General features: G+C 51.5%; 5 protein-coding genes across 9 annotated transcripts in view; 2 read left to right on the top strand and 3 right to left on the bottom strand.

Moving 5' to 3' along the window:
- Positions 1–8,463: 8,463 nt before the first annotated feature.
- Positions 8,464–14,351, top strand: CTSF (cathepsin F). Of its 2 annotated transcripts, none has more exons than XM_040256384.1 (14): positions 8,464–8,791; positions 9,000–9,098; positions 9,401–9,485; positions 9,577–9,638; positions 9,761–9,836; positions 11,197–11,310; positions 11,431–11,576; positions 11,665–11,761; positions 11,841–11,921; positions 12,730–12,849; positions 12,938–13,002; positions 13,262–13,352; positions 13,698–13,756; positions 13,837–14,351. In XM_040256384.1, the coding sequence occupies exons 1-14, from the start codon at positions 8,579–8,581 to the stop codon at positions 13,909–13,911; spliced, it is 1,383 nt and encodes a 460-aa protein (XP_040112318.1). In that variant the 5' UTR covers positions 8,464–8,578; the 3' UTR covers positions 13,912–14,351. The 2 variants fall into 2 exon arrangements, with proteins under 2 accessions (XP_040112318.1, XP_040112319.1); XM_040256385.1 differs by having other exon boundaries at positions 8,484–8,791; positions 11,200–11,310.
- Positions 14,352–14,484: 133 nt separating this feature from the next.
- ACTN3 (actinin alpha 3) lies at positions 14,485–26,689 on the bottom strand. Its single transcript, XM_040256380.1, has 21 exons — positions 26,061–26,689; positions 22,428–22,542; positions 22,134–22,253; positions 21,734–21,820; positions 21,567–21,654; positions 21,010–21,088; positions 20,848–20,929; positions 20,081–20,166; positions 19,687–19,779; positions 19,026–19,256; positions 18,756–18,903; positions 18,226–18,376; positions 17,611–17,719; positions 17,375–17,515; positions 16,932–17,114; positions 16,346–16,480; positions 16,071–16,250; positions 15,662–15,808; positions 15,499–15,564; positions 14,864–15,022; positions 14,485–14,764 (listed from the first exon to the last, which is right to left on the bottom strand). The coding sequence occupies exons 1-21, from the start codon at positions 26,208–26,210 to the stop codon at positions 14,606–14,608; spliced, it is 2,709 nt and encodes a 902-aa protein (XP_040112314.1). The 5' UTR covers positions 26,211–26,689; the 3' UTR covers positions 14,485–14,605.
- Positions 26,690–27,046: 357 nt separating this feature from the next.
- On the top strand, positions 27,047–35,835 carry ZDHHC24 (zinc finger DHHC-type containing 24). The gene is made up of 3 exons (XM_040256386.1): positions 27,047–27,430; positions 28,674–28,951; positions 32,919–35,835. The coding sequence occupies exons 1-3, from the start codon at positions 27,150–27,152 to the stop codon at positions 33,212–33,214; spliced, it is 855 nt and encodes a 284-aa protein (XP_040112320.1). The 5' UTR covers positions 27,047–27,149; the 3' UTR covers positions 33,215–35,835.
- Positions 35,836–39,237: 3,402 nt separating this feature from the next.
- Positions 39,238–56,841, bottom strand: BBS1 (Bardet-Biedl syndrome 1). 2 transcript variants are annotated; one of them, XM_040256382.1, is made up of 17 exons: positions 56,768–56,841; positions 56,354–56,427; positions 56,203–56,237; positions 52,821–53,093; positions 52,660–52,706; positions 52,470–52,508; positions 52,272–52,344; positions 50,547–50,678; positions 49,702–49,808; positions 47,740–47,860; positions 47,417–47,575; positions 46,206–46,275; positions 45,498–45,656; positions 44,485–44,618; positions 43,421–43,555; positions 42,577–42,663; positions 39,238–42,354 (listed from the first exon to the last, which is right to left on the bottom strand). In XM_040256382.1, exons 1-17 carry the CDS (start codon positions 56,812–56,814, stop codon positions 42,268–42,270), a joined length of 1,779 nt encoding a protein of 592 aa, XP_040112316.1. In that variant the 5' UTR covers positions 56,815–56,841; the 3' UTR covers positions 39,238–42,267. The 2 variants fall into 2 exon arrangements, with proteins under 2 accessions (XP_040112316.1, XP_040112315.1); XM_040256381.1 differs by having other exon boundaries at positions 56,354–56,430; positions 56,768–56,831.
- A 1,478-nt stretch (positions 56,842–58,319) lies between these two features.
- DPP3 (dipeptidyl peptidase 3) overlaps positions 58,320–65,478 on the bottom strand; it is a 31,489-nt gene continuing 24,330 nt past the window's right edge. For 2 of the 3 annotated variants that reach the window (XM_040256378.1, XM_040256377.1), the window contains exons 17-18: positions 61,514–61,676; positions 58,320–58,855 (exon numbers count right to left, since the gene is read on the bottom strand). In XM_040256378.1, the coding sequence (XP_040112312.1) occupies positions 58,704–58,855; positions 61,514–61,676 (315 nt within the window). In that variant the 3' untranslated portion in view covers positions 58,320–58,703. Of the gene's footprint in view, positions 58,856–61,513; positions 61,677–62,194; positions 62,948–65,478 lie in introns of those variants that run through there. The other variant, XM_040256379.1, reaches the window with a different exon arrangement.

The raw sequence follows: 65,478 nt of genomic DNA, 5'->3' as shown, positions 1-65,478 counted from the left end.
AATGTGATAAACAAAAATGCCCCTACAAATGTCCAAACTCAAATTTCCAGGGACAGTAGATCTCCTTTTGAGACCTTTGGTGTATGTGAAAGCCTAGCCATCTAAGCTCTGCTTTACTGGCCTGCTCTTTCTGAGCTCCCCTTCTCCACCAAAGACCTGGGCTTTCACACTCTCATTTCTCATCCCACCCTTTAGGACTCTCTCTGTAAATATGTGTTTGCTACTAGAAGGTTAGAACTGATGTGATAAATGAGGTGCATTCCTATCTTCTTCCTACGTCTACAAAGAGGTTCAAGGGGGATTCTGGTAAAACATAGCAGACGGACGTGTGCTCCTCTCCTCCTGCAAGAGCACCAAAATCACAACTAGCTGTTGAACAACCATCGACAGAAGGACACTGGAACCCACAAAAAAAGATACTCCACGTCCAAAGAGAAAGAAGAAGCCACAGCAAGACAGTAGGAGGGGCACAATCACAACAAAATCAAATCCCATTCCTGCCAGATGGGTGACCCACAAACTGGAGAACAGTAATACAAGAAGTCCTCGCACTGTTGTGAAGGTTCTGAGCCCCACATTACTTTGCCAACAAAGGTCCATCTATCAAAGGTAGACAGAGATAAAATATTAAAAGCAACAAAGGAAAAACAACAAATAACATACAAGGTAACTACCATCAGGTTATCTGCGGATTTCTCAACACAAACTCTACAAGCCAGAAGGGAATGGCATGATATATTTAAAGTGATGGGGTGGGAGGGGGGTTCATGTTTGGGAACGCATGTACACCCGTGGTGGATTCATGTCAATGTATGGCAAAACCAATACAGAATTGTAAAGTAAAATAAAAAATAAATAAATAAATAAAACCAAAAAAACATAAAGTGATGAAAGGGAAGAAACTTCAAGTAAGCATACTCTATCCAGCAAGACTCTCCTTCAGATTTGATGGAGAAATCAAAAACTTTCCAGACAAGCAAAAGTTAAGAGAATTCAGCACCACCAAATCAGCTTTATACCAAATGCTAAAGGAACTTCTCTAGGCAGAAAACATGAGAAGGAAAAGACCTACCTACAGAAAATAAACCCAAACCAATTAAGAAACTGGTAACAGGATCATACATATTGATAACTATCTTAAATGTTAATGGATTAAATGCACCAACCAAGAAGCATAGACTGACTAAGCAGATGAAAACATATGCACGTAGGCACTTCCACTTACCGCATCACTCTGCCTGACCCCTCAGACTGCATGTGATTATTTTATATCGTTAGGGTAATCATGTTCCCATTATGGCTTGCAATTGTAATTATCTTTTATTTTTTGTCTGGCTGTTGATGGTGAAAACTGATGAACATTTGTCACTGTTATGATTATGTAACTATTACTCACTCAATACCACAGTATCATGATTAGTCAACAGAAAAATAATAGAATTCTATATCACCAAAACTATCATTTAATAGGAAAACCTGTAATCACTTTAAAATCTAGATGCATATCAGAATTATCTTGGAATGTTTTGAGAAATACAAATGTCCAGGTATTGCTTTTTTTTCTCCAAAGCTACAGATATGTTTCTAATGAGCAGCCCTGTTTAAAAACAACTGGACTATGTGAGGATCTTTTACTTTTCTCTAGTTTGTTTCACTTTTTCTATTTTATATTCAGTCATCCCACTTCATTTAGTTTGTTTTCCAATTTCTCCATCTCTTCTTTTTTTTATATATTCTTTCTCAAGCCTTTCTCAACATAGTAGAAAAACTTGTATACATGTATGCAAAAATAATATGTATAATATATATACTAGAAAACTTATGAATTTTTGACAAACTAAAAAATTTATGACATTTTTATTCCACTTGACTTAGTATGAATAGAATGCTAGATTTCTAATTTAAAAAAGATATGCAACAAGCAACAAAGATTTATTGTATAACATAGGGAACTATAGCCAATATCTTATAATAACCTATAATGAAAAATAATTGGACAAATAATATATTGTATATGTATAACTCAATCACACAAAGAAAGAATTCTACTTTTTGAAATTTAGTAATGTATATCTTTCTGCCAGCTTTTCTAAATGTCCTATGGATATCTAATAACAATGCATGAGATACAAATTTTTAAATATATTTGTGTAGGATATAAGCTTAATATAAATTAATATAAATAGAGATCTATTATATTTAAATTGTTAATTACATCATTCAAGATGCTCCTATTTTTATTTTTCTGCACTTAATAAAATATTCTCAGAGAAATGTTAATATGTCTATGATTATATATACATTTCTTCTGGTTTTTGCTTTATGTATCTTTGTTTCTTTGTTGTTAAATGTCTAAGTGAAAGTTGCTCAGTCATGTCTGACTCTTTGTGACCCCATGGACTAGTCCATGGAATTTTCCAGGCTAGAATACTGGAGTGGGTAGCTGTTCCCTTCTCCAGGGGATCTTCCCAACCCAGGAATCAAACCCAGGTCTCCCGCATTCCAGGCAGATTCTTTACCAGCTGACCTACTAGGGAAGCCCTGGTTTTGATGGTTTATGATGTCTATCTTTTTTGTGAATTGTACTTTTTATCATTAAACATATTCATCTTTACATAATTTAAAAACAAATAATTTAATAAAATTAAAAAAAAAGACTCACAGGGGCTCCCCTGGTGTGTCAGTGGTAAAGAATCTGCCTGCCAGTGCAGGAGACTCGTGTTCGATCCCTCTTGCAGGAAGATCCCACATGCCTCAGAGCAATTAAGCCAGTGGGCCACAACTACTGAGCCCACGTGTGGCAACTCCTGAAGCCTACTCACCTTAAAGTTCGTGCTCCACAGTGAGAGAAGCCAATGAAATAAGAAGACCTCGCATGGCAAGCAGAGAGTAGCCCCCACTTGCTGCAACTAGATAAAAGCCCACAAGCAACAAAGACCCAGCACAATCAAAAAAAAAAAAAACCAACCTTCTCAAAAAGGCTCAGAGAGGTAATTTTCTCATAGTCACACAGCCAATTTGAAGTGGCCAAGCCAGAATTAAAAGCTGGTCAGTCAGTCTGAACCAAAAATCTATGATTTTGCCCTCTTTTCTCCTGACCTCTCAGGCTTGGGGAAACAGGTCTTATGAAACTAAAGTATTTCACTTACTGGGTAAAATCTTGATAAGTTGCCCATCATTCCTGAAAGTCAGGAGGTGAGTTGGTGATGTCTGGAAATGATTCAGATCATACAGTTGTTAACTACCATTTCCATAAATCAGGTGAAATTCCCAGAAGGAAATCCTGCTGTTTGCCTCAACTTGTCCTAGAAAGTCCAGTTCCATCCCACCATGTCCTGGCTGTTGGGGCATCCCCTGGACACTTTCAAAAACGCAGACTTTCTCATACCCTAGTGGCAGAAGAAGGTAACATCAACCCCTTACCCTGGGGTAAGCGGGATGAGCGGCCATTCACTTAAAATTCAGGTCTTTAAAGACGTGCTGCGGGAATGCTCTGGCAGTCCAGTGTTAGGACTCCGTACTTTCACTGCCATGGTTCAATCCCTGGTTGGGGAACAAAGATCCTGCAAGCTACACAGTGTGGCAAAAAAAAAAAAAAAAAAAAGAAGTGCTACAAATTTTGCATGCCATTCCTAATATCTGGGGAGGGTGTTTCAATAGAAAATAAAATAAACTTCATCTCAGTGTAGACATTGACATAAAAGGGCATACTTTTCAAGCAAAAGTGTTCCAAAGATTCACCCACATATCCCAAGATCCTTACCTAGACCTGCTAAAGCAGAAGCAGGGACCGTGCATGGTCAGCTACCCCCCATCTCTCACTCTAGACCCCGGCCACTTTAGTTCATGAGTATGCCTGGAGGAACAACACTGTTTATCCTGACTTTCAGTGGCACCTCTCTTATACTCCAGGGTCTGCAGAGGCCATTTGAGAAACAGAATCTCTGTCTCTATTAGAACTGGATTCAAATCCTGTTTCCAACTTCACCCTTTCTGCAACGTGGGCAAGTAACTGAATCTCTTATTTTGTTTTAAATTAATTTGGCTGCACCGGGTCTTAGCACGTGGTATCTTTGTTGTTGTTGTTGTTGTTTTAAGATTTACTTATTTATTTATTTTTCACTTTTGGCTCCATGACCCCTGCATTGAGAGTCCACAGTCTTAGCCACTGGACCACCAGGGAAGTCCTTGAATCTTTTGTTGTCTTAGTTTCCTTATCTGCATCATAGCTGTGGGGTGGTTTTTTTGGGGGGGTTGTGGGGTTCAGTGGGCTGATACATGTACATGGGCTGCAAATGCTGAATGCCTAGCATGTAGATATGCTGTGCTGACCTCAGTCACTTCAGTTGTGTCCGACTCTTTGTGACCCTATGGACTGAAGCCCACAAGGCTCCTCTGTCCATGAGATTCTCTAGGCAAGAATACTGGAGTGGGGTGCTATGCCGTCCTCCAGGAGATCTTCCCAACCCAGGGATCGAACCTGGATCTCTTAAGTCTCCTGTATTGCAGGCGGATTCTTTACCACTGAGCCACCAGGGAAGCCCAAGCATGTATTATTTTTACTGTTGTTAATATTTTGAGGTACTGGGAGCACACCTGGGGAACACTCATGGCAGACAGACTTCTAAGAGGACCCCATGACCCCCAGCTCCTGATGTCCACATCTTTGTGTACTCCCCTTCCCACCCCTCGTGTATGGGAGAGACCCATGACTTGCTTCTAACCAACAGAATTCAGCAGAGGTGATGAGTACATGTGATTACATGTGTGACTATATTAGACAAGATTTTAATAGCCTTGCTTTCCCTCACCTGCTTTGGGGAAGCAAGCAACCATGGTGGGAAGATCCACATGGTGAGGAGCTAAGGGTGGCAGACAGCCATCAGCCAGGAAACAGCTGAGGCACCGGACTGAGGTCCCATGAGGGGCTGACTGCTACCAACAGCCGCATTGGGGCAGGAGATTGATGGGTCCCAGGGCAGACAGTTGAAGTTTAGTTTCTATGGACTGATATTCCAAGATGAAAACAGCAGGACAATTGGGGGAGGAGGTCGGGTTCTGCCCAGACAGAAGATAAGAGACCCCATATTTCTCATCCTTGAAGTCAGGAGACCTCTCCGACTACACATGTGCAGAAACGCTCCTTGGAGGTCAAAAGGGAAGTGATGTCAAGTGATGCTAACTACCCATAGACCTCCTGGGTAGAATTTATCTTGGCTAAGGGATGTGTATGCACACCTGGGAGGATCCTGAGTTATACCAAATATGGACTCTGAACCAGGTGAATAAAAATGACTGGCCAAAGGAAATGTGGAAGAAATGCCCCATAAAGCTACCACCAGGGCACGACTCTGTCTTTCTCTTGAGTCATCCGTGTGTCTATCCACATGTACCACTTACTACATACTCTCTTTCCTCTTAATGAACACTTTACTTGTTTCACTACTTTCTGTCTTTATGGGAATTCTTTTCTGCAAAGCCAAAGGGCCAGGGCCTTGTCACTGACCACTGATCTGGTGGCTGGGATTTGGTGCTCTTATCACCCCTACCCAACCTCAATCTCTGGCCAGGAACTGAAGCCTTACTTCAAATCGCTGCAGGCCAAAGCTACCCAGGATCAACATGAGCTTGGAAGCAGATCCTTCCTCAGTCCAGCCTTCAATGAGACTGCAGCCCTAACCATTCATTTTGTGGCAATGTTCCACACAGCAGTAGAGAACTACCACCCCTCTCCTTTCAAGTTCTTCATTCCTATAATTCTCCCCTTTCTCTCCTGAATCATCAATATCTCCCTTCCTATTTCATCAAGTCATAAGTATGCTCTAGGGTCTCTCATCTTAAAAAGGCTTTTCTTTTTTTACTGTGCCTTGTGGCATGCAGGATCTTGGTTCCCTGATCACAGATAGAACTTGTGTTGCCTGCAGTGGGAGTGCAGGGTCTTAACCACTGGACAGCCAGGGAAGTCCCCCAAATACTCTAGAGATGTCCCATGCCCCCCCCCCCAGTACTGTATTTCTCTACAGTAATAATTTTTCCATGGCAAAAATTATTGAAATCTTTGTCTCCATTCATAGCCCATATTTCTCATATTATCTCTTCTTCTTCTTCTTCTTCTTCTTCTTTTTTTGCTGCACAATATGGCTTATAAGATCCTAGTTCCCCTAACAGAAATTGAATCCGGGCCTCTGAGTGGGAGCTCAGAGTCTCAACCACTGGACTACTAGGGAAGTCTCAACCTGACATTCTTTAAAAAATTTTTTGTTTTAAGTTTAGTTATTTATTTCATTTTTGACTGTGTTGGGTCTTCATTGCTGTGCAGGGACTGTCTCTAGTTGTAGTGAGAGGTGCTACTCTCTAGCTGCAGTTCTTGGGCTTCTTATTGCACTGACTTCTCTTGCTGTGGAGCACGGGCTCCAGGACACACAGACTTCAGTAGTTGTGGCGCCAAACTTGGTTGCTCCTTTGCATGTGGAATCTTCCTGGACCAGGGATCGAACCTGTGTCCCCTGCATTAGCACACAGATTCTTAACCACTGGACAGTCAGGAAAGTCCCCAGTCAAGCACTCTTAATGAGGTCCCCAGTGACCTACCTGTTGCCCAATCCCCTCATCTTGTCCTCTCCATGGCATTCAACACAACCAGCCACTTCCTCTTTCTTGAAACCCACTCTCTTCCTCTACTTTCCTGACATCATTCTTTCTTCATCTTCCTCCTCACGCAGTGTCCATTTCTTCCCAGTCTTCTCTGCTGTCTCCCTCTTTTCAGCTCAGCTTTAGGAGGCCCAGGTTTGATCCCTGGGTCTGGAAGATACCCTGGAGAAGGAAATGGCAACCCACTCCAGTGTTACCTTGCCTGGAAAATTCCAGGGACAGCGGAGCCTGGCGGGCTGTGTCCATGGGGTCGTAAAGAGTCAGACATGACTGAGTGACTAACACTTTCACTTTTTCTGAATGTTGACACATCCCTGCTTCACTTCCCTCATGTGTAATCATACAGCTTCTCTCTTGAAGGTTGCTGTGGGAATTGCCTGAGATGCCAAGCATGTGGCTTAAAAACAATTCCTTCTTTCCCTCCATGAGTTACAAGTACGCTGTCTTCCCTTATTCTGATGAGATGAGCCACCCTTTCCTCCAGACACTTGTCAGGTGTCTCCAGGGACTAAGAAACAGACTTTGGGGAAGATGACTGTTTCCCACGAGGATGAACTATGACACCAATCTCTGGAAACTCAGATCTAAGAAAAGTCTCACTGCTTCTGCTGGGCCTAAGAAATTCCTGTTTTTAATTCATTCAGCTTTAGATCTTACAGAAGGAGGAAGTTCACGGGGCTAGGAGTCTATGAGTACAGAGACAGTGGCATAGAGCTTAGTCAGGGGCAATGGGCGTGGGTCAGGAAAGCCTCCCTGAGAAGTCATCCTCTAAACTGAGAGCAGCGAGGTGTCTAGGAGTTTGAGCAGTGTGAAGGTTCCAGGGTGTGCAAGAGCTTGAATTTCTGCAAATAGAGTGTCACTGGAGTGTAAAGTGCACAGCACAGGATAAGGTCTAAGGCCTGACTGGAGCTTGAAGGGCCTTGGAAGTGAAAGTGTTAGTCGCTCAGTCATGTCCCACTCTTTGCAACCCTACCGACTGTAGCCCTCCAGGTTCCTCTGTCCGTGGGATTTCCCAGACAAGAAAATTGGAGTGGGTTGCCAAAAACTCTCTTCTGTTTCCTCTCCCACAGCTGGTAACACCTTGGAGGAAAATTCCTTTTTCTCATCTGTCTCTCCGCTAAGCTGTGAGCTGCTAGCAGGCAGCATTATGCCCAGCGTGTCTGCTCATGCTTCTGTTGCTACGCCCTGGAACACAGCGGTGAAAGCTTGAAGGAATGAAAGAACGGTCCCAACCCTGTGCACTGTTTACATGCTTGTGTCTGATCTGCGCCACAGCCTGTGACACTGCCAGTCCAGGGAATATCAGCTGCCATCCTGCTGATGAGAAGAGGGGCCTCAAAGAGGTGACGGAGCTGTGAGCTCAAGCTCTGAAGTCCACTCCCTGCGTTCAAGTCCAGCCCTCTCACTTAGCAGATGTTTGACAAGCCACTTAGTCTCTCTAAACCTATATTTCCTCAGTTACTAGATGGGGATAATAACATCTATTACTTCACAGGATTGCTACAAAGATTAAAGGGAGAGGGCATATATATATATACGCAACATATAATAAGTATGCAATAAGTGGTAGTTGTTTTAATTCTCTGGCCAGTATCGTTTCCTCTCCTCAAACAGCAGTTCCCAGACCTAAGAAGATCACTTCAAGGTCGGGGATCGGGCCACGTCTCCCCAGATCACGCTGGTTTTGCAACACTGCCTACGGTCGAAACTGGGTCCCGCCCGCCGGTCTTGCACAGCCAGCGCACCCACGTGCCTGGCGTAAATAAGCGAGCGCGCAGGCGCCCCCGGCCGGCGCCCATTGGCCGGCGCCCCGCGGCCCCGGAGCTTGGGGACGACTAGGGCCCCCCAGCCGCGGGCTGCTCCGCCCTGTCGGTTGGTCCGCGCGTCCGTCCGTGCGTGAGTCCCGGCCGCCAGCTTCGCCCCCGCCATGGCACCCTGGCTGCAGCTGCTGTTGCTGCTGGGGCTGCTCCCGGCCGCCGCTCCGGCCTCCAGCAAGCCCCCGGCGGCCGGCGCGCAGGCCTGGGAGCTGGCGTCCCCGGAGCTGCGGGAGCCCGCCCGCTTCGCCCTGGAGATGTACAACCGCGGCCGGGCTGCCGGGACGCGGGCCGCGCTGGGGGCCGTGCGCGGTCGCGTCCGCCGGGTGAGGACGCGCTTGGGGCGGGGCTCCTGGGTCCGCGGTGAGCGGGGCTCTAGTCCGAGGGTTGGGAACTTTGGGCTGGACTTGGGGCGGGGACGTTGGACTTCTAGTGATGGGGAAGGGGAAGAGGGCGCGGTGGGGCTGCGGACCCAATGAAGGCTGCACAGAGGAGAGGGCGGCCGCGCCGCCACTCACCCGCCCTTCCGTCCAGGCGGGCCGGGGGTCCCTGTACTCGCTGAAGGCGACCCTGGTGGAGCCGCCCTGCAACGACCCCACGGTGTGCCAGCTCCCGGTGTCCAAGAAGACCCTGGTGAGTGATGCGGTTCCTGCCGTTCCTTTGCCCCCAGATCGAGTCTGGCTGTAGTTGGGACGATCTGTCAAGTCAAGGGGGCGGGATCTGAGGCCGCACCTACCCCACCCTGTCACTACCCAGGCCTGGAAGGGTGAAGGGAGGGGGTCTGGATGCTGGCTCCCGGATGGTGCCTCGCTTTCCACTGTGGGCGAGATTGCCTTTGAGATTGTCCTCATCTGAGGACCCTCCAGCTCCATCTTGCCAAAGGCCTTGCCCTCCTCGCAGCCCCCTGACTGGCTTCCTCCTCCCTCTTCCTGCAGCTCTGCAGCTTCGAAGTCCTAGATGAGCTAGGAAAACACATGCTACTGAGGCGAGACTGTGGCCCAGTTGATACCAAGATTACAGGTGCTGGGAGGGCCCAGGGGTGCTGGGATGGTTCAGATCAGACTTCACTCAGGGTTCAGTCCTGCCTCTCCTCTCTTCCAACTTTCTCCAGATGACAAAAACGAGACTTTCAGTTCATTCCTTCCACTGCTGAACAAGGATCCCCTCCCCCAGGTGAGGAGCCTTGTCTGTCTGGGGAACTGGCCGCGCCTTTCCTTCCCTCCACCCTGGCCCGGGGCTCCCGCATCTGTCTGAGAAGGACTGCTTGTAAAGACTCCCTCTCTCTGCCTTTCCAGGACTTTTCTGTGAAGATGGCTTCGATCTTCAAGGACTTTGTCACCACCTATAACCGGACATATGATTCGCAGGAAGGTGAGGACCTAGCCTTGGCTGGATGTGTCCTGATCAGATCAGGACCTCCCCTCTGACTTGGCACCTTGGTGTTGGAGTAAGGGAAAGGGCAGTTCAGTTCAGTTCAGTCACTCAGTCGTGTCCGACTCTTTGTGACCCCATGAATCGCAGCACGCCAGGCCTCCCTGTCCATCACCATCTCCCCGAGTTCACTCAGACTCATGACCATCGAGTCAGTGATGCCATCCAGCCATCTCATCCTCTGTCGTCCCCTTCTCCTCCTGCCCCCAGTCCCTCCCAGCATCAGAGTCTTTTCCAGTGAGTCAACTCTTCGCATGAAGTGGCCAAAGTACTGGAGTTTCAGCTTTAGCATCATTTCTTCCAAAGAAATCCCAGGGCTGATCTCCTTCAGAATGGACTGGTTGGATCTCCTTGCAGTCCAAGGGACTTTCAAGAGTCTTCTCCAACACCACAGTTCAAAAGCATCAATTCTTCGGCGCTCAGCCTTCTTCACAGTCCAACTCTCACATCCATACATGACCACAGGAAAAACCATAGCCTTGACTAGACGGCCCCTAAATCCCCCCATGTTCTTGTTTAGCCTCCCAGGACTTGGCAGTCACCTCAGGGAGCTGGCGCTTCTCCCATCTGATTTTCCTAGTCAGAAACCATAGATCTCCATCATTCTGGGTGGAGTGGGATGGGGCAAAGGCCATATCTTCTCTGCTGGAGGACCCCTGGCTTGGTAGCCTTTTCCCATGACCTTCTGTCTTTGGAGCCCATTTTGGTTCTCATTTCATACCTGGGGAGTCATCACCCCATTTTGTCCTCACTCTTATCACTTGCAGATCTGGTCCTGACACCCACTCCAGGGTTCTGACTTTCTCTCTTTTTTAAAAAATATTTGTTTCTATTTATTTAATAATAGATAAATATTATATAAATAATAAATATAATAATACTATATTATTAACATATATTGATAATATAATGTTTATAATATTAAGTATTACAAATATTTAACAATAAATATTTGTTTATAAATAAAATTAAATATTAAATTATAGTATTTAAATATAAATTTTAACTATTATTATAAAGACTTGGCTACACCAGGTCTTAGTTGCAGCATGCAGGATCTTTCAAGTGTGGAATATGGGATTTAGTTTCCTGACCAGGGATTGAATTCAGGCCTCCTTCTTGGGAGCGTGGCATCTTAGCCACTAGACCACAGGGATGTCCCTTGCCCTTCTTGAAATAAGCTTCAGACCTGATCCAGGGTCCACTGTTCCCCATGGAAACCTCTGCCTCTTATCCCCAAGCACCTCTCCTTTATGATCTGCCTGGGGCCCAAGCCTGACTTCTGCTCATTGGTTCTCAGAAGCCAGTTGGCGCATGTCCGTCTTTGCCAATAATATGGTGCGAGCGCAGAAGATCCAGGCCCTGGACCGTGGCACAGCTCAGTATGGGGTCACCAAGTTCAGTGACCTGACAGGTAGGGGTGGTGGCCAGAGCCCTCACGGTGCCTAGAAGAGACGGGGCCTGCTCCCAAGGCCCCTGGGTAGGACTGGCTTCGAATACTCTTTTCCTACCCCCCGCCCACCTCTATCCACAGAGGAGGAGTTCCGCACCATCTACCTGAATCCCCTCCTGAAAGATGCGCCTGGCAGGAGCATGCGCCTGGCCCAGCCTGTCACCGACGTTCCCCCGCCTCAGTGGGACTGGAGGAATAAGGGGGCTGTCACCGATGTCAAGGACCAGGTTGGACCCCAGAGAAGCGAGGGTGGGGCATGCGGGCTGCCCCGGCCTTTGGAAGGGACCCAGCCCTGACTCTGCCCGTCTCTTGCAGGGTATGTGCGGCTCTTGCTGGGCCTTCTCAGTCACAGGCAACGTGGAAGGCCAGTGGTTCCTCAAACGGGGGACCCTGCTCTCCCTCTCTGAGCAGGGTGAGCATCCCGCTGTGCCCCCACTGTCCCCAGCCCAGCCCTCCGGAGGGCTCCTCGGGACCAGCCTTCTGTCTCCTAGAGCTCCTGGACTGTGACAAGACTGACAAGGCCTGCCTCGGCGGCTTGCCCTCCAACGCCTACTCGGCCATAAGGACTCTGGGTACGCATTCACGGGGCTTCAGGAGGGGTGGCAGGAACACAGCTCCCTCCTCCACAAGTCACTTTGTGAGGGAGGGAGACACAAGCATGGCAGTCCTGTGAACTGGGTTCAAGTCTTAATGCTGACCCCTAACTGGCTGAAGACCTTGGGCAGGTCCGCTCTTTCAGAGCCTCACTTATCTCACCTGTGAAATGGGCTTCCACACACCCACTTGGTAGGATGGTCTTGAGGGTCAAGTGAGGGGAATGTGTGTCAAGTTCCTGGTGCATAGCAGGGGTCTTGCTATTTTCACTGCTCTGAGGCCTGTATTTCTAGTGCTGCTAAACCCAAGAGCAGTACACTGCCCCCTTGAGGGGAGGTGTTGCCTAACCTGGCAGTTCGGTTGAGCAGTGGGCCTCAGTGGTGGGAAGACGAGGGCTGAGGGATTGAAGTGGCTGTACAAAGACTGGCGAGGGAGCCTGGCAGGGGTCTGGGCCAGACTGGGAGCAGACGGTCAGGGCAGGACAAGAAAGCCAAGATCAGGAGTCCTAGGAACGCTGTGGGGAGTCAGGACTCAGATTGGGAGCTGGGTTGCCTCTCTGCCACACGTCTCACTGGAGGCTGCCCCATGCCTTTGGGCCTCAGCTGAGCCATCTCGAGAAAGAGGCCCCCTTCAGAGAGGATGGCCTGTCGCCTGGGGTAGATGGAGAACACGAGGCCTTGTGTACGAGGGGCTCAGCACAGCCCCTGGCCGGGAGGAGAGTACGGTGAGTAGAGCCCACCTTTCCTCTAACTTCTGATCTGCTGGTCCCCCTCCCCACAATCCCAGGAGGGCTGGAGACAGAGGATGACTACAGCTACCGAGGCCACTTGCAGACCTGCAGCTTCTCTGCAGAGAAGGCCAAAGTCTACATCAACGACTCAGTGGAGCTGAGCAAGAATGAGCAAAGTGAGGAAGGGCAGGGGGGCTGAGGAGAGGCCTGGGTTGGGAGGCTGGGGCCTGGATGCCCCCTGATGCTGGCCCTCCCCTGTCTCAGAGCTGGCGGCCTGGCTGGCCAAGAACGGCCCCATCTCTGTTGCCATCAACGCCTTTGGCATGCAGGTAGGGCCCCAGCCTCATTGCTCCGGCTCTGGCTCTCATTGACTCCTCCCCCACTTCTCGGTGGCCCCTAATTTTTTTTTTTAATGATTTTATTTATTTTTGGCTGTGCTGGGTCCTCGTTGCTGTGTAGGTTTTTCTCTAGTTGCAGCGCGCAGACTTCCCGTTGCGGTGGCCTCTCGTTGCGGAGCATGGGCTCTAGGCGCTCGGGCTGCAGTAGTTGCAGCACGTTGGCCCCCCTGCTCTTACTCTCCCCCCTCAGTTCTACCGCCACGGGATCTCCCACCCCCTGCGCCCCCTCTGCAGCCCTTGGCTCATCGACCACGCTGTGCTGCTCGTGGGCTATGGCAACCGTGAGTTCTGCTCGCCCCGGGTCACAGCGTCTCAGGAACCTTGTCCTACCCCCCGTCTCGGGCTGTGGGCCAGGCAGGATCACCCATCCTCTCTGTGAATGGGAAAGCCAAGGGGGTGGGAGGTGTGAGCAGTTGTGGATGGGTGGGTGTCTTCCCCAAGCCCCAGAGCCGCTCCCAGTTTCTGGGAGCGTGGTAGGTGGGCCTGTCTTGCTTTCCGCTCTTCCCTTAGTACCTGTCGCCCAGTAGGCCCATATCAGACAGTGAAGAGTGCCTAGTGCCTGGGGCCCTGGCTGGAGACTCGGGGCTCCCTGACTCTCCCTGCATTCCGCACTGCCCCGCCCCCAGGCTCTGCCACGCCCTTCTGGGCCATCAAGAACAGCTGGGGCACCAACTGGGGTGAGGAGGTGAGTCTTGCCTGCTCGGCCCCCAGCCCTCCAGCCCCCGTCCTGCCCTGGAGCCCTCCCCGACGCCCCTCTCCCGCCAGGGTTATTACTACTTGCACCGTGGCTCCGGGGCCTGTGGCGTGAACATCATGGCCAGCTCAGCGGTGATAAACTGAGGCGCACCAGCGCAGGATCTGGTGTGGACCAGAACGGCCCCTCCCCAGGAGGCACAGCTGGCCGAGGGACGGGCACTGGGGACCCCAGGGTGAGCAAAGGCCACAGGGACACAGCCCCTCCCCCCACTCCCACCCTGAAGTTCCCCAACAGCACCTTTGTTGAATGGTGGTAGCTAAGAGGACTGGGGTGAAGGACGATGTCTTGGCAGCCAAAGCTGGGGCAAGAACCCTGGGCTTGGGCAAGGAGCAGGTGGGAAGAACACACTCTGGTCTTAAAGCCAGCTCTGTCCTCAGCAGGCTCTGTCTTCCCGCCCCGGTTTTCCTCTGAAGCTGTAAATTTTCTGGTTCCCCTGGATTGGGGGACCATGTTGCCTTCCACATCTAGAGAAACTGTTGTCACCAACCTTTTCTAACACAATAAAGAGGTGTCCTGGACCCCAGTGTGGTGTGAATGCTCAGACCCTGAGGGCCAGGAGGGGTGCTGGGGAACCCCTGGAAGGTCAACGTGGGGCAGCTGATCCTGCCAAAAAACCTGCGGGCCCAAGCTTCTGCCTTAGGAATCAATCGGAGATGGAGAGGGGCCCACGATGGATCTTTATTGAGAAACACTTGGCTCTACGGCCCTGGCTCCAAGGGATCAGTCGGAGGGAGCACCCTCTCTCCGGACTTGAGTAGGGAAGCTCGGGGTTCAAGGTCAGAGGTCACTCTCCCCGTAGAGGGCACTGGAGAAGGCCACGTAGTCCAGGGCTCCAGCTGGAGCCCCGGCCCCCTTGTAGGGCGCCATGCGGCGGATGCAGTACTCGGCCTGCTCTGCCGGGAGTTCCCGCCGCAGCTCCTCGGCGGTGATGTAGTTCTGGGGGAGAAGAGGGTTTGAGGGCCCCCAGGTCCCGGTCCCCGCCCCGAACCCCCCAGACCCACCTCCCAGTTCCCCCCACCCCCACCAGGGACTCACCTTGTCTCCTGCCAGGATCTTGAATGAGGCCACGACCTGCTCAGCCGTGTCCGTCTCAGCTGTCTCTCGGGTCATAAAGTCAATGAAGGCCTGGAAGGTCACGACCCCAGCTGCGTTGGGGTCCACCATGGTCATGATGCGAGCGAACTCCACTTCCCCCTGCGGGGTTAGAGGCCGGGCACCGTGCCCAGGGGATGCTTAAGCCAGGAGGGTTCCTGATGTCCCCCTGGCTTGACGACCCCTGTGACAAGGCGGTCCCCTTTCTCCATAGACGGTCCACTGCAGCTTTAGCTCCGGCTCTGGGAAGTCCTTTCCACTGGCTGAACTCTGCTTCCTGCCCGTGGCGATGCCCTGCTCCTGCTGGTCCTGACCTCTTCCCCACGCCCCTTTTGTGCTCTCTCTCTGAGGTGGACATGTTGCAAGCTCAGGCTCTGGAGTCACACAGAACTAGCTCCAAATTAATTTACCTCTTGGAACTTTTGTTAGCTACCCCCCTAGGAAATGGGGTAATTCTCCCCAGCCCCAGGAGGTGGATGAGGAGGAAATGAAGGTGAATGTGGGAGGGACACTGAGGGTGATCAGTATATAGGACGGGCCGCGGAGGGGACCCTTGGACAGGGCTGGAGGACACTCACCAGGTCGTAGCCCATGGAGATGAGGCAGGCCCGGAAGTCATCAGGCTCCATCATGCCGTTCCGCTTCTGTAGTTGGGGAGCAGATGTCAGGCTCTGGCCCTGATCCCCACCCCCCCGGCCAGCCCCCAAGTCCACCACCCCACAGGGCGAGGCCCCTGCTGACCCGGTCAAAGTGGTTGAAGGATGCCCGGAACTCGTTGAGCTGCTCCTGACTCAGGCCCTTGGCGTCTCGGGTCAGTACCTGGTTCTCCACCTCGTTGATGGTGCGGGCGATGGAGGTGAGCAGCTGCTCCCAGCCCACACGGATATGCTGTGGAAGCAGGAGACAGGCTGGGCCAGTAGGCGGCCAGTGCCTGGCCATGAGCTCTGGCTCCACCCCCAATTCACCATCTGACCCCGGGCAAATCCTACCCCCTTGCTGGACCCCATCAGGAGGTTCCACTGAGTGACATCCAGTGGCCCTCCCTGCCATAAAGTTTGATGATTTATTATGTATTGATCAACCAGCCACAGCCACCCCAGGCTTCCCCAAAGCACCGCCTTCCCCTCGGTCCTAAGCGGTGTGGTCCCACCTCCATGCTGTAGACAGTGTGCTTGTTGTCAAACACCAGACTCTCCTGCAGCAGCTGGTGGTCTCCCTCCAGCCGGTCGATGTTGCTCTTGTAGTTGATGATATTCTGCTCCTGCTGCCGCAGGCCTGCCATCTGCTCCTCCAGAGAGCCAGCCATCCCTGCGGCCAGGCGCCCCACTTCCTACAGGGGGACCAGCCAGGATGAGGGCTTCCAGCCCCCGGTGGCCCAGCCCCCGGCCCCCCTCTCCCAGGTTGGCTCCCTGATCCAAGCCTTACCTCCACTTTCCCCTGGATCCAGGGCCCGATGGCGTTGGCCTGGGCTGCAAACTGCCGCCGGAGCCTCTCGTTCACCTGTTGCCGCGTCAGCTCCTCCTGCAGCATCTGGTCACGGCTGGGTACCAGCTTTCGGACCTGGAGGGAGGGTGGTGGTGTCAGGGGCAGCTCAGGAGTGAGAGGAGGGCTCCAGCCCCTCACGGGGCTCCTTACTCTGAGCCAAGGGCTCTGGGGAGGGGGCAAGCTCTGAGCAGGTCACTCAGCCTCTCTCTGCTCATTTCCTGGCTGTAAATGAGGGCCCATGCCGACACTCTTAACAAACTTAGATTGTTCTGTACAACAATCTGGCCCCCACACCAGATCTAATTTTGCTTCCATCAGGCGCGACAGGAAAATGTTGTTATGGCCATTTTACAGAGAGGGCCAATCAGGCAAGGGGAACTGTCCAACGCCACGTAGAGTCTGTGGCAGACCACAGATCTGGAGGCGGACTTGATTTTGTGTGTCTCGGGACACCTGAGATTCTCAGGATGGTTTAGAAGGCGTCTGCGCAGGAGGGAGGCGGGGAAAGGCCACCAGCGGCACTGACCGTGTCCCACTTGGTGTTGATGTCCTGCGGGGTGAGGGCGATGTAGGGGTTGGTGGAGCTGGGCCGCAGTCCGTACGTTTGGCAGATCTTCTGGATCTCACCCTGGATGCCCAGGATGGCACCCCTCTCTCGGTCAGCCTCGGGCAATGTTGCCTTGAACTGGTCGTGTGCTGTCACTAAGCTCTGGGGACGACAGGCAGGAAGCGTCAGCCAGCGCCCCTACCTCCCACAGGCAACAAAGGATGGCCAGGGGCTCTGGGCCATTCACCAGGGCCAGGGCAGCACTGGCCAGAGAACCTAGGCCTCCGGACTCCCGGCACTCTAGAACTGGGCTTCTCCTCTGGCCCCCCATTCCCCAGGAGCCCAAAGGGGTGGCCGACAGAAGACAGGCCACTTCCTTGTCATTCCATCCAACCCTGCACACCTGGAGCCCCTGCACCCACCTGGGTCTCCTCCACCGAGTGCACCAGCCACACGTCCTGCAGGTCCTCCACGGCGCCGTCCAGCCAGTTGTTGAAGGGCGCTGCCCGCCGGGCAAACTCCAGCTGTAGCTGATCAATGGTTTCCAGGAGCTTCTCCATCCGCTGCAGGCCACAGGGATAGCCAGTCAGTAGCTAGCCGAGCAGGCCCCTCACCCTCCTCCAGCGTCCAGCCTTCACCCCCCGGTCCCCAGCTTCACCTCCAGCGCATCCCGCCTCTTCTGGGTCAGCGTGCCCAGGTTGTCCCACTGGTCGCAGATGGCCTGGCAGCGGCTGTTCACCGAGGCTGCCTCGTGGTAGTCCAGCTCACTGGGGATGGGAAGGGGGGTGTCCGCGAAGCCAGATTCCAGGCCACATTTCTGCCTGACTGTCCCTCAGGGGCCGGACTCTGGTCCCAGGGGTGGTGAAGGCATAAAGGAGCCAGGGTAGATGGGAGTGAAACAGGGCTTTCCTAGAGCAGGGCCTTCTCAGTGCGTGACTAGAAGAGGGTCCTCAGCTCCAGCCCCTGGAAAAGTTTGGGAGGAGGGGCGGGGCTTGGAGTTTCCGGGACAGGTTTACAGGTGGCAGGAGGCCAAAGCTGTGGTGAGGGCCTGGCCGGCCCAAAACTGCAAGGAGACGCCAGCTTAGGGGACAGAGTTATAGGAGGAGGGCAGAGCAAGTGGTGCTGGGAAGGACAGGGGTACGAAGGTGGGGTTATTAAAGAGTGAAAGGTCTGGAGAGCTTTGGGCGCAGGGGCGGGGCCCGAGGCCGAGGGGCGGGGCCAGGTGGGGGTGTCGTTCTCTGCCCGGGGCGGGCCCAGCAGACTCCATGCCTACTTGAGCTCCTGGGCCAGCGCGGCGATGTGCTCCACGCGGTCCTGGTGCGCCGCCAGGTCGCTCTCGAAGGCCTCGTGGCGTCGCAGCAAGGCCCGTACCTCCTGCAGCGAAGCCGTCTCGTAGTCCCTCTGGCTCAGCATCTCCTCCTTTCCTGCATGGAGAGAAGCCCGGCTTGGTCACCCAGGGGCGGCTACGCAGGAGCAGGGGGTCTGAGTCCCGTGTGTGACACTGGAGATTCCCCATCCGTGAATGTAGATCACTCCTGCCCAGCCTACACCTAGGGGTCTGCTCTGAGACACCAGTGAGATAAAGTGAAGGGAAGCTCCTTTTCCAGGGCATGGCTCCGGAGTGGCCCTTGGTTCCCTTCCGGTATTATTTGATTGCAGATACCAGAAGGGACTAGAAAACAGGTCTCCAGCTTCCTTGCAGAACCCCTACCCCGACCCGTGCCTTCTACCAGGACCCCGTCCCCCTCCCACCAGGCTCCCTGCAATCTGCACGGAACACATTCAGACGCCAGAGCCACCTACCCCGGGTCCAGGCTTCATGCAGGGAGGCCTTCTGCTGGAACTTCTCCGCCAGGTGCTGCAGCCGCTGTAGGCGCCGGATCTCGGAGAGCAGCCAGTCCTCATAGCCCTTCTCTGCCTGCTCCAGGCCCCGCCATGCGTTGGCGATGTCCTGTGGGTCAAGCAGAGAGAGGCGCCCTCCATCATGGTTCACCCATTATACAGATGGGAACAGAGAGTCCAAGGGGATGTGGGCAGGGCCGGGGGTCCCCCTCTGCCCCCTGCCTGGCTCACCGAGACCAGCTTGCCCTCAGACGGCATGAAGGCCGGCCGGTGGCTCAGCCGAAGCTTGGTCTGCAGCGTGTTGAAGTTAATCTCCAGCTGGCACTTCTCCTGCACGCGGGGTGGCTTGTGCAGGCGCCGGTAGTCCCGGAAGTCCTCCAGCTTGCGCTGCATGGCGCTCATGCTGGGCTCGCCCACGCGGTTCTCCAGCCATGGCACGGTCCGGCGGATCCATTCCAGCAGCTGTGGGATCCAGGCAGGGGCAGAGCACAGAGGGCTGAGCGGGCCTGCTCACCTTGCCTACCTGTCTCTAGCCACACCCAGGCTGTGGCCAACAGGCTGGGCCTTGAGCAGAGCGGGGTCCCCACTAGTCAGCAAAGGAGCAGGATGGTTACATTCTGAGTCCAGGGGCCAGCATGGTTGGCCCAGAGCAAAGGGCCCTGTCTAGAGATGAGTGACTGAATGGATGAATGAGTGATGGCAGGAGCCTGGATGGGCAGAAGAGGGCAGGAGGTGGGTAAAGATAGCAGGAGGAGCTGGAGGAGGCCAAGGCTACTCTGAGGAGAGGTGGGCTCTGCAGTCCAGGCTGGGGGTCAGCTGGGATGGGAGGAACAGCAGGGCCGGGATGGGGGAGCAAGGGAGGGGAGGGGGAGGCCTTTGGCCCCAGTCTTACCTCACTGGCCAGCTTCTCATATTCCTCCATCAGCTTCTCGTTCTCCTGGTTCACGGCCAGCACTTTGCAGATCCTGTTGGCAGCTGTCTCTGCCTTTGGTGGGAGTGGGCAGAAAGGCTGGTGTTAGAACAGGACACCCCCGACCCAGACTCCCTCTGCAATCCCTAAACCCTGTGTCCATGCAAACCGAGCAGATGAGGGCTGCATGCCTTGTAGGGTGAGGAGGGAGCTTCCAGGCCAGAGGCCTCTGCGCCTAAGTGCCCAGGGGTTGAGTATGTGCAGCTGCGACAGTGGTGCCTCGGTGAGGCCTGGCACCTCCAAATGTTGAGGGGCTGCCAACTGTAGGCACCTGGGCCACACGCCCAGCCCAAGTGGCAACCGTTGAGCCTCTTACCTGCTCCGCCCCAGCAAAGGCGTGGTAGAAGCAGGAAACGTAGGTCATGATGGCCTTCTCATCAGGCTTTGGGGTGTTCACGATGTCTGGGGAATGGCAGCCAGGTGTCAGTTGGGCAAAGCCAGGGGTGGGGAGTGGGCTCATGCCCAGGTAGAGAGCTCCCTCGGGATGGGAAGGGGCAGAGACATCTAGTCATGGCCACCAGGGCCCAGCGACCTCCCCCTCAATGGGGTGAGGACAGTATCAAGGCGTGGCTGAGTGAGCAGACCCTGTAGCCCTCATGAACCGCCAGTGTCCACTGCCTGCCGTCTCTAAACAGGCCATGCCTCTGGCTGGCTGGCTGGCTTTCCTCCAAGTTCATATCCAGGGTACAGGCACAGTAAGTACCCAGAAAAGGTTTGCTGGTTCAACTACTAAAGCCTTTATGGGCACAGGGACAGGAAGGCAGGACTCCCCCCAGAGAAGCTCCCAGGATGAGTGACTATCATGCCACCAAGTGACCCAGGTAACGGGGATGTGAGGGTAGAGCCATTACATAAGGGCCAAGGCGGGAGGGGCTGGTTCCACTGGATGAGAGGGACAGGGGACCAGATAAGGGCTCCTGGAGAAGGGGGCCTGTTGGCAGGAAGGGTTCTGCCCAGGGAGCAGGGGGAGGGGTGGGGCGGAGCATCCTGGGAGGAGGGAGGAGCAGGGACAAAGGGGCGAAGGTGGGACAGTGCTGCCTGGTGTGGAACCAGAGTCCTCACCCAGGCGAAGCTTACTCTCACCTTCTGCATCCAGCATCTTAGGGATGTCCAGGTACTTCTCAGCCACTTCAAAGGCGGTGTTCAAGTTGCCGATGGGGTCGTCCTAGGTGGTGTGAGGGGAGAGAGGTGAAAGGTCATCTGGGACAGAGACGGGGAGTCGGGGCTGGGACTGGGGGGACCTACCTTGCGCAGTTTGGCGTAGTCAATGAGGTCGGGGCGGTGTCGGTGGATGAGAGCGCAGAGAGCCAGCCCATCCTTCCAGCTGGACGGAGAGAAGGGGGCTCAGGCCTGGGTTCAGGCCAGGGCCCTGCCCTACCCTGGTCCCAGGAGCCCTCCTATCTGGATGGCCTCATCTGTGAAATGGAGTCAGGTTCTAATTCCTTGCTTGGCATTTAAGGCCCTGATTACCAGCCATGGACCATTTCCTCCAAGCTCATCATGATTCCCTTACCCTGGGCTTACGCTACACCACTTTCTAGGATTTTTTGGTCTCTGGGTCTTTGCTCACAAGGCTCCCTCTGGCTGGAACACCCTTCCTGGGATGTCTCTGGTGCTCCCTCCTCCAGGAATTCCCCCTCACCCTCCCGGATTCAGTTCAGCATTGACTGAGTTCTGTCATTTTCAGACCCTGCTGCAGGAACTTGGCTGTGACCTCTCCCCTCCCTGGCTGTCCCGGGCCGGACTCCAGCTCTCTGGCCCAGACCCCAGCAGAGGCCCTGCACGCTGACTGGAGGATGCACCTGGTGTGGAAATTCTGCACATTGACGTTGCGGTACGGCGCCGTCTTCCGCTGACACCACAGGAGCAAGCCTTCCTTGGCCGAGGTTTCTGGGCAGCGATGGGGGTGAGTGTTGGTTGGGGAGGGGTCGGGGCCAGCCCACATCCTCCCCGCCTCCCCACCACTCACCTTCCACGGAGATGTCCTGGATGGCGAAGCGAAGGATGATGGTCCAGATCATGCCCAGGGTCATCTTCAGGTTCCCGTCAACAATCTCTGCGGGGTGGGGGGCGGTGGGGACATGCTCCACCTGACCACCAGGCCTCAGCCCCCCTTCCCCTTGCCCTGCCCTCTGGCCCCTTGTCTGCATTCCAAGGCTGGCACCAGCTAGGTAGATACTCAATCATTCTACTTCAAAAGGATTCACTGAACACCTCCTAGGTGCCAGGGCCTGTGCCAGCATCGTGGGTACCTTTGCTCCTTACAGTTGCTCCCGTGAGGTGCAGATGGTTGTCCCTGTGGTTGAAATGAGGAACCGCGTCCCCAGCCCCACCTGGCCACCTCCTGCCACCTCCTGCCACCTCCTCACCTTCAGCACCGATGGACACCAGCTTCACCCCCTTGCTGGCAATGAAATCCAGGGCCTTGTTGACATTGGCGATCTTGTGGAAGCGCATTTTGCCTTTGTCTGGTCTGGGCAGCCTCTCTCCTGGGTGTGAGAGGAGAGGTCAAGGGTCAAAGGTCACAAGAGGAAGCTGAAGACACGGTCCTCAAACTTCCCCCTCCCTCAGCACGTCCCCTCCAGCGCTCGGCTGGCACTGCTCCCCAGCTCTCTGGGTTCCCCTAGGTCCTGGGGTCCCTGTGCACTGATTTGCACCCTCACCTGAAATGACCTCCAGGAGCAACATGAGTTTGAGGCCATTGCGGAAATCCTCCTCGATGTTCTCGATCTGGGTGCCAGCCTTGCGCAGGTGCGAGTTGCACCAGGCAGTGAAGGTCTGGGGGCAGAGGACAGTGCTCAGACCCTAGTGCTGAGGACAGAGCTCTGGCTCCTCGGTCAGGGTAGATCTCAGAGCCCAAGGCCCTGGATGCAAGTTCCGGCTCAGCCACTCACTTGCTGTGCATCTGGGGCCAGCCCCTGTCCTTCCCTGAGCTTTAATTCTCCTGAAAATGGGGAGGAATGGAGTCTGGGTCCCATTCAGATCCCAGTATGGATGCTGCCAGCACAACAACAGCTTTGGCCAGTCTCCAGCCAGTGTGGGGCCCCCTGAGACACCAGGGACACTGCCTTACTAAAATCTCTGAAACATTCCAGGTCTCAGCACAGGTGGCTTGGAGGGTTTTGTCCGAGGTTTTGTGTTATTATCGTCTCAGCCCCACCGACCTCCTAAGGCTATTGTGAATTGGCCCCCAAGCGGACCATGAGGCTGCCAGAGCTTTGCAGGCCCTTGAGGAACAGTGGGACACTGAGGCGCAGCCTGACCTAGTTTCTGGGAGACTGCCCACCCTCTCCAGCCAGGGCATGCTTCAGCCTCAGCCTCTGTCTGAGATGGGAGGGGTGATATAGGCTGTGTGCCTTTGGGGGATGGCAGTGATTTAGAGCCTGGTGTACAAGTTTCTACAATCTCCCAAGGCCTCAGGCCCTGGATTCTGCCCTCAGCTGGCAGTCCTTGGTAGAATCTATACTTGGACTCCCACCGCAGCTGAGCTGTGACCTGGGATGTGCCCCTCGCCATCTCCTGGGCTCAGTCTCTCTGTTTGTACAATTACAGTTCAGAGTCAATGATGTCTCAGGCTCTTCCTCCCCTGATCTTGCAGGATCCTGGAATTCAAAGGATTTCCCCCTCCCATGCCCCCCAAAGCAGACACCCCAAGGAAGTTATTTGGAATTCTTTCCCTCAGGTGTATAAATGGGTGCTGAGCACTGATGCTGCCCCAAGCACAGGGGAGTGCTGTTGGATTCTCTGTAGATCCTTCCTGCTCTGGAGTCTCAGATGCTCTGGGTCCAGACAGGGCAGGGGGAAAGGCAGGTCTGGGCGAGGCCTCCATAGTGGAGGAAGCAGATTCCCTCATAGGACAAACATGACTTTTAATGAGATTTGGTTCCTACCCTAAAGGAACTCACAGGCAATCAAAGAGTCCTGTGGGCCTGCGAAGTGTTAGGAGAGAGTGTTTTTGCCTGGAGAATCCCAGGGATGGGGGAGCCTAGTGGCTACCATCTGTGGGGTCGCACAGAGTCGGACACGACTGAAGCAACTTAGCAGCAGCATTGAGGAGCTTAGGGGAGGTGTTCTTCAAACCTCTTGGGGAAAGCGAGTAACGGATCAGAACTGTGATGGAAGAGCAGGAGTTACTCAGGCAGGGAAGGACGGGCAAGGGCATTCCAGGCAGGGACAGCCGCAAGGGCTTGGTGATGAGAAACAGTTGCTAGGATTGTGGGGCTACAGCTATCTGGGCAGCGTTCTGGGAATAGTGGGGTATAAGTGGTGAGAGGCGGGCCGGAGGGGCAGCAGAGGCCAGGTCATGCATGATCTTGAGTGCTAAGCCAGGGAGTGTGAACTTGATCCTGAGGGCAACAGGGAGGGAGAGGGGCAGAACTGTGTTTTAGAAAGTTCATTCTGGTTGCAGAGAATGGCTTGGCAGAGAAGAAGGGAGAAGTGAGGAGGTGGCGACTGAGACCAGGGTGAGGGAGGGTGTCAGTGAGTGGGGCGGGTCAGGAGTGAGGGGGTGAGATGGAAACATTTGTCCTTGCTAGACTCTAAGCTCTCTGAAGCAGGGGCTTTATTTCATCCCCTGCTGAATTTCTGATACCTGACACAGTGCCTGGCACATACCAGGACCTCCCTAGGAAATATTAAACAATTGTTTTCCAATGAGGTTGAATAAAGAGGACTCTGGTGTCAGACGGGAGAAGGCAGGAGTGCTCTAAGATATGGAGAAAAGCAGGGATGGGGCAGGGCTAAAGTTGAGCACAGAAATGTTCATTACATTGTAATAAACACTGCCAGATAAGAAACAACTGGATTATCCAACTTCAGGGAACACTAATGAATTTACAGAGCGTCTACACGGGTGCAATCACTGAGTAAGTGGATGAAGTGGGTGGCTGTAAGTTGGGTTGGAAGGATGTTCTTGATACTTTGATGAAAGCAAGGTACAGACTAGCCTGTGTCTTATGAGGGGCCTGTGAACCTGGATCTGGGAGAGGCCTGGGTGGGTGGGGGTGGGGTGGGGAGAGGAGTTGCAGAGCAGGTGGCAGCGCGAGCCAGGGGCAGGGATGACATCACTGGGAGACTGCTGGACCCAAGGACCACAGCCCTGCTTAGAGACAGGTGCAGAAGGAGCCTGGGGGGAGGCAGATCACCCAGCACACCCTAGCCGAGTCAGCTGAGCCTCCCAGCCCCTGGGGTCACCTCCTGTCATCTAACTCAGCGGAAGTGATCTGATTCTAAATCCGGGATTCTCTAAATCCTGCAAATTCCACCAAGCACCCCTGTTCCCGGCCCTTTCCTGGGGTCACACGTCGTTGGCAAGTGATGAGTCTAATGACCTCACAGTGCCCCCCTACCCCAGCCTGCCACTCCCCAGCGTTTCCTCACTCCAGGCTCAGATCACTTTCTCTTCTGGGCCCCCAGGTGTCCTGCCCCCTCCATCTGGGAAAGTCTAGGAGTGAAAATAGATCGGGGAGGGGAGGGCTGAGTGCCCTACAAGGCTGGACCTGGGCAGCAGGTGCCCTTTCAGCTCCTCCAAGGCGCTGCCTCAGCACAAAGTGTCCATCTGGCCTGAGAGTCAGGTTACCCACCGCGAAAGGGAACCCAGGGCTCCCCTCCTTCCCGACCTTGTGGCCTTTTCAGCAGATTAAGGGCCCCTGGGGTGGGGAGGGGTATCTTGGGAAAGAATGGGGGAGGGACAAGCGATGGGCAAAGACCCCCAGGTTGCCTAGGGAAGGGGACTGTTTTCTAACAGTATATGATGTGGGTCCTACCTCAGCCTCAGTTTCCTCACTTGACAATTGGGATAGAGTGACCATGGACATCATGCTGGACAGAATATAGAGAGGGTGGGTAGGAAGTCTGGGATGGTTACTACTTCCCCCATACTCTTAAGTCCACTAGTTGCCTAGCTGCATGTCCTCAGTTGGGGTCTGGGAATATTTCAGAAAATGGGGGCGATGTGCGAAGAAAGATTGATTTTTCCCAACCCCACCCCACCCAAACTTGGATCTCCAGGGCTTTACCCAAACCATATTCTTTAGCAAAAATGGGCCCAGGTGAATGAGCTTCTGGGGGGGGTGGGGATCCCAGAAATCTTTCTTGTCATCCTAAACCCTTCATGAGGGTCCCGAGCTCTCTCGTCGGGCTCTTGTGGACAGCAGAGGATTGATGGCCAGAGCCTGGGCTAGGAAGTGGCACTGAGGGTTAAGACAGGCTCTTGCCCCTGATCTACTGAGATGCCAAGAACAAACCCTGGCTTCTCAGGCCTCAGTTGTGCCATCAGGAAATGGGCTAGCACTCACTTTCCGCTGCTGCTTCTCCCAGGCCGGGTCCAACAGCAGGTCGCGGTCCCAGTCCTCCTCCTGTTCCATGTATTCGCCGCCCCCGCGGCCGCCGCCCGCGAAGGGCCCCTCCCCGGTCCCCAGACCCTCGGGCTGCAGAACCATCATCATCTTGTTCGGGATCCTGGCTTCGCTCTGCTCGGCGCGCTCCAGAACACGGGGGCCGCGTTAAGTAGCGCCCGGCCCAGCCCCGGATCGGATTCGCGCTAAATATGGGGGAGGAGGGTGGGGCCGGATGGGGGCGAGGGCGCTCGGGTCGGGACCAGGCAGGAGTTTCGCCTGGGGCTAAGAGACTGCCGAATTTTGAGGCTCTGGGATGGATCCCGTGGCGGAGATCCGGGGTTCGCGTTCTGGCTCCGCCGCTTGGGCGCTGGGTTGACTTTGAGAAAGCCACGGGCCCTTTCTGAGTCTCTTTCCCTATGTGTACAACGAAGATGACGAGAATAATCGTGGCCGCAGATCGCTCTAGAAGCTGGCTTTTGGACCTCCTCCTGACCCTTTTCCTGAGCCGCGCTGGTGGGAGACAGGGACCACTATCCCCATTTCACAGTCAGAATCACCGAGGCGCCGAGCTGTTTTGAATATTTTCTGGGGTGATGAAGGGAGACACTCGAATATGAAGAGGGATTCCAAGCCAGCTGGATGGGCCGAGGCAGGGCTATTAATATCGGGGCTACTGGGGGAAGAGGGGGAATGTGCTGAGCCGGGAATCCCCGACGCCACCAAGGCTGCAACTCAATCCTGCCTTGCTGGCCACCTCCGCCAGCCTGCCCGGTGGCCGCGGGTGGGCGGGGCGTCCGCGGGAGGGGCGGGGCTATAACAGCGTTCCCCTACCCCGCTCCAGCGCCAACGAGATTCCAAGCATCTCTTTGGCTCATTCGGCCGTCCAATCACATCTCCGTACCTGTGGGCCCGCCCAGTAGACCGGAACGCTCACGTGCCCCTTCCGAGCTTCTATTGGTTGTAGCAGACGTCCGTTTGCCACTATCCCTGCCTCTATACGGAAGCGGCGGGCTACTAGAGGGGTCCTACCGCTAGTGGGTGCAGGCCATGGGGCAGCCCTGGGCGGTGGGGACCGCGGAGGCGGCTCCCGCGCGGCTGCCCCTCGTGCTCACCGCGCTTTGGGCCGCGGCGGTGGGTCTGGAGCTGGCTCACGTGTTAGTGCTAGGCCCCGGGCCACCTCCGCTGGGACCCTTGGCCCGGACCCTGCAGGTTGCGCTGGCAGCCTTCCAGCTGCTCAACCTACTGGGCAACGTGGGGCTCTTCCTGCGCTCGGACCCCAGCATCCGGGGTGTGATGCTGGCCGGCCGTGGTCTGGGCCAGGGCTGGGCGTGAGTGGGGCTCGGGATCTGGCGCGGGGGAGAAGCGGGAGCTTGGCGCAGCGGGAGGGCCCTAGGACCTGAAGATGTTTGAGCCGCTTGTTAGAGCCAGAGAACTCTTTTACAACCAGAAGGCAGAACGAGTTTCATTCATTCACTTACGAATATCATTGAGTACAATATTATGTGCAGGGTACTATTCCAGGCACTGGAGGGTACAATAAAACGTATTCCTGATTTCAGTAGGGAAGGGGACGGATGATAAACTTCAGGCTCGTAAATAAATAATGTAGAATGTTAGAAGGAGTTGGTAGTCAGGAAACAGAAAGAGTGCAGTCTCAAATACGGTGGTCAAGGTAGGCTTCATAGAGAAGGTGGAATTTGAGCAAAGACTTGAAGGAGAGGGGAGAGTTAGCCATATTCATCTGGGGGAAGAATGTGCCAGGCAGAAGGGACAGGCGATGCAAAGGCTCTGAGGCAGTTGTATGCCCAGCATGTTCAGGGAACAGCAAGACAGCCAGTGTGGCTGAGGTGGTGTGCGGGGGCGGTAGGGCGGGTGGTGTGTGGGTGGTGGGGAAGAGAGATTAGAGATAGAAAGACTTTGTAAACAGACTTTGAAGACTTTGCTTTTTACCAGAAGTGAAATGGAGAGCCATCTCAGGGTTTTGAGCAGAGGAGGCATATGATTTAGATTCTATTTTATTATTTCTTTTTCTTGGTCTCACCGCTAGGCTTGTGGGATTTCACTTCCTGAACCAGGAATGAGCCAGTAGTTGCGGCCCATCGAATCCAGGCCCTCAGCAATGAAAGCGAAGAGTCCTAACCATTGGATTGCCAGGGAATTCCCAACTTAGATTTTTAAAGGATCAGTCTGGCTGCTGGGGCAAGGCTACAGTAGAGGGGATAAAGGTGGAATCAGGGAGACCGACCAGTCAAGAGGCTGTTGCAATAATTCAGGGCAGAGTTCATGGTGACTTGGACCAAGCTGGTAACAGTGGAGGACAAAAATTTGCTCCCGGATGTTAGAAATCAGCCAAAGACCTCAGGACTGAGGTTGTCAGACCTGCTGTGCTAGAAGTGGAAAGGCTTGGGAAGTGCTGTCCAGCCTGCATTTACTCCCCTGTGAGGGACCCGAGGCTTAGCGAGGGCATGGGCTGTGCCTGGTTCTCCAGGATGGGCTCAGGGGCTGATCGGGGCACCATGAGGGGCTCTCCGAGCTGCTGGAGGGACTGACCCTGTGGTTCCTTCCCTGCAGTTACTGCTACCAGTGCCAAAGCCAGGTGCCGCCGCGCAGTGGGCACTGCTCCGCCTGCCGAATCTGCATCCTCCGCCGGGACCACCACTGCCGCCTGCTGGGCCGCTGCGTGGGCTTCCGTAACTACCGGCCCTTCCTGTGTCTCCTGCTCCACGGCGCGGGCGTCCTGCTGCACGCCTCTGTGCTGCTGGGCCCGGCCCTGTCGGCCCTGCTGCGAGCCCACACACCCCTCCATACCGCCGCCCTGCTCCTGCTGCCCTGGCTCATGTTGCTCACAGGTCGGAAGCCCTGGATGCGGGGGAGTGTGTGGGTATGGGGGGCGGGGGGCGGGGGGAACCTCCCCACAGAGGCCAAGGCCCATCCAGGCGGGCAATGGAATTCCTGGCGGCTTCTCCAGGTAGTGCCCTAGGGACCCAGTCCCAAGGTCAGTTTTAGGAGGCAGGGGCAGCCGGGTATTCACATGGGGGTGCAGTCTGGCAAAACACAGGGCCTGGACAGAGGTATGGAGTTCTAGCTGAGAGAGTCAGGGGAGGAAATACTGGTGTGATTTCACTGGGCAGGGCAGATGGGATGGTATTCTCAGTAGGGAGGTGGCATTCATACCTAGAGGAGCAGTGTGAACACAGGCTTGGGGGTTGGAAGCAGGGAAGACATTTGGTGGGAAACATGAGGATTAAGGCTAGGATGGTAGATGAGGACTGGGTAGTGGAGGACCTTGAATGTGGCATGAGGAGATGAAGTGGGGAGCCAGTGAAGGCTACAGGCAGGTGGAGGTCCGGTGTTTGGAAGTTGGGAGGGGACGTCTTGGATCAAGAGGCTGCTTGAGAGGCTGTGTTCTGGATGAACACACTCTCCTCCGACACCACCGAAAACAGAAACCCCACTGGTTTTTCACACTTTGTCCTCCACCCCCCGTGATGCTTCAGGCTTCCCCTCCCAGACCCGTTCCTCCCGAGCTGTCCACAGTCCTCTCTGTAACCTTGTCCTGCAGTTACTAGACTTCCAGACCACTCCGAACAGCGAGTATGTCTCCTTATCCTGTCCAGGCCCAGCTCTGTCCCCAGGACCCCCTCCCTGTGGCCCAGGGGAGACCTTGGGAGGAGGCCCAGTGGGGTGGTCAGGGCCTTCCTCTGCCGACCCTGGCTTCCTACACTGCCCTCCTCAGTGACCTCCCTTCCTCCATGGACACTCAGGCCCTCAGCTGTTCCTCTCTGAATGCATGACCCCTCTTGGTCATCCACAGTCTTCCACTTGCTCCCCACAGTCACTGAAGACAGTCCAGCATCAAGTCTCTCAGCCCTGGGCCTTGTTGAGTGCATCGGCATCCGAAAGTCTGGATGAATGGCCCCAGTGGCCCAATTTCTTATCTTCTCCTCCCACATCCCTGCCCAGTCCGTCAGAATCCAAAATGTGTCACCTCCCAAATCACCCCATCAGTCACCCCCTCTCTGCTCCCACCTCCTCTCCTACCCAGCTCTCACTCTTTACTCTGTGACATCCGCTCCGGAGCTCCTGGGCCTCACCTTTCTGTCCATCAGCACCTTCCACTTCACTGCCCCAGGTCCCACATAGCACCCTCATTTCCAGCAACCTCCTGCAGCATCTCCGGCCTCTCGGCTCCATCTTCCCTCCGCTGTGCCTCCCTGGCTTCTCTGTGTCCGCCCTTGTGTCTGCTGAGAACTGCCAGACATGCCTGGTCCTTCATGACAGCTGACACCATGTCACGTCATGGCTGTTCACCTCAGCAGGACCTCAGTAGTTCCTGGTTGTCCTCCACTGCAGCTCAAACCTTCTCACTTTCCTGTCTTCCAGACCCCCATCTCTCTTAAAAATCCATCACAGAGCAGAATTGGCTGTCCTGTCCGGGGGCGGAAGTTGGCTGCCCTAGGGTCCCCAGTGCCCGGCCCCTCCTCCCCGCTCAGAGGCCTCACACTGCGGGTTGCCTGTCCTCTGCCACTCCAGGCTCCCTCCCTGGGCTTCCTTTGGGTTTTCCACCTGGTACCAAGCCTCTCTCACCCCATGTCCTCCTCCTCCAGCTCACGCTTTCTGTCTTCCATTAGCTGCCAAGTCAAAGAACTCGCCTGGGCTCAGAGGCTACTGTTCCTTGCCTCTCCCCCACCCCTGTTCCAAACTGGCCCTGCCCCCACCCATTCTCCAAGATTGCCAGTCCCCCAGCCTCTGTCTCCACGAAACCCAGAGGCGGCTTCTGAGTTCTCTTCTTGCTTCACGAGACCTTTCAGCCTCATACCACTGATGGCCTTCTATCTCCTGAAAGGGCTCTACCTGGACGTCACCAACAGCTTGTACTTTGAGTTTCCTCCTTCCTTTCTGGCTTCCCTCTCTCTGGTCCCCAAGGACCTGGTTTCCTGGCTGAGGCACCGTTCTCATCTCTCTACATAGTCTGCCGGGTCCAGAACCGCCTGGGTACCAACCACTCACAAATCTGCACATCCAAGCTGGGCTTCTCTCCTGAGCTTCCAGAACCATCCACTCACTTGTTTTGCAGACATCTCCATCCTGCCTCAGGACCTTCAAACAGAATATTTTCTTCCCTCTTCAGCTAGCAAATACCTCCTCAACTTCCAGTTGTTCAGTCACTCAGTTGTGTCCCATAGACTGCAAGACGCCAGGCTTCACTGTCCTTCACTATCTTCCACAGTTTGCTCAAACTCATGTCCATTGAGTCGGTGATGCCATCCAACCATCTCATCCTCTCTTGTCCCCTTCTCCTCCTGCCTTCAACCTTTCCCAGTATCAGGGTCTTTTCCAGTGAGTCGGATCTTCACATCAGGTGGCCAAAGTATTAGAGCTTCAGCTTCAGTCCTTTTAATGAATATTCAGGGTTGATTTCCTTTAGGATTGACTGGTTTGACAAAACGTGGTCCACTGCAGAAGGGAATGGCGAATCACTTCAGCATTCTTGCCTTGAGAACCCCATGAACAGTATGAAAAGGCAAACTTCCGACACCACCCAAAATAGACAACACTCTCAAAATAGATGAAGTTTATTTCCCTGAGCCTCTTAATAAGTTGGCATGTCATCTACCCACCCCACCAATAGGCTTTTTTATAAACTAATTTTTGCATTTTAATTAATTCTTTGTTTTTGGCTGCATTGGGTCTTGTTTGCCTCAGCAGGCTTTCTCTAGTTGTGGTGAGCAGGGGCTACTTTCTAGTTGCGGTGCGGGCTTCTCATTGCAGTAGCTTTTCTTGTTGCAGAGCAAAGGCTCTAGAGTGTACGAGCTTCAGTTGTTGCAGCGCCCAGGTTCTAGAGCACAGGCTCAATAGTTGTGGCACACAGGCATAGTTGCTCCATGACATGTGGGATCTTCCTGGACCAGGGATTGAACCCCGCATTGGCAGGTAGATTCTTTACCACTGAGCCACCAGAGAAGCCCAACTCTCTCTTTTTTTTTTTTTGAACTTTTTATTTTGTATTGAGCTATAGACGATTACCAATGTTGTGACAGTTTCAGGTGAACAGTGAAGCCAGCTCTTTTTTTTTACTGAAGAAAAATTCACATAGCATAATTGTAACTACAGTTACTAATTGTAACTACAATTACAATTACTTATAATTGTAACCATCCTCAACTGCACAATTGTCTCTAGTATACTCACAGTGTAGTCCAATCATCACCACTAATTCCAGACCATTTTCATTGCCCTCAAAAGAAAGCCTCTACCCCTTAAGCAGTCACTCCCCAGCCCCTGGCAACCACTGATCTTCTATCTCCATGGATTGCCTGTTTGGGACATTTCCTATAAATGGCACCGTACAATACATGCCCTTGTGTGTCAGGCTTCTCTCACTTGGTAAAACATTTCGTGGCATCTTGCAGTTCATTGATACTTATTACCTGTTATTGATGAGGATGGTCCAAGATGCTTCTTCTGTCATCACGCCCACCATAGCCGTCATTAAGTAACAGACATGATCTCTTGAATCTCTTGTGAGTTCCCTGAGATTGGAGATGCTAGCCTGGCATTCGTGGGGGGTGCTCACAGGGGTGTGGTGCAGGAGTGAAGGTGTGTCTAGGGCAGGGGGCTATGTGTGCCCCGTTCACTGGTGTGTTCCTGTTAGCCAGCTCGGGCTGGCCAGGGAGCAACAACTCTGCAGGTTGCGGAGCAGAGGAGTGCACGCTGCTTCGTGGCGGGGGAGGGAACAGGAGGAGGGCAGGAGCCGGGCTCTGGGAGGGCTGGGCCTGCTGCTGCTCCCTTACCCTCTCTGCTCTCTCCCTGCAGGAAGAGTGTCTCTCGCGCAGTTCGCCCTGGCCTTCGTGACCGACACGTGCGTGGCGGGCGCACTGTTGTGCGGGGCCGGACTGCTCTTTCACGGGATGCTGCTGCTCAGGGGCCAGACCACGTGGGAGTGGGCTCGGGGCCAGCACGCATACGACCTGGGCCCCTGCCACAACCTGCAGGCAGCTCTGGGGCCCCACTGGGTCCTCGTCTGGCTCTGGCCCTTCCTGGCCTCCCCGTTGCCGGGGGATGGGATCACCTTCCAGACCACAGCTGACGTGGGACTCATGGCTTCCTGACTCCAGGAAGTGCCTGAGCTTGTACAAGCGGCACAAGGCGAGCAGGAGAGGGGACTCATAACTCGTTTTGGGCCCATCCCCACCCCTAGCCTCAGAGGGAGGCAGGCTGGTACTTGATGCCTGCTTTCAGCAACTCCCATTGCCACCCTTGGGCTTGCCCTTGCTCAGCTTGGACTCCTAGGGTCCAGGGCTTGGGCCCTGGGATTCAGCCTCTGTTAGTGGCCCCTGAGGACCATGAAAGGTCTGGCAAGGGGCTGCTCGGCCTGCCTGGCTGCCCCATTGCCAGGTTAATAAAGTGCCCACTTGGTTCTGGGACTCCCTCCAGCTTTGTGGGTTTCTGGTCCTCCTCGGTGGCCCAGGCTGCTGTTTTTGTTTCCTTTGACTGTCAGACCTGGGAACCACAGAATGCCTGAGGGTGTGAGGATCCTGAGCTCTGCCTCCTGTGGCCTTGGGGCAGGGGGGCTGGGGAGTTGGGGTGCAGCAGGCTAAAGGCAGAATGTAGTGATCCAGGGTATGAGAACCCACAGTTCTTCCCCAGGTTGAGTGCTTTATAGTGAGGAGCTTTTCAACAGCCACAACCTCACTGAACTTGTCTTCAGCTAACCCGGTACCCCGGGCAGCAATTATGCCAGTGAAGAACTTAATGCTGTGAGAGTTGATGTGATAAGATTTCACAGGGTAGTAAATGGAGGAGTCTGGATATGAACCCGGATCTTTGCACTTTGTACTTCACCCTTTTTTGCCTGACCAAAAAAATCAAGGCAGAGAAATTGGGGTGGTGGGGGGAGGGATGTTCAAGCATCTGTCTAGGATGGTGCCGAGATGGCTAAGCTCCTCTCCGGTCTCTTCAGGAGCTCCTTGTTAAACACTTATTTAAATATAGTAAGTAGACACTTCCAGTTACATGTGGCAGATTTAGCTTTGTGAGTTTACTTGTTTCCTCTTAAAATCTAAAATGATAATAAAGAAATGAAAAATGATGTAAATTTACAAAGAGAAAATAGGGAGACAGCAGTAGACCAAAAAAGCTGACAACAGTTTGAGAGATGAAAAGTGGGTAGAGGCTCATTTACTCTCCTAGAGAACCAGACGCTGCAATTAAGTGTTCCCTGAGGGAGGGCCGAGAGGCCACCAAATCCCCCACCCCCCACCCTGAGCCCTGGAGAGGCTCTGGGGTTCCACCAGCACCATGGAAGATGAGGTTTGGGGCTGACAAGAGGGACTGTGAGGAACAGCTAGGATCTCCCTCCCCCCAGGACCCACCTGACCCCTTGCAGCCAAGCAGCTACCCCACTGGGGTGGGGATGTGGGCTTTTGAAGAAGCTTTGTGTCTTGGGGGAACTGGGGAGGGTGGGGGTGAGGGGCTGGACCAAAAGTGGGGTTAAGTGAAAATCTACAAATGCTGCTGGGGCAGGGGGTGGCCCTCCACTGACATGGCAGGTTGCCTTCCAAGAGCCCTCAGAGAAGCCCAAGGCTCTGCCCACGTCCCCGAAGGTTTGAGCTGCTAGGACTTCTTTGCTTTTCTAAACAGTGTGCACTATTACTATTTAACTCTGTTAGGAACTTTGTGTCGGAGAAGGCAACAGCACCCCACTCCAGTACTCTTGCCTGGAAAATCCCATGGATGGAGGAGCCTGGTAGGCTGCAGTCCATGGGGTCACTAGGAGTCAGACACGACTGAGCGACTTCACTTTTACTTTTCACTTTCATGCACTGAAGAAGGAAATGGCAACTCACTCCAGTGTTCTTGCCTGGAGAATCCCAGGGACAGGGGAGCCTGGTGGGCTGCCGTCTCTGGGGTCGCACAGTCGGACACGACTGAGGCGACTTAGCAGCAGCTGCAGCAGCAGGAACTTGGTGTGGCTCTCTTTGTACCTAAGCACTGGCAGACTTCCCGTTTCCTTCTCTGCTTTACCCCCATCCTCTAGAATCTTGTTTTGTTTGGTTTTGAATTAAATAGTGAAGAGATGCAAGGAAATATTTCAAGACAAAGAACACCCTCCCTACCCCCATTTCAGAAATGGACACCTCAAATTCCCCGGCAGCCCAGTGGTTGAGACTCCGTGCTCCCAATGCAGGTGGATACCCTGTGTGGTCCCTGCTGTGCCTGTCCCTGGTAGAGGACACACTGTGCTGTCTCAGTCATTCCCTTGCTTGCTTTGTGATTTTATTATAGATGTTCTGTTTTGCATGTTTCCGACTTTTATATAAATGAAGCTATACCATGTTTATTTTACTGCAGTTTGCTTTTTCCTTTAATACCATGTGTCTGAGATTTATCCAAATTAACATGTAGCTGTAAGGCATTTCTTTTCCTTGCTGTACGGTGATCCATCAAATACACAATTTATTTTTCTCTTTTGTCCCATTGATCATTTTATCTACCTGTGTGTGTTCTCCTAAGATCTATAGTTGGCCCTTGCTCTTCCATATAAATTTTAGCATCAGCTTGTTGCATTCCATCAATAAAAACCCCTTTTAAATTGTGATGGAACCCAACTGAATCTATATATCAGTTTGGGGAAAATCAACATCAGCATGAGATTGAAGTTTCCAGTCGTGAACATGGTGTATCTCTCCATTTAATGTTTTCAATAAAAAAAGTTACTTTTTCTCATAAATTGGTTAAACTTAAGTACTTCATATTGTGCTGCTGTTATTCATGGTTTATGAAAATAATTTATGTCCAAGAAACCTAAAATTTATGATTTACTTGAAAATTCTGAGTTTTCTGTATGTCTAATCATCTCTGTGAAAAGGTACTTTTTATATCTCTTATTTTTCTTGCCTCTCTCTGTCTGGGTGGAGAAAAGCGTGGGCACCCTTGACTTGTTTCTGACATTAGAGGGAATAATTTCAGTATTTCATCATAAAATATATTTGCTGGTTTTTGTAAAAAAAAAAAAAATTCTTTCATTAGGCTGAGAAATTTCTCTTCTATTCCAAATGTTGAGTTTTTATCCTTTTACTTTCATTCTCTGCCTCCTAAGAATGGCCTGAATATGGATTTTTACATGTTTTCTATTTGAAGTAGTCACTTTTATCTATTTTAATTAAGTTATTGGATAAATTTCTACCCCTTTACTTTGTGCCACCGCCTGTCTTTTCCAGTTTTTTACTTTTTTATTTAAAGTTGTTTTTTGCTGGATGTAGAACTCCAGGCTAAGTTATTTCCGGTCAATATATTGAAAATTTCGTTCTGTCTTTTTGGTCTCCATTTTGTTGTTGTCCTCACTGTTCCTTTGAAGATATTTTTTGTCTCCAGCCGTTTTAAAGGTTTTTTCTCTTTGGTATTCTGCCGCTTTACTGCGATGTGTCCCAGTGTGGTTTTCTTTGTACTTATCTTAATGGGATTCCTTGGGTTTCCTGATTCTATGAATTGATGTCTTTCATCTGTTCTAGAAAACTGTCTTCTCTTCAATTTTCAGTCATCTCTCTGTCCCCACTGGAACTCTGATTAGACCTTCCTACTCCATCCTCCTTGCCTCTTATATAGTTCATATTTTCTGTTTCTGGAGTTCTGGATAATTTCTACGAATCTGTCTCCCAGTTAAGTCTTTCTTTAGCTGCTAAACCAGCCTATTGAAGTTTTTTTTTTGTTCCTGTTTTTACTGGTTGTACCCACTTATCTGTTGAGTTTTACCTGTCAAGTATTTTATCATTTCTAGAAATTGTTTGGTTCCTTTTCAGATTTGCTTATTTTATATACTCTTGCTGTCTTACATTTTAAGTTTCCTTTTTCTTTAAATATACTGAAAGCACATGTATCGTTTGGGAATTCCAGTACCTTAAGTTTCTGAGGCCTGATATTGCAGGTTTATTGTTTACTCTTGCTCACAGTGCCATATTTTCCTGCAATTCATGAGTTTTGACTGTGAATTCATACTTTTTGGAATTTTATCAATGGGGATTTTTTGAGATTGAGTTAAGAGTAAATTCCTCCGCAGAGGAAATATGTTTATCAGTTGCCTGATGACAAACCAACCTGGCACTTTAAATTCTCAACTAGGGGTGGTATGGATCACCCAGGTATTGTCAATTCAGGTTGCAGACTTATTCAGGGAGGCATGTGGTTAAAAAATTTCAGGAGAGATTCCCACCCCCCCTACCCTTTTACCCAGTACTAGACTTGGAAATAGGCAGTTTCTTTTGTTGATTTTATTAAGATTTCAAAGAACCAGCTTTTGGTTTTCATTGCTTTTTCTCTGTTGATTTCCTATTTTTGATCTCATTGATTTCTGCTCTTTTCATTTTGGATTTACTTCTGCTCTTCTTTTTCTAGTTTCCCATGGTGGAAATGTAAATTATTGATTTTAGGTCTTTTGTCTTTTCTAATATATCCATTCAGTGCTATAAATTTCCCTCTAAGCAATGCTTTCACTGCACCCACAAATTTGGTAAGTTTTCATTTTAATTTAGTTCAAAATATTTTAAAATTTGAGATTTCTTCTTTGACCCATGTATTATTTAGAAGACTACCGTTTAATCTGCAAGTATTTTTAAAATTTCCAATTATTTTTCTGTTTCTGATTTACATTTTGGTGTGAGAGCAGACACTTCATGATTTCTATTAAATCTGTTAAAGTGTTTTTTATGGTCTAGAATATGATCTGTCTTGGTGAATGTTCTATGTGAACTCCAAAAAAATGTGTATTTTAGTGTTGTTGAAGTAGTCTGTAGATGTCAATTAAATCCAGTTGATTGATGGTGTTGAACTTAACTATGTCCTTGAAAAGGTACCATAATTAAAGAATGAACAGAACAAAAGAGCTGAGAATTAAAATAACAGAATTTTAGGGAATTCCCTGGTGGTCCAGCAGTTGACTCTGTGCTTCCACTAAAGAGGGTGCGGGTTGGATCCTCTGCTGGGGAACTGAGATCTACATGCCATGTGGTACAGCCAAAAAATAAAATAGAATTTTAAAGACCGTTCCAGAGAAGAGCTGAAAGGTAAAAACCTCTCAGAAAATAGAACCAAAAGATAATATAAGAGAAGACAGAAGAAAATCAGAGGATTCAGTTCTATTCTCTCTGCAGTTATCATTTATCAGATGCTGGGCTTCATCAGGATTCCAGAGAGAACAGAGAAAATGGAAGAAATCACTCAAGAAACAATTTTCTGGAATTGAAGGATGCAAGCCTCCACCCCGCAGCATAACAACTAATGACACATGGTAATGTGTCAGATGTTTCAGAACCTCAGAGAAAAGTCAGAAGCAAAAATGGTATGGAGCCTCTCAACAGCATTACCAAAAATCGGAACACGAGGGCGCGCACCTTAAAAATGATTTCCTTACATAAAAACGACTTTCACCTTCAAATTCGACCCAAACTATCACATACATGTACGAACTGAATAAAATCTTCAGACAAATAGTGTCTTAAAATTTTTAACTCTAGTGAGTTTTTTTTTAAAGATTCTTTTAAAAATAATTATTTTTTGGCTGTGCCGGGTCTTCATTGCTGCGTGGCGTTTCCCTAGTTAGAGCGAGCAGGGGCTGCTCTCGAGTTGCAGTGCGCAGGCTTCCACTGCGGCGGCTTCTCTTGTGGGACACAGGCTCTGGGGCATGCGGGATTCAGCAGCTGCAGTCTGGGCTCTAGCGCACAGGCCCAGTAGTTGTGGTGCGTGGGCTTAGTTGCTCCATGGCATGTGGGATTCTCCCGGATCAGCGGTCAAACCCAGGCCTCCTGCATTTGCAGGCTGGTTCTTTACCACTGAGCCACCAAGAAAGCCCGACTCTAGTGACTTTTTAGAGAAGGTACCTGTGGATGTGCTTCACCAGGTGAGGGGTAAAAGAACTATGGAAAAGGACACAGGCTCCAGGAATTAAGGAATCTGGCCCAGAACATGGCAAACAGAATTCCCAGAAGTGCTTGCTGTAGCTCTAGCGAACAAACGGCACTCCCTTAAGCCAGGGATGAAGGGCACACCCAGAGGACCTGTCAGACCCGGTCAGAGAAGAACCAGCAGTTGGTATACATAGAAAACTAAGCAAAGGAGAAAAAACAGGGCAACTATTAACTCCATGAAAAATAAATACACAAACAGGTAATTTAATTACAGCCCCATTCTTGGCTCTGCAGTGCAGAGTCACGTAGCAATCTCAACAGTGAACATGGATTTACCTAATTGGGGAGAAAAGGAGAGGGCAGGGTGCTGCCACAAGAGAGCTAAAGCCTCATCTATTATGACAGGGAGCCACCAAAGATCGTATAAGCATATTTATAGAATAGCTAATGGAGCCGGAAATGACTGTAGCAGGGGCACAGTACTGAGGAACGGGAAGAGGCCATGTCCTTGTTATAAACTGCCCGATTCCATAGTACTAAGTGGGGCTTTTCTGGTCGCTCAGACAGTAAAGAATCTGCCCGCAGCGTGCAAGACCCAGGTTTGATCCTTGCATCAGGAAGGTTCTCTGGAGGAAATGGCAACCCACTCCAGTATTCTTGCCTGGAGAATTCCATGGACAGAGGAACCTGGCAGACTACAGTCCATGGGGTTGCAAACGGACACGACTGAGCAACTCTTAGTACAAACAGAGTACTAAATAGGTACATGTTTTTTGACATTAAAAAAAGGCCCCACTCTCCTCATCCTTAATGTAGTTTCTCAGAGCTCTAGCTAGTGAGGGCACTGGGCATCACGCACTGCTTCCTACTGCAAACTGCTTTAGTTACACTGTCCGCATCATGCGATTCATATGTTTTTAAGTAATAGGTCCATCTAGTCAAAGCTATGGCTTTTCCAGTGGTCATGTATGGATGTGAGAGTTGGACCATAAAGAAGGCTAAGGAGCGAGGAATTGATGCTTTTGAACTGTGGTGTTGGAGAAGACTCCTGAGAGTCCCTTGGACAGCAAGGAGATCCAACCAGTCAATCCTAAAGGAAATCAATCCTGACTATTCACTGGAAGGATGGATGCTGAAGCTGAGGCTCCAATACTTAGGCCACCTGATGTGAAGAACTGACTCGCTGGAAAAGACCCTGATGCTGGGAAAGACTGAAGGCAGGAGGAGAAGGGGATGGCATCACTGACTCAATGGACCTGAGTTTGAGCAAGCTCTGGGAGATGGTGAAGGACAGGGAAGCCTGACGTGTTGCAGAGCTATGGGGCTGCAGAGTCAGACACGACTGAGTGACTGAACAGCAACACAGTATCGCATCATGTAAATTCATATTAGGGGCTGGGCCTCGGGATCCTTTCTCCACTTGCATCATCATGGATTACTATGAGGAGAACCCAGAGGACACTTCTTCGTTCCGAGTTCACACAGTTCATCACTTCACGGGGGTGAAAGGGACTGTAAGGTCATGTGGCCTCCCACAGTGCACAGCTCCAGTGACAAGGGGCTTGATACCTTCTGGGGCAGGGCCTTCCATCTCCGATGAGCTCTCTTGGAAAACGCTTCAGGTTTGGTTGAAATCTGACTGACAGTGACGCTCCCTCTACCTGTCTTTCCATTTCCATACTGAACTTCCTCCTCATTCCCCTGAGCCTCAGTCAGCTTGATCGAGGAACCCCAGGCCACCCCGACCTAACTGGTCTATGTTTGCGAGTGGCTGGACCGTGCAGACAGGAGGGGGATGGGCTCTTGCTTTGGTCCAGACCCCTTAATTCTCTTAACCTCGCCCCAAATGCATTCCCTGTGGAGACTATAGCTGTGGGCTGTCCCTCGCCATTTCCAGCACAGAGGCTGTTGTCCAACACAATCAATCAATGCGGGGCCCTTGGTCTCAAGAGCAAAAGTTCTGTCCTTACTCCTGCCAAGTATCCCCTTTCCGGAGCTGACTCCTGGTTTCTTTACAGGGGCTGCCAAACTCTAGGATATTGGAGCACAATCTAGTCAAACCGCATCCTTCTACACTTGCGGAAATGGAAACATACAGAAACTTGGTTACTTCCCACAAGCCTGAGCTGTCTGCCACATGATAGGCTGTACCTGGTCAGAAGAAGACATAGGTCCTTCCTCAGCGAACAGGATTCCTGGCTTACAAATGGCTCAGGGTGGCCATGGGTAGCATTAACCCAAAAGACAGCTGGCAGGTTAGCCAGGCAGACTAGCTAGAGGACTCCAGGAGGCACCAACGGCCCAGACTGTGTGTCTCTGACCCCTAAGATCTTAACATGCACATTCATTCAGTCCCTGATTCAACCTAAGGCCTATGCTTTTCCAGAAAATCTCACACATAATGGCCACTGCCCAGTGAACTTGCCACTCACCTGACTGATCTGGGCTCCAAGGCATAGAAGAACAGTTTGTTTGGCAGTTCTAGGCTTTTGCCTCCCAAGCCCCCTCCCCAGGAGCCCTGAGATGCCCCTCCTGTGTGCCCTGACCCCACCTCTGCTCTGTCAAGCTGAGCCTTCCTCTTCTCGGGCCCCTAGCGCCCTGCCCAGGCACTCTCTGCCCTCTTATGCCAGCCTCTTCGTTGGCAATCTTCATGGAGCATCACAGGCCTGAGACCTTGGCTGAGCCCAAGACTTCAGAAAGGCCCCCTGTGGGAAGGCAGCTATTCCCGGGGGCCCTGAATAGAAAGAGGGGAAGATCAGAGCACGTGCTTTGCCTGCAAGCTGAGATGGCAACAACCAAGCCCCTGGCACCCCAGGGAGCAACAGGGGGCTCAGTCTCACCCGAGAAAAGCCTGTCTGGGGCCAGGGCCCCGCCAACTCTGCAGCAGCAGCCAAGAGATGTGCCCAAAGAGAGTGGCAGAGGAGAAGGTGGGGCCTATGTCCTCATCTCAGCGTAACTGCTGCAGAACTCCTCCTTTGGACCTGGGGGTGCCTTCTGGGGGAAAGTGCGGACAAGAGCAGAGTGGCAGGAACCCACAGGGTTAGCGCCTGGGTTTTCCTGAGGAAGGAGCTCACTGACCTGTGCTGCGGGGCACCCAGTGGTCAGGGTAGTGAGGGAGGAACACTAGGAGAGGAGAGGGAGGCGGCGGCCCGGCGTGGTGCCACACGGGAGCGAACCTGGGACTACAGACTCTGCCCAGCACAGTGGAGGTGGCTGGATCCTCCTGGTTCTGGTTCCACTAGGGCTTTAACCCCAGCATGGGGTCAGTCAGCTGCCAGCCCCTCACTCATGGGCATGTTGATGTGGGCACTCAGCAGGGGTGTGCTCTGGCCTTCTCGAAGCACCAGCACCTACGGAGAAGGTGGCCATGGCAGTAGGGGGCATTCTGCCCTCCCCCCTGCTCCCCGAGAAGGCCAGCACGGCCTGGTCTGTACTGGCCCCAGTGCAGGGCTCGGTCCAAGGGGAGGGGGAGCCTCTGCTGTGCAGATACCCAGCCCTTCTTTGCAGCCACGCAGGGCCTTGTCCACACTCACTCACACTCTCCCCTGCACTAGTACCAACTGGCGACCTACCTTGATGATGTCTGAGATGCCCTTGTCACTAAGACTCTTCACAAAGGTCTCCAGGGGGTAGTTGAGCCCTGGCACCAGCAATGGGACCTAAGTTTGGGGACAAAGAGGTCACGAAGTCAGCCCTCATGCCCAGGCAGTGTTTGGTAGATTTCAAAGCGCTGTTACCCTGCTGTCCCAGCTGAACGTCATAGCCTGGCAGGGCGAGCAGGGGTGACAGGCCCGTTCGAGGGGCACATGGCTCAGTGAGGGCGTGAATGCCCCAGGGCTGCATGTGTGTCCATAATTAAAGGTAAACTTTCTTTCTTTTTAGCTGTGCTGCACAGCACGCTGGGTTTTAGTTCCCTGGCCAGGGATCAAACCCTGCAGGGGAAGTGTGGAGTCTTAATCACTGGACTGCCAGGCAAGTCCCTAAACCTCTTGACCTCCAACCAAGTCTAGGGCTATTTCTTCCACATACCAAAGTCCTTCTCATCTTCTGGCCCTTCCAACTAAGGCTCAAATGCGGACCTGGGGAACACCAGGCCCTTCACTCTTGGGGTCCCCATTCTTGCTGTGGGAGGGGCTGGGCAGCAGGGTGGCTCTGGGACCCCCAGCACCAACAGGCTTCTGAGGGAGGCACAGGTGGGGCCCGGACTCTCACTGTTGTCCCGGCACCTTCCAAGTGCTGCCCTCAGACCCGCACAGGCGGGGAGAAAAGCAGCTGGGGCAGGCAACTTTGGGGGCTCTCCTCAGGGCCCCTGCTGCACCCTAGCCTGCCCTGTAGCTGCAGCCACTTGCCAGCCCCCTCACCTCTGACCTGTGGGCATCTGATCAGGCACCACCCCACCCTTTGTCACGCCAGTACCTTGAAGAAGGCCTGGGGCAGAGCATAGAGCACCTCGTTGTACAGGAAGCAGACCACCAGCCCCAGGATGGGGCGGGCTGTTGATGTGTTCTGCAGGTGAAGGGTGAGCTTGAAGGTAGGGCCCAGGCCCTGAACCTGTGGAGAGGGTGGGGAGGGGAGAAAGCCCTTAGGACCTCATGGGCTTGGGTGCTAAGAAGGTCGACCCCGGCCCTGCCCACCTGCTTCCTCATCCGCGTCCTCAAGTCACCCTCCTCCAACTGCTCTAAAGCACTGTCCATCAGAAGGCCCAGAGCCCAGAAGCTTGGCTCCGTGGGTACAGAGTTGAGTGGCGGCCCCAGGAGGAGAAGGCGGGTGGGAGGCAGAGCTGACCTGGGCGAGCAGGCCCTGGCCCTGTCCTCAGGGACTGGCCCACCTCCACCGCTCATCCTCTGGGGGCTGCGGTGGTTTCACTTTCTCCCTCTTCCCAGCTGCGCTCTGTAGCCTCTTCCTCTCTGGATCTCTCCACTGTCTTCAGGGAAAGAGAGACCAGAACCCCAACTGGATCAGGCTGCACACCTCAGGGAGCCACTGAGAGCTGGCTGGGGGCCTGAGGACCTTGAGGTCAGGCGTGTCTAAGGGCTCCTCGTCCTCCTCGTGCCTGTGTAAGTCTCGGGACGGCCCCATCCCTGCACCAGGCAGTCCGATCTCCTCGGGCTGCCGGCAGTTACTGAAGTGAACAGACTCCTGAAGAGGACTCTGTTTCTTCCCAGCCTCCTGGGAAGAAACGTCCCAAGGTGACAACCTGGGGGCCAGGTCCCACGTCTGGGGGCTTGTCTGAGGCCCCACGTGGAACGAGGGGGCTGCAAAGTGTGCCTGCTCTGTGGCTCTGAGGGGAAGAGGTGGCACAGGTGAGAAAAGGCGAGAGCGCCCCCGGGGGAGGTCTTAGTCCCTGAGTCTGTGGGCAGGTGACAGGGGCATGGGGCCAGTTGCCTTGGAACCAGCTCTGGCCTGAGGGGTTCCCGCCCACCCAACCTCTGCCCCTCTGGCCCTGAGGTGGCCTGACCACCCCTACCCCGAGAGCTCACCACAGCGTGCAGCTTGAGCGGCTCCCGGGCCATCAGAGACACGGGGCTCAGGCTGGACTCAAGGGCCTGCACGTAGGCACGGGCTGCCCGGAGGCGCAGCAGGTAGAGGTCCGCCTGGAAGGTCCGGTGCATGGCTGAGGGGAGGGACACGAGGGGCTGATGGTGAGGTGGGAGGGGGGCAGCGCGGGGAGGAGGCTCCCGCTCAGGCTGCCGTGGGGAGAGGATGAGAGGAAGGCACGGTGAGCAGAGGCTGGGAGCGTGCAACAGGAGGTCGAGGTCCCACAGCCAGCCTCTAGATGCTGTGGACCGCTCCCTGCCCCTCTGCCTGGCTTCTCTCACCACCTGGCTGCCCGCGCAGTCTTGGCCTCCTTTGTTGGCTCCTGGCTGAACCCAGGCAGGGCCCTGTGCCTTTACCCAGGCCTCTGCTGCAATTGCCCTTCCCTGTCCCTGTCTGGCTGGTGGACTTGTAATCATCTTTTAGAGTCAAACCCAATGTCATCTCTCTCTAAAGCCTTTGCTAGGCTCCCAGGCAAACACATTCTCTTGTGCGCCTCAAAACCACTTGGCAAGAGACTTCCGCACCTGTCATGTAATGTGAAGCTAGCAAGGTCTACTGAGCTCCTTAGGTAGGGACTGGCCTAATCCAAGGCACTTGGCACAAAGCCTGGCATAATCATAGGTACTGAACGAACAAAAGAGCATGAAAAATTAAACAGGAAAAGGAAGAACTTTGATCAAATTCTACTTCTTTTACGAGAATTCCTGCACTTAGAAGTGGCTGCTCCCTCCTCTGAACTTGAAGGGCAGCCGCAGCACCTTCTACCTTGAGCTCTAGTTCTTTGTTGGCAGGGTGTACCTCCTAGGCTGTCTCTGGGCCTCTAGAGGCATGAGGCCTGCCTGGTTCGCCCAGGTTTCCTCCCGCTGCTCAGGGCACCCAGGTGGCGTTCACCCAGTTGCTGCCACTTTGGACCAGTTGAGGAGGAGGAGGGGGAGGGACTCAGCCTGAGCCTCACCGGTGCCGGCTTCCCGCTCTCGCAATGTCTGGTCTACGTACAGCCGGGTCTTCCGGGGCACGTTGAGTTTTATGGCCTGGCTTGGTGCGGAGCCTGCCTCACCTCCCGCCTCGGCAAACACCGCTGTGCGCTTGAGGATCTTGATGATCAGGCCACCACCTAGGCATGAGGACAGATGGCCTATGTGTCCTCCCTAGGCCCACCCGATAGTCCCACTCTCCCCAGTCTGCCTCATGCTGATCCTCTTGTCTTCTTGTTGAGACTGTGGGTCTCTGAAAGGAATGAAGTGTGTCCTGCCAGTAATGCATTCATTCATTTAGCAGTTATCTAGTTGTTTGGGCAAGCCACTTGGCTTGTGGGATCTTAGTTCCCTGACCAGGGATCAAACCTGGGTCATCCGCAGTGGAAGCATGGAGCTCTAACCACTGGACCGCCAGGAGAGTTCCTAGCAGTTATTTACTGACTATTTTGATGTTCCTGGCATTGTGGCAGATACTGGAGTGAACTGGAGACACAGCCAGGGCCTGGCCCCAGGTAGTGACATCAAACTGCTAATGAGCTGTCCCCAGTGAAGGCCCAGCCCCAGATGGGATGGTGTCTGCAGGCAGGCCTTGCTTCCCAAACCCAGGCCCACCCGTCTTTCCCAGGGTCTGGCCTGTCCCACAGACTCCCACCTCTAAAACCCTCACCAGGCCTGACCCGCCTTACCTAGTGTAGTCATGATAAGGGTGTTATCTTCCCGCCCATAGCGGCCAAAGCAAAGGCTGGTCACTGCCTCCTATGGTGGAAACACCAGAGTTTAGTTGGGAAAAGATCTCAGTGAAGAGAACAGGACTGGGAGGAGGGGGGATAAGGCTGGGAGACCCCATATATGATGTACGAGGTGAGAAGTGAGGTGAGGTCGGGGGCTATGCTGCCTCTGAAATATGTCCTGTATTTCTAATCCCCACACCCCGCCCTCTGCTCAGTCATGGCCATAGTTCCAGACCGAACATAATTGGTTTCTGAGTTCAGCTTTCTAACATGTCTCCCAACCATCTTTCTCCCCAGTCTGTCCTTCAAACAGCTGCTTCCGTTGCCTTTCAAAATACAAATATGACCATGTTTATTCTTGGCTGAAAAACCTCCAGTGGTTTTTGCCCTCCTTGTTTATATATTCAAGGCCTTCCATATCTGACTCCAACCTGCCTTTTCTCTTTGTCCTTTCCCCAACCTGTACACCACACCGCCTGCCCTCCCAAGAGCCTGTGGTCCAAACCAGCTGCTTTCAAATTTTATATTGTGACATATGACACTTTACACGTACGTACACACTAAAGTTTCACACATGATAACACTCTGTACTTTTTTCTGGTTCTGATACTGGTTCATTAAATCGATCTAATGACTCAAAACTCTGTTTGAAAAACTCTGGTCCAAATTCATCAAACTACCTGGATTCCTTTATCAAGAACACTCATGCCTCTCAGCCGCTGTTCATGTTATCTCCAGTCTGGAATATTGCACCTTCATTTATCCACTCCATTTCTCAAAGCAAACTGCTTCAAGGACCAGCTGAATTGTCGTTTGCTCTGTGAAATGGCTCCTGAGTTCCATCACTATGTATCTCTCACCACCCCCTCCACCCCCCCAGTCACTATAGTCTGTCTCTGCTTTTTCTGGGCTTTGGTCTGCTTTAGTCTGTCTTGTATTTCAAACAGCTGTGTTTCTGGCTGGCTCACACCTTAGACTGCAAGTCCCTCAACAATAAGGATCGGTCATTGTTTTATCCTTTCAACACAGTGAGTTGTGCGTATGAGATACTCAACGAACATTTTCAAAATACATCAAAAATTAAGGGTGGCAGGTGGAGCGGGATCAGGAGAGGCGGTGAGTGAGCCCTAAGGGGGGAGCGGGGCAGGGAGGAGTCAGCAGCTCACCGGCGTGCGGATGACGTTGAGCAGGACCTTGTCGTGGTAGATGCGGACCTCTCCGTTGGCCAGCGCGGCCATGACAGCCTGCAGGCCCCGGGAGCGCTGCTCCAGGCGGTTCATGGCCAGGATGGCTGCAGGCATCTGCACTGTCCACAGCCTCTTACCCTGGGAGGGAACAGCTAAGTGTCTGCTGAGGGCTCAGTGCTGAGGAGTGGAAAGAAGGAGTGGCTGGAGTTGCTGGGAAGGGAATGCCAGAAGGGCCCGCCTGCTGAGCGGGACTGAGGAGACAAGGGTGAAAGGCTTTGGAGGTGCTTGCCGTGAGATCACACCTTGTAGGTGAAGCCGTGCAGGCTGTCTTGGTTGCTGCCCACCACCAGGACCTTGTGTACACGGACAAGCCCCACAGGCTGGGCGCTCAGCTCGATGCAGTACTTGGGACGCTTGGAGTCTCTGTGGAATGAAGACACACACTCCCAGCCCCAGCGCTTCCCTGGCGGCTCATATGGTAAAAAATCTGTTTGCAATGCAGGAGACCCAGGTTCTGTCCCTGGGTCGGGAAGATCCCCAGGAGGAGGGCATTGCAACCCACTCTAGTACTCTTGCCTGGAGAATCCCCATGGACAGAGGGGCCTGGAGGGCTACAGTCCATGGGATCGCAGAGTGACTGAGTGACTAACACTCGCTCACTCACTCACTCTCAGCCCAGAAACCTTCTCTCCTTCCCTGGCTGACCCTCCTCTTTCCAGGCCCCACAGATGATCCTGGGAGCAGCCTTGGCCCACAAGCAGAGGACCCAGGAACTAGTTCCACCTCTAGAACTTAGTTGGAGAAGGCAATGGCAACCCACTCCAGTACTCTTGCCTGGAAAATCCCATGGACGGAGGAGCCTGGTAGGCTTCAGTCCACGGGGTCACTAATAGTCGGACACGACTGAGCGACTTCACTTTCACTTTTCACTTTCATGCATTGGAGAAGGAAATGGCAACCCACTCCAGTGTTCTTGTCTGGAGAATCCCAGGGACGGTGGAGCCTGGTGGGCTGTCGTCTATGGGGTCGCACAGAATCGGACATGACTGAAGTGACCTAGCAGCAGCAGCAGCTAGGACTTAGTAGCTGCATGACCTTGGATAACACAATGTGTTTTCCCTCCTGGTCTTCCTCCCAACTTCACTTTATCTGTGTGATAACTTGTTGTTAAGCAGTTTACAGTGAGTATACCTCAGGTGATATGAAGTAATGGACTGAGATTCCATTTAATATAATAGTTTAGTAATTTATCAGAAAAGCAGGAGGAGTTTGCTCTGTGTGGATGCAGAGTTTTCAGTTTCCTGGCGTCTGAATCTTATTTCTCTTATCCAGAAAGACTCTGGCCCACCTTTCTTAAGTCTAAGCCAGAGACATTGCCCATCTGATGACTCATCTGAAGAGGCTGCCATTGGTCTCTGGGCCTAATCCCAATCTACCCTCCAAAATGAACATGGGTCATGTCATTCATTGTATCTCCTGAGTCAAACCCCATAATGGTTTTCCATTGCCCTTCAGATGAAACCCCGAATCTTCACCACGTCCTACCAGGTCCTGCGTGAGTCGACCTGATCTCTATGTCATCTCTTGCCCCCAAGCTCAAGTGGCACATGCCAATGTCTTTCCCACCCACAGTTCGCTTTCGTGCTCTCTGCCTATAACTCTTGCTCCACTTTTTTGAACTGGATCCTTCTTAAACTTCAAGTAATCTCTTCAGACAGGCATTGACTGATCACCCTAACCCCCTTTTATTCCTCCCTGAGCCAGTACTTTTCCTCCATAGCATGTATCCAATTTGTAATATAATCTTGGTCTTAATATGTCTTCCCACAAGGGTAGGGACTACGTGTTTTGTTCATCAATATATCCCCAGTACCTCATGCGATGCTTAATTCATAGCAGGTACTCAAACACATTTCTTGAATTAAAAGAATGACTGTTAAGAAACATCAAACTAATGCATGAGGAAATTTCCCGTACCTATAGAAGCAATAGGACAAATAGAAAGACCATTTTTATCTAATTTTTATCTAATTTCTGATTCACTGCTAGTGTCACGGCCACCCAGCCTCGTCCCTCACTTTGCCAGGCCCCACGGGACAAGCCTCCAGACATCCCTTACGCTCAAGGGCTCTGCCGCCTATGAAGTGCTGGGCTCTTTCCAGTCCCACATTCTCGCTCCAAAGCCCTGCTTATCTTGCCAGCCCTCGAAACCACTAGGTTTCTGAGATGTTCCTTCTGACCCTAGAGAGCTCGGACGTGGCTACCTTCTCAGTATATAGATGCTCCCGTTGCGGCAGGCGGCGGCAAGGCGGAACTCCACATCAAACTGGCCAGAAACCTCCAGGAAGACAGGGACGCTGGGGAGGCTCATCTGCAAAGAGACTCAAACACCTCAGTTTCTCTGGAGCCCCAGCCCCTCCCTGGCCTGACACCACTCCTCTAAGTACCCCTCTCCTCACTCACACCCTCCTGGGCACAGTTTAAAACGTTAACAGTTTCTCTGGAGGGGAACAGGTAGCAAAACCTTTAAGTCCACACCCTTTGACTAAACTATGCCATTTCTAGGAATGCATGTAAGGAGGTATTTAGATAAGCACACAAAGATGTTTGGCAAGGAAGCCTACTGTGGCAGTGGTTAATTATAGCAAGAAACTGAAAATAACTTAAACATACAATTGGTGACAGGGTAAAGAAATTACAGAGTATTTATATAATCGATGCTATGCGGCCTCTGAAAAGGCTGACGTGGTTTTATATGGACATGGAAAGATACTGATGAGCTACTGCTGCTTGAAAACAGCAGGTTTCAGAATCCTACAGCATGGGGCTGTTTTTGTAAAAAAAAAAAAGAAAAAATATTGAAAGTTATATACCTGTGTCTAAATATGAAAATGTCTACAAGGACTTGTGCCAAAACTTTCACAGAAGGTATGCATGAGTGGTAGGATTTGGGGTTATCTGTCTTCTTTATGCCTGTCTACATTTTATAACTTTCTACAATGAACAGGTATCACCAAGAACTAACTAACTGGGGCAGGAGATTTGGGGGAGGAGGGGGAGGGCATGGAGCCTGTGCCTTGGGTGTGCGCAGGGCCAGGCCCACACTGACCTTGGCCAGAATGGTGAAGGCCTCCGGGTCTAGCACCAGGAGCTCCTTGTTCTCAGTGCCCAGCACCAGGCAGGACACAGCGTCCTCATCAGCCAGGTTCTTCTTTAAGGTGGTCATGGTGGTGATGACTGTCTGCAGAAGGACTCCAGGGTCACCCAGGAGATCCCCTCACAACATCTCCCACCCCAGCTCCTCCCAGGACGCCCCAGAAAGAAAGAGGGCAAAGGAGGAAGAAGAGTATTAGAGTTGTGACAGAAGATTTATCTACAAAAGTGTTGATTGCAGCAAACCTAATTTCCTAACAAAAGAGGATTCTCTAAGTCAGTTATAAACTGTCTGTATGATCAAAAACCACACCACAATTTTGGTCATTTACCAAAATCAGATTTTAAAAGAAGATTCAATGACAGGGAGAATGTTTCTAATGTATTAAGAGAAAATACAGGTTAAAAGTTACATTAGTATTATCCCAGTTTAAAAAACATACATATGAATAAAAAGAACCTTGGAAAGCTAAACCTTTAAATACAAACACTGGTTATCTCTGGACAATGACATCACAGGCAGGGTTTAATTTCTTCATTGTGCTTTTCTGCAGTTTCTACAGTGGGCATAAGTTCTTCTTCTAATTGTGATTGGAGAGAAAACAAAAGAGGAGATGATCCCCTTTTTAGGAATTTCTTCTATGGAAATAATTTAGTGAGACTAAAATGTTTCTTTGGATAAAGCTGTTCACTGAGTGATTATCTTTAAGATAAAAAAAAGAGGACTCCTCAATGCCTAGTGGAAGGAGAAAAGTTACAGAAATGCGGATGCTAGTGGCTCCCAACCGTGCAGCCACAATGCATACCTGGAAAGATGGCCTCCCCCACACTGCATCTTTTAAGCAATACTTAACTCACTTCCTGATTTTAAAAGTACTGAGATAGTGACAGTTGTGGATCTGAGCTGCTGATCAGCAGGAGAGAACAATGTTTCTCAGGGAATTATCTACAGCTAGCCAAACATGGAGGCATGCGTTGGTCAACGCGTTCAGCTCGAGTGTTCTCTATAGCAAATGGGCGGTTCCTACGTGGCTTTCTGAAAGGCAGGGACAGCTCCGAAAGCCCATCCCTGGACAAGGCTCAGCCCTCAAGGTCAGGAACCACTGGAGTTCATCAATGAGTAGGTCTATCAATAAAGTTATTAAAATCCTAACTAAGAAAAATATGAAAAGAATAAAAAGACACTTCTTGACCAATGATCTGCACCGAATAAATTATGCATGAATAATGAATCACCAGTGAAATAATCAAGGGGCCCGCTAAAAATGGGTTCTTCAAGACTAATGCTCAAGATACAATGTTACATGCTCAAGGGAAGCAGGATGTAAAAGCCTATTTATGAACAAAATGTATCAAAATGGTAAGAGTACTCTGAGCAGTAAGAGTATAGTCACTTGTATTTCTCCTTTGTATTTTTTCCAAAATTTTCCCTAATGAAAATATTTTACCTTTACCCCAAGATGATCAAGATATATGTTACATATATATAAAGATATATAAGTTACATAACTGTATCTATCAACTCAAAGCTGCCACTGCTAACCGAAATGGAGAAGCCCTGCAGACTACATAGGCGGCACAGGCTGGAAGGGAAACTGGAAAGTAAAACTAGTCGGGTTTGGCTTTCTGTGGTCTGTTTAAAAAACTGTATTTTTTACAGGGAAATGAGAGGGGGCAGTACCTGCCGCCTGATGGACTTGGACTTGTGCTGGTTCACAAACGCCTCCATTTCACTCAGCTCCAGCGGCAGAAACCTGGACACACAGAGTAGGGACATCTGTGTGCCCGGGGCCTGCCTGCCCTCCAAGGGCACTCCACAGCCTCTCCCCCTCCCCTCCCAGGGAGCTCCTGGAGCCCTGGCTGTCCAGAGGGCCCTTACCTGAGTGACTGTACAGACAAAGGCACCTCTGCCTTCTCCCTGTAAGGAAAGGGACCATCCCAGTAGGTTTAGTTGAGAAACAGGGCTGGTCGGGGGGCGGGGGGGGAGGGGGTCAGACAGTGGGCTCTGGGATGAAGGAGTAGGAACTGGGGGGTGAGGGAGGCACATGAAGGGGAAAGTGGGCTCTCACCTGATGCCCTCTAGCATCTCCTTCAGGGTCAAGGGGTCAATCTGGTCCTGTGCCACAACGGGAAGAAGGTAGAGCCTGTGAGCTCCAGAGCCAGGCAGGGAATGAGGCCCACCTGCAGCGGCCACCTCTGCCTTTTTGCTCTCATCCCCTGTGCCACTTACCTCTTTGGCCTGATTCCAGAGGTCTTGTTCCAGGGGGTTTGTAGGCAACAAGGGCAGGCTGAACTTGAAGTAGGGCTTGAGATTCTTATACACATACACACAAGGGCCTGACGCGATTGCCAGGGCTGGTGTCCGGGGCTCGTGGGACCCCACGAGGAAGGTGACAGCAGCGGCTGGCAGGTCAGGTAGCGGTTTTTGGCTCACCAGTGTGTGTCCTTTAAGCACCTTCAGGCGAGGCTGCCGCCCATCTGGGCCAAGGTCTCCCATGGCCAGCTGCAGAGAGAGGCTGGCTGAGTCCAGGCTTAGGGTCTAAAGACACTCCTACTACCCCTCTTCTTGGGCTTAGCTTTTTGCTGGTGCACATCCATATATACTCAGAGTGTATCACAAGTGGGTGGGAGAAGGGCAAAGGCTTTGCAAGCTGTGTGACCTTGGGAAAAATGATTTCCTGAGCCAGTATTCCCACCTGCAAAATGGGAATACCTACCACATGACAGGGGCTTCCCAAGTGGTGCTAGTGGTTAAAAAAAAAAATAAACCTGCCCGCCAATGCAGGAGACCAAAAAGACTCAGGCTCAATCCCTGCTGGATCAGGAAGATCCCCTGGAGGAGGGCATGGCAACCCACTCCAGTATTCATGCTCGGAGAATTCCATCAACAGAGCACCCTGACAGGACCCCCCAGTCCATGGGGTCGCACAGAGTTGGACACAACTATAGCAACTTAACACGCACCCACGCACACTGCAGGACACTTGTAGTGAAAGTCAAAGGAGACAATGAATGACAGAACCTAGTGAGGAACAGGGGGCAGCTGATGCTTTCAGTATTTGTTCAGTAAACGTTTCTTCAGGGCCTGCTCCATGCCAGACACTTCTACACACTGGGACAATGACTGAGGTCACTGGGGGGCCTGAAAATCCTATCTGGGCTCTGAGGCCTGGCTTCCAAACGGGAAAGGAGCAGAACCAAGTGTGCAGAGTGGGACGTGCTCTAGCAAAGGAGAACCAAGCTCTTGTATTTCCACCCTTCAAGCCACTGCAGCTGCCATGCAAGCCCATTCTCCTGAGTGAAGCCTGCAAGGCCCCTCTGATCTGGATCCCAACAGGTTTTCTATCACTTCCCCATCCATGCTATGCTCCAGCCAGGATGCAGGCTGCCACAGAATGCCTGGATTCTGAGCATGCTCAGTGTGCCAGAAGCCACACCAGGAACTTCACGTACTCTTTTATTTAATGTGAGCAACAACTTGTGAGGTAGATACAATTATTAGCCCCATTTCACAAATGAGGAAACTATAAGGCTTAGAGATGTTAGGTAAAAGTCACACAGCTAGTAGGTGGTACAGCTAGGTCTTGAACCTAGGTCTGTCTGAATCCAAAGCCAGTGGTCTTGGGACTTCCCTGGCAGTCCAGTATTTAAGACTCTGCCTTCCAATGCAGGGGGCAGGGGTTTGATTCCTGGTTGGGGAACTAGGGTCCCACATGCCACAGGGTACAGCCAAAAATTAAAAAAACAAAACCAGTGATTTTAACTACTATTTTATATTGGCCTCAACTTTCTAATGTTCAATTTCAGTTCAGTTCAGCCGCTCAGTCGTGTCCAGCACTTAGTGACCCCATGGACGGCAGCACGCTAGGCCTCCCAATCCATCACCAACTCCTGGAGTCCACCCAAACCCATGTCCACTGAGTTGGTGATGCCATCCAACCATCTCATCCTCTGCCGTCCTCTTCTCCTCCTGCCATCAATCTTTCCCAGCATCAGGATCTTTTCCAATGAGTCAGCTCTTCACATCAGGTGGCCAAAGTATTGGAGTTTCAGCTTCAACATCAGTCCTTCTAATGAACACCCAGGACTGATCTCCTTTAGGATGGACTGGTTGGATCTCCTTGCAGTCCAAGGGACTCTCAAGAGTCTTCTCCAACACCACAGTTCGAAAGCAATTTCCTCTCTGCAAATACACTGTGAGTCTGCAAGTGACTCTGTGCAGTTCCCGCTGCCTGATGCCCTCCCCTCTTCCGTGCCTTCTTGACACACTTCATTCATCCTTCAGCACAGTTCATGTAGCACTGCCTCCTCCTGCCTCCAGTTTAGGGCAGAGGAGCCGGGCAGGCTGCAGCCTGTGGGGCTGCAAAGAGTCGGGCACAACTGAGCAACTAAGCACATGTGGTCTGTGATTTCTCTACCCGTCACTGCTGTCAACCCAGCACCAAGGATACACCAGATGTTCAGCCAACATTGTGGATGAATCAAGGACAGTATCCACATTTCCTTTTGACTATGGACTGATTCATTTCTCGGTTTAGTGTCTGTACAACAACTCACACGCAGTAGAGGTTCACTGTGTGTTCTAGTCGCTCAGTTGTGTCCGACTCTTTGCAACCCCATGGACTGTACCCCGCCAGGCTCCTCTGTCCATGGGATTCTCCAGGCAAGAATACTGGAGTGGACTGCCATTCCCTTAACCAAGGGGCTCACTGTATGCTTGCTAAATTGTTGAATGCTCTATGGACAGGGATTTGGGGGCCAAAGCCATGAATCTTTCTGCACTGTCCAAGCAGGATATGACTCCTTTCTAGCTGCCATCATAACGTATCCATTGTAGATTCACCGCCCTTGGTGAGGGCTGAGCTGTAATGGAACATGTGATGGGGAATTTGACAAACCCAGGTCTGCCACCTTTTACAAACTCGGTAAACTCAACCTTTTGGAATCTATTTTCCCACTAACAAAATGGAGATAAACAATATCTATGTATGTGAAAATGCCTCAAAGACGGTCTAGTCCAGAAATGAGTACTCAATATATGTTAACTTCCTTTCTTTTAGCTCAATAATTTCTCAACCTTAAAAAAAAAAAATCTGTGCCTTAAAATTTTATTTTATTTCTTTACTTATCTTTATATTTTTATCTTAATTTTAAATTTAATCTTTTTATTATGGAGAAATTTCAGTCATATACAGAAGTAGAGACTCATATAATGAACCCCCAAATAGCCATCATCCAGCTTCAAGATGATCAGCTCATAGCTAACCTTAACATGTATACCCTTTTGATAAACATAAAACTCTCAGTCTCCTCCCTTCTAAATTCCCTCCAGATTCTAACGCCCCACCCCCAACCATGGGATGTATCCTTCCAGCGAAGAATTAATGTCAACATAATGAAGAGGCTTTGTCTTAGTATAATCTCCAGCAGCATTTTGTTTAGCTGTACTTTCTGCAGTCTGTCATATGAAATCAACAGGTTCTCTCCACTCTCAAACGTTAAAAATAAATTGTAACACTAAACGTGCTTTTTCAAAGTGCACATGAATTCCAGACAACGTTGAGCTTCTTTGGAACCATCAGGAAACCTCACTTCTGGGGTGACAGGCTTACCTTGTACTCCCCGTCCCCGTGAAAATCGGCCAGCGCTGGAAAACATAAAAAGGGCCATAAACCAGGGTCTCAGCATCCTAGAAGTTTAACTAGAGGACCATCTGACACCCCGGTCTCCCCAGAACCGGGGTTCCTGGTCCCAGAGACTCACCCAGGCAGGCGGAAAAGGTGTGGATGTTCGCCATGGAATCGCTGAGTGAGTCCAGCCATTTCGAATTGGCCTCACTGCTGGGAGAAGAGGGACAGAGTTGGGGCACGGGGGCGAGGGCGGGGCTAGATGATGAATTCCAAGGGAAGGAAGAACATTTTTCGGGAACAGGCTTCTGGGAATGAGGTGTGTAGGGAGCTCTGAACTAGAGGTATAGAGTCTGGGTCCAAGTTCCGGCCACCCCACCGCAGCACTCGAGTCACCCACACACATCCATTCACTCCCTGGGTCTGTTTCCCTATGTGATCTTAAAAGGACTGCCAGCGCTGCTGAGGTTCGCAGGAGCCCAGATCCCAGGGACCGGGGCACCCTCTTTACATATGTAGGGAAAGGGGTCTCAAGGATCCCAGCCTTCACCTCTCGTCTTTGCCGCCGTCTGAATCCGACGAAGACGTAGCAGCCATCTTCCAGGCGTCACCCTGGCAACCGGCTGTGGCAGGCCGCCGCGCAACGCCCAAAAGCGCCCGGGTTGAGGGGAAGTTCGCGTGTCAAGGTTCCGGGCGCTCAACTTTCCGGCCCGGGACAGAGAGGCTGCTGAGCAAGTTGCGCTGGTCCTTGCCGGGGTTTCTACCAGCTGAGATGCAATCCCTCGTTCCGATTTATAATTCATCTCTGATTCTTCCCATCAGGAGCTTCTAGGCCCTGCACCTCTGGCTCAGCCACGGGGCCCTCGAGCTTTGAGGCCTGGAGAGGTGCCCTTCTCCGGTTTATCAACAGCAAAACTAACTCGTCCGCTCATCCTGACGGTTAACTGAGTGGAAAGGGGGCCACGTCCTTTCTTCCCTGCTTACTCTCGAGGTCTAGGATAGAGAAACAAAACACAAAGGTTAAGGGATTAACTCCTGGGCTTCCCTGGTGGCTCAGTGGTAAAGAAACTATCTGTCTGCCAATGAAGGAAACACCTGTTCCGTTTAGAAAAAGATCTGGTCTGGGAAGATCCCACGTGCCACAGAGCAACTGTGTTGGCCACAACTTCTGACTCTGCCCCTCTGTGGCAAGTACTGAAGCCTCAGTCCTAGAGCCTGTACTCCAGCAGCCAAAAATAGATTAAAAGGGAAAAAGGCAGAGAGATTAAATTCTAGGATTGAGGTGTTCCAATTTTTTTTGTTGTTGCTGTTCACTCAGTCTTGTCCAACTCTTTGCGACCCTACAGACTACAGTAAGCCAGGCTTCCCTGTCCTTCACTATCTGCTGGAGTTTGCTCAAACTCATGTCCATTGAATCAGTGATGCCATCCAACTTTCTCATCCTCTGTTGCCCCCTTCTCCTCCTGCTTTCAATCTTCCCCAGCATCAGAGCCTTTTCTAATGAGTCGGCATTTCACATCAGGTGGCCAAAGTAATGGAGCTTCAGCTTCACCACCAGTCCTTTCAGTGAATATTTGGGATTGATTTCCTTAAGGAATGACTGGTTTGATCTCCTTGCTGTCCAAGAGTCTTCTCCAACACTACTATCGGAAAGCATCAGTTTTTCAGCTCTTAGCCTTCTTTATGGTCCAACTGTCACATCCATATATGACTACTGGAAAAACCATAGCTTTGACTATACAGACTTTTGTTGGCAAAGTGATGTCGCTGCTTTTTAATATGCTATCTAGGTTTGTCATATCTTTTCTTTCAAGGCGCAAGTGTCTTTTAATTTCATGGCTACAGCCATGATCTTAGTTCCAGTTTTTAGGTTCTTCTTTAAAATAGAAGAAAAGCCATGAGTGAGGATGGCAAAAATCATGTTATGTTCACCCACATGACTCTGCATATCCAGATTTAGAGATGATGGCAAAATCCTGTTGCTGATGGGAGCCTAAAAATGACCCTCCTTCCCCCTCCCTAGGACTTGATCCCACCACCCTGCTGGGAGCAAATGAGACGTGAGGCCAAGGCCAGGAAGAACCACACAAATTGTGAAGATGGTGGTGGTTTCCAATATTTATTTTTCTGGTTATAAAAGTAATACATGAAGAGCACTGGATTGGGAGAGGTTTTGAATCCTGCAGGATTTAGACAGGTCACTTTCTCAGAACTTGTATTTCCTCATCTGGGAAGCCGGACAAGGAGCCTTGCCCACCCCGCAGAAGGCAGTGTAGATCAAATGAGATAACACAAGGGAAGCACTGGTAAGCTGGAAAGTGCTGACAAATGGAAGGGTTTAGTGTCACCACCCCTGGCTGAGGTAGCACCAAGGTCCAGGCTCCTGCCCCTCTCCTGGGCCCACAAAAAGAGGGCCACATACAGCCTCGGTTTGATTGAATTAGGGAGGGGCCTCACAGGTGCCTTAAGCCTGGCCAGGTGGGGCTTCACTGGGGACACTTCCAGCACTGGGCATCAGCTGTGGCCAGCTGGGTGAGGATCTTCTCCAACTCGGGCCCATCCTCTAGGAAGCGCTCAGAGAAGGATCGGATGAGGCCTGCAGCCGAGGCCTCGTACTCAAGAAGTTGTACTTCTGAGCCTGGGGAGGAGATGGAGAAAAAACAGCAGCAGAAAACAGTTTTAATAGGGAAACAGAATCATAATCGTAATCATAGAAGCAGCTAGTTGTCTTCCTGAGTTTTTACCAAACTGATTCCATAATCCTATGAGATAGGAAACATTAAAGGGGGAGTATTCAATGAATTGCTGCATTCATTCACTCACTTAATAAAGATTTACAACAGTGCCATGTTAGGTGAAACAGACACAGTCCTTGGCCTCCAGGAGCTTACAGTCCAGGAACTGCTTCATCTCCATCTACTGTGGGGCCCTGGGCAAGTTTCTTAACCTAAGCCTCAGTTTCCTCATCTGGAAAGTGGGGGCAAGCACAGTACATCTCTCAAGAAGCTGCGGTGATTAAATATAATATAATGGGTGGAGGGCACACTCACCAAGTGCTAGCTATCATAAGCATCACGATCTCTGAACCTACTTCCTCATCTGTCAACTGAGGCTGTTCCAAGGGCACCTATCTAACCTATGTGGTGTTCCTGAATACTCATGGGAAGCACTTCCTTCTAACATCCCTCCACTTCTCTACCTGCTCACAGTGCCTCATTGTACTCTGTGGCCTTATGGGATGTATGCAGCTAAGAGCACAGGCTCTGAGCTTGGATAGCCCGAGTTCAAATCCTGGTCCTGCCAGCCACTCACTGTGTGACCTCAAATACACAGCCCCTCTGTGTCTCAGTTTCCAGCTGAAAAAGGGGAAACTTCCTCATTTAAGTTATTGGGAATTGATCCGTGGAGAGTTTTTACCCAGACTCTGGCACATGGAAGTCCTCAAAAGTGAGCTATTAATATAATCACCACCATCATCACCACCTTTGAAAATTCAACCTGTTCTTTGGGCCTCAAAGTTTGCCCCCTACTTCCTCTCCAGACCCACCTTTCCCCAATTCTCTCAAAAGTAGATATGATCTTCCCTTCTCTAAGTGTTCAGACCACTGTTTGTGTCTTTTGGGCACCCATGAACACTTCCCTTGTAAGACCATTTCTCTCTCTGTCTTATTCGCAATGGGCTGAGAATGACTTGAGGTGAGGAGTCCATCCCCAAGGCCTGCCCAGAGCTGGACAGTCAAAGCGATGATGATCTTGTCCATGTAATGGGCACTTGCTGAGAGCCTGGTATAATCCACTCACTCACTCACTGACAGGCACTGAGCAGCTCCTGTGGGCCATGAAGAAGAGCAAGCTGGGTGATAGCTCAGAGGGTGTGCCTGCAGGGTGGTGAGCCAGGGGAGAGGGCTGGCAAACCCATGACACCTCTGGAGCACAGAATGGAGTTTATATTGTTTTTTAACTATTTTAAAGTGTTTTTTTATTTTAATTATTCTTATTTTTTTTGGCTGCACCATGCAGCTTGCATGGGGGATTGAAACCAAGCCCTGGCAGTGGAAGCGCTAAGTCCCAACCACTGGGCCACCAGGGAATTCCCTAGAATTTGGAATAAACCTTTTACATGCTTTTTCCTCACCAGGAGGAGGTAAGTATTTCATTTAACCCTCAGAGCTTCCCATGACTATCGTAGTGAGGAGCAAATGCTCTTAATCTGACTCTTGGTTCCTCCAGTAAAAAGCTGTAAGCCTTGAGTAACTGACTCTCTGTGCCTCGGTTTCCCTATCTGTAAAATGGGGGTAATGACACCTATACCTTAGTGGGTATTGTGAGTATTTAAAGGGTTAATCCTTGGAATACACTTAGAACTTGAAGGAAGTACACAGGTTCACTAGTGTCAGCGCACAATCCACACAGGCTTTATGAATGAAGACACCCAAGCTCAGAAAGGTTAAGTGAATAGGCCAAGGTTGCAGAGCAGTTCTGAAGCTCATGTTTTAACCACAGCCTGGCACCGCCTCGTCTCAAGTGCCTCACATGCCAGTGTCAGGAAATGGGAGGCAAGGGATGAGAGGAGAGTGAATGCAGCAGGGTGCTGGCACCCCCAGGATTGAACACAGGCCCCGGGAATGAAAGCGCTGAGTCTTAACCGCTGGGATGCCAGGGAATTCCCCAGAGTAGAGTTTAGGCTAAACCTCTGAAACGCTCTCTCCTCACCAGGAGGAGGTAATTATTGCATTTAACTCTCACACTTACCCATGACTATGGAGGCGCAAACGCTCTTAGTACAAAAGGTACAAGTGCGTGGCTGACAGGGTCAGGGCTTTTGGAAACGGCAGCATCACTTGAGGAGGGGAGAGGGACCACGGAGCTGCTGACCTCTGCTCTGACTTGACTGCTCTCGGCCCGCTGGGTGCCTCCTCTCTGCCTCACGTGACCTCGCTCCTGGGCCCCACCAGGCCTGACTCTCCAGCACGATGCCTGGCCTCCTCCAAGGCCCGGGGTGTGTCTGTTTCACTAGCTCCTGCTCTGCTGGCTGCCCTCAACCTCCTGTTGTCATCTCACAAGCAGCCTGACCCTGTGTGTGTGTGTGTGTGTGTGTGTGTGGCGGGGGGGTGGCCTGTGGTGGTGGTAGATGCGAAGGTGTGGGCCTGAGGTATGGCATGGGGAGGACTGGGCTGGGAGGGAGAGGGCAAGACAGGAGCCACCTCGAGTAGCCTTTCCCGAGCTCCGGGGTCAGTTCCAGGCCTCCTTTGTGCTCCTGGAGGGCCCTCTATCACAGGGCCCAGGAGTCCATTACCTTCGAGGCGAGTGTTGGGCTGAACGATGAGCTTCCGGGCTTCCTTTCGGAGCAGCACCGTGTCCCTGAGGGAGAGGAAGCACTCGGGGGGCGCATCGGTGACCGCTGCATACCCCTCATACAGGGCCCGGCCTCCGGCCACATCCCCCGTGGACTTCAGCACCTGTGGGAAGGCAGGAGTTAGTGCCTTTGGATGGACGCCCTCCGTGCATTCACGGGGCTTTGCCAAGAGCCACGGCCAGCGGTGCCCTGCCCTGGACTGCATCTGCTGTCTCGCGGGCATGCAGATCACGTGTTAGCACTGAGCAGGGTCCATAATAAGGTGAAGCTAATGGTTCCCTTTGATTGTCTCACTTGAACTGTACACAAGGAGGGTAGTAACATTATCTTCTTTTTTAAAACATTTTTTTAAAATTTTTACCGTGACAAATGTTCAGACAATATATTCTTGAGTGAAATTCGCTCAGTTGTGTCCAACTCTTTGCAACTCTGTGGACTATGGCCTGCCAGACTCCTTTGTCCATGGAATTTTCCAGGTAAGAATATTGGAGTGGGTAGCCATTCCTTTCTCCAGGGGATCTTCCCAACCCAGGGATCGAACCCAGGTCTCCTGCACTGCCAGCAGATTCTTTATCACCTGAGCCACCCGGGAAGCCCAATATATTCTTAGTGTTCAATAAATACTTTTTCTTGGTTGCATGGTGTGTGGGATTTTATTTCCCTGACCAGAAATTGAACTCTCACTCCCTGCAGTACGAGCTCAGAGTCAACCACGGAAGTCCCCACCCTCTTTTTAAAATAAAACATTTCATGTAAAAAACATTTCAAAAAAAAAAAAATACAGTACCTACCTTATAAAGAATGACACCCATACCACCAGCACCCAGCTTAAGAGCTATTCACATCATCCCTCCCTGACTGCACCCCGTGGCCTCCCCCGCCTGAGGAATCAGCACTTGACTTTGTGCTTACTAGCCTCTTGTTTTCCCTGAGTTTTACTCTCAATTCATGTTACATTTTTGCCCACATCCTGTGATTTGCTTTTTCTGCTCGAATTACGCCTGAGATTCGCGTGTGTTTGTGAGTGCAGTATATAGTCCCGTAGCTATACTTACAAACACGCCACAGTCCTGTCTCTTCCACTGTTGCTGTATAACTTGTGATTTTTGCCCTCCGAGGCTGTTCTGGGCATATTCTATGTCTCCTGGTGATCAGGGGCAGGTTTTCCCAGGAGAATCAAGGTCTGGATAATGCTCATCCTTAAAGGATGATGCCCGCATTGTTTTCCAGACTTGCTGCACCTGTTTTCACTCCCAGAGGCAGGGGGGTGGCAGTCCATCCGGCTCGGCTCACCAGGGTGATGTTGACAGGTTTTCATGTTGCTGAGCTGGTGGGTGGAAATCTCATGTGGTTTCAGTTGTGTTTTCCTGATGACTAATGAGATGGAACAACATCCCACAAGTTGGTGGGTTATTTATTTTCCTCTTCGGTTCATGAGTTTTGCCTATTTTTCTGTTAGGCTGTTTGTTCTTCACTTTTTGGGGAAAGTTCTTTATATATTTAGCTGCTAACCTTTTGTTAACTCATATGTGATAAACACCCTATCCTAGTTTAAGATGCATCTTCTCACCTTCTTTATGGTAAGTTTTGATGAATAAAAGTTACCATTATCAGTATTACTTGTCCACATGGTGCAGCTTGTGAAATCTTAGTTCCCCGACCAGGGACTGAAACTGTGCCCCTGAGGTAGAAGTGCAGAGTCCTATCCACTGGGCCACCAGGGAATTTCTATGCTCTGATATTTCTAGACACAGATTTTGCTTGCCATTCTTGGAATTTCTTGAGCTTCTTTGGATTTCTGAGTTGGGTCTTTCATCAGTTCTATGAAATGCTCAATCATTATCTCTTGTAAAATTCCTTCTTTTCTCTCTCTTTTCTTCTTGGAACTTCAGTTCATGTACATTAGATCTTTTCACACTATCCTCCATGTCTTTTTTTTTTTAATGTTTATTTATTTCATGCACTGGGTCTTAGTTGTGATCTTTTATCTTTCTTGTAGCATGTGGGATCTTTATTTGTGGCATGTGAGATCTAGTTCCCCAACCAGGGATTAAACCCAGGCCCCCAATATTGGGAGCACAGAGTCTCAGCCACTGGACTACAAGGGGTCTCCCTCCTCCATGTCTCTTAATTTCTTCTAAATTTTCTATCTTTGTGTCTCTGTGCTACATGCTCTGGGCACCCCAGGTGGCTCAGACAGTAAAGAATCCACCTGCAATGCAGGAGACCTAGGTTCAATTCCTGGGTCAGGAAGATCCCCTGGAGAAGGGCATGTCTACCCACTCCAGTACTCTTGCCTGGAGAATCCCATGGACAGAGGAGCCTGCTGTCGCACAGAGTTGGACACAACTGAAGTGAGTTAGCACACATGATGCACTGCTCTGTAACTTCTCTTATCTTCAGCTGGATCTAAAAGCTGTTTAAGCTGCCTATTTTTAGTTTCAGTGATTATAAAGATTAGGACTGAGAGATCTAGTTGGCTCTCTTCCAGATAACTGACATTTGTGGCTCTGATCCTTACTTATTCTGCCAATTTGCCGCTGGCAAAGTAGGACTAGGGCACCCTCTGGGTAAGCCTCCTCCTCTTAGGCCCAGGGGTAGAATGATTTTCCCTAGCTCTGCAGGAATTAAAACTGACTGGGAACTCCTGGGGGAAGGTTAGAGAGACTGTCTCACCTTTCTCTCTTTTGCATAATACTTAACACCCAGCGTGTGAACATAGATTCATGAAGTGGACATGTTAGCCACCAGGAGCTTCAACCAGAGAGCTGGCGACAGGGGTGTCCACGGGAGCCAGGTGGCATCATGAGTGAGTGACTAAGGCAGGTACAGGAAACAGGAAGTGAACCTGGCAGACGAGAGTGGAGCACGTGTAGATAGCCAAACGCAGTGGCCACGGCTCAGTTCCAGGGAGTTAAGTCTATTGATGGCTGGCCCTCCAAGAAGCCAGAAATACAGATTTATATCTCACCTCATCGGTTTTTACAATATGGGTGAGCCAAAGCTATGACTATTTGTAATCCGGTGGCTGAAGGCTTTCCCTGTGGAAAAGCCTCCATCTTCCCTGCTGGCTAGCTCTTTGCTGTGCTCTTGGGTTTTCCTAGGGGGCTAGTGAAGGAAACAGCCACACCAAAAAATGCTTCCATGTTCTGTATCTCCTGTTCCATGTTCTCTATGTTCTGTAAAGCCACCGCTGTGGACACTGTCCATTCTGCTGAATGAATGATCCTGGACAAAGATCCACCTGCTTCAGTCTCTAAGACGGAATGCTCTGTGTTCAGTCACTACTAAGTCACAGTTCAATACTGGCCTAGGGTTTGGTGGATTTGATTCCTTTATCTAGTGACATTATTATTAATAAACTGTTTTGGAATAATTTTCGATTTACAGAAAAGCCACAAAGATAGCCCAGAGAGTTCCCATGGGCTCCTGGCCCAGTTTCATCTGTTGTCAACATTGGGCAAAATGTGTACGTTACTCTTAACTAAACTCTAGACTTTATTGAGAGTTCACTCATTTTCCCATGAATGTCTGCTTTCTATTCCACAATCAAATCTGGGACATGGCACTGCCTTGGGCAGCTAATATTTTTTCATTTCTAATTTTATTTTACTTTCATGGCCAAACACATATCTTTTAAGGAAAAAATGCCTTAAATCCCTTCTGGAAATAGGTGGGAGTATAATCGTAGAGAGATATTTGCTGAATTGAAGGCTGGGCCTTCTTCAGGTTGGCAAAGGCAGTAGGACCCTGTTCTGATGGAAGGCACTGCCCAGTAAGGAGTGGGTCACCATCAGGGGTTCTCCAGCCTTGCTGAGTGTCAGGATCACCTGGAAGGCTAGTAAACATGCAGGTTTTGGGGCCTCTCACTCAGAGTTTCTGAATCAGGGGGTCTGGGGTGGGGC

This window comes from Oryx dammah, unplaced genomic scaffold, assembly GCF_014754425.2.
Source record: "Oryx dammah isolate SB20612 unplaced genomic scaffold, SCBI_Odam_1.1 HiC_scaffold_15, whole genome shotgun sequence".
Classification (NCBI taxonomy): Eukaryota; Metazoa; Chordata; class Mammalia; order Artiodactyla; family Bovidae; genus Oryx; species Oryx dammah.
The sequence above is the reverse complement of the archived record's forward strand: the minus strand, read 5'-3'. Positions and strand labels throughout refer to the sequence as shown.

Excerpts from the sequence above, each read along its gene's own strand:
- CTSF (XM_040256384.1), top strand. The coding sequence starts at position 8,579 with ATGGCACCCTGGCTGCAGCTGCTGTTGCTGCTGGGGCTGCTCCCGGCC. Across the intron at positions 9,837-11,196 it reads GACATATGATTCGCAGGAAG|AAGCCAGTTGGCGCATGTCC; the intron begins GTGAGGACCTAG and ends ATTGGTTCTCAG. Across the intron at positions 13,003-13,261 it reads TCAACGCCTTTGGCATGCAG|TTCTACCGCCACGGGATCTC; the intron begins GTAGGGCCCCAG and ends CTCCCCCCTCAG.
- ACTN3 (XM_040256380.1), bottom strand. The coding sequence starts at position 26,210 with ATGATGATGGTTCTGCAGCCCGAGGGTCTGGGGACCGGGGAGGGGCCC. Across the intron at positions 22,254-22,427 it reads GCTCCTGGAGGTCATTTCAG|GAGAGAGGCTGCCCAGACCA; the intron begins GTGAGGGTGCAA and ends TCTCACACCCAG. Across the intron at positions 20,930-21,009 it reads ACTACGCCAAACTGCGCAAG|GACGACCCCATCGGCAACTT; the intron begins GTAGGTCCCCCC and ends CACACCACCTAG.
- ZDHHC24 (XM_040256386.1), top strand. The coding sequence starts at position 27,150 with ATGGGGCAGCCCTGGGCGGTGGGGACCGCGGAGGCGGCTCCCGCGCGG. Across the intron at positions 27,431-28,673 it reads GGTCTGGGCCAGGGCTGGGC|TTACTGCTACCAGTGCCAAA; the intron begins GTGAGTGGGGCT and ends CCTTCCCTGCAG. Across the intron at positions 28,952-32,918 it reads CTGGCTCATGTTGCTCACAG|GAAGAGTGTCTCTCGCGCAG; the intron begins GTCGGAAGCCCT and ends CTCTCCCTGCAG.
- BBS1 (XM_040256381.1), bottom strand. The coding sequence starts at position 56,814 with ATGGCTGCTACGTCTTCGTCGGATTCAGACGGCGGCAAAGACGAGAG. Across the intron at positions 50,679-52,271 it reads CCAAGTCCATCAGGCGGCAG|ACAGTCATCACCACCATGAC; the intron begins GTACTGCCCCCT and ends GTCCTTCTGCAG. Across the intron at positions 47,576-47,739 it reads TGCACGGCTTCACCTACAAG|GGTAAGAGGCTGTGGACAGT; the intron begins GTGTGATCTCAC and ends GTTCCCTCCCAG.